At 42.1% G+C, this 58561-nt stretch overlaps 3 protein-coding genes across 5 annotated transcripts; 2 read left to right on the forward strand and 1 right to left on the reverse strand.

Moving 5' to 3' along the window:
* The first annotated feature begins 19584 nt into the window (after positions 1 to 19584).
* LOC131240648 (uncharacterized) lies at positions 19585 to 27037 on the forward strand. 3 transcript variants are annotated; one of them, XM_058239023.1, is made up of 8 exons: positions 19585 to 19974; positions 20389 to 20517; positions 21757 to 21824; positions 21939 to 22088; positions 23186 to 23262; positions 23410 to 25374; positions 25881 to 26031; positions 26124 to 27037. In XM_058239023.1, the coding sequence occupies exons 4-8, from the start codon at positions 21950 to 21952 to the stop codon at positions 26855 to 26857; spliced, it is 3066 nt and encodes a 1021-aa protein (XP_058095006.1). In that variant the 5' UTR covers positions 19585 to 19974; positions 20389 to 20517; positions 21757 to 21824; positions 21939 to 21949; the 3' UTR covers positions 26858 to 27037. The 3 variants fall into 3 exon arrangements, with proteins under 3 accessions (XP_058095006.1, XP_058095007.1, XP_058095008.1); XM_058239025.1 differs by having other exon boundaries at positions 19586 to 19974; positions 23431 to 25374; XM_058239024.1 differs by lacking the exon at positions 20389 to 20517.
* Positions 27038 to 31500: 4463 nt separating this feature from the next.
* LOC131239066 (pentatricopeptide repeat-containing protein At3g03580-like) lies at positions 31501 to 35609 on the reverse strand. The gene is made up of 2 exons (XM_058236626.1): positions 35588 to 35609; positions 31501 to 34052 (listed from the first exon to the last, which is right to left on the reverse strand). Exons 1-2 carry the CDS (start codon positions 35607 to 35609, stop codon positions 31501 to 31503), a joined length of 2574 nt encoding a protein of 857 aa, XP_058092609.1.
* Positions 35610 to 37770: 2161 nt separating this feature from the next.
* On the forward strand, positions 37771 to 38734 carry LOC131238693 (dirigent protein 18-like). The gene has a single exon (XM_058236309.1). The coding sequence runs from the start codon at positions 37791 to 37793 to the stop codon at positions 38568 to 38570; it is 780 nt and encodes a 259-aa protein (XP_058092292.1). The 5' UTR covers positions 37771 to 37790; the 3' UTR covers positions 38571 to 38734.
* The last annotated feature ends 19827 nt before the right edge of the window (positions 38735 to 58561 follow it).

A 58561-nucleotide genomic window follows, 5' to 3' on the forward strand; every position in this document is an offset into this window, starting at 1 on the left:
CCGTACCAAGGCTATGCGATGCAAGACATGAATGATGTCGGCCATACCAAGGCCATGCAATAAGAGATGCAACTCAAGCATACGAATCCTCATCTAAGTCTTCATATCAATACAACTCAAATCTGAAATATCACCGGGGTCTAATACACTCCAAATCAGATTGTCGCCCCATCGCGCGCAATAAGGCGAGTGGAAGAGACCTCACTATCCGCCTGCCAATATTGGGCTCGGCTCGTCGATAGCGGACCCATTCCTCGAGCTGGTCAAACTCAGCCTAGCTTTGCCCCCTCCTCTCAGGCGGGTAAGGCCGCACCCCCTTCCAACCGACCACGACACAGTGGAAAGCGCAACCGTCTGGTAATCGGCACTCAGCGCTCATGCATCCACTCGGTCTAGACGTTGGAGCAATCTCTTGGTACCATAAGGGTTTATGGACTTTCACCAATGGATATCTATAACACCCCATGTAGAACAAGATTTTCGGTATCCAATCCTGCCAACCACGATATGCCTGTGGAGGCTACGACCCTGATGTCGCTAGGGCGTAAAGTAATCATATCACCCAATGCGAAATGCATGAATCACACTATCCAATCATGCGACAATCCTGCACATATCGTGTGCTCATGTAGGGCAGCACCGCCTATCTGAGAGCCCATAAACAATCAGCCCGAAGGTATATGCTATGATCAGTCACTTTTCATATCAAGCATACATATGATGCGTATGATCGTGAATTATGGAACTATACCAAGCATGTTATATGGTAATGGATGCAGTTCATAACAAAGATGGGCTTAGATGGCCTACACATTACATGTACGGCCTATCAATGGGTCCTAGGGAGAGTCATAATGTGGACATTTAACCAACACTATACTTGCAATGTGGACGTCAAACCAACATTGCTTCCAAGGCATAGCCCGTCGTAAACATCATTACATAAACCATGTTAGGATCACACATTACAATGGACCTTAGGTACATCCCATTGGGCCTTCAATACATCAAATGGGCCGTATCACATGGGCCCTACATTCATGAAATGGGCCGCATTAATGGGCCGCACCAATGGGCCTTATGTACATTGCAATGGGCCATAGCCCATGAGCCTTAGAATACATCACAATAGGCCTAATCACCTAGTTTCTAAAAACAAAAGAGGAAAGTTTCTAAAAATAAACTATTTTCTACAAATAGGAGAATACTAGAATTAGAAAATTTCTAAACCTTAAATCCTAATTGTAAAAGTAGAAAAAGTAGCGAAATTAGGAAGGAATTACTAATTTAGAAACTTATGTCAGGATCCTACAAAACAGGAAAACAAGTTAGTTCAAAAAAATCTAAAACTAAAGTTAGTCAAATTCTAATCTCAAACTAATTCTAAACCTAATTAATTTCAGAGAATCGCAACCGTCAGTCCCCGGCAACGGCGCCAAAAACTTGTTCACTCCCCAAGTATAGGGTTGTGATGTAGTAATAAACTCGGTGAGACCGAGGTCGAATCCCAAGGGACTGAAACCTATACGTTATCTGAAACTAGGTAGAAATAGAACTAGCCTAAGATGAAATTTAAATCAAATATAAATTGATGAATGATGGTGAGAGATTAATGAAAAATTTAAGAGAAATCAGAGATAAGAAACTAGGGATTCAGAGGATCCACTTGTAGAGATCAGGGAGATCTTATGCCTGCTTCAAAAATCATGGAACTTAAACTGAACTTCCTCTGATATAATTTTCAAAGAGATGAAAGGTATATGAATTAGAATGGATTCAACCACCAAACCATGCCCAGGAGACAAAGTCAACAACAGAATTAAACTAATTACCAACTAATCAGATGATTATGCAGGTTAGGAAGGATACCGCCATCCAACCATGCCCAGGAGACGATGGCGAACAACAGGGCTTCCTGACGTCCTAATCAAAAATAAGGAAAAAGAAATACTCAAAGCCATTGCAGACCCATTGTAATTTCAGTCACAACAGACCATTAAAAACCAAAAGCATTCCCTTAATTAAAATAAAATAAACATCAGTTCAGTCTAAACAAAAGGCACACGCATAAATTTTCCCATCAGACTACAAGCTTGACCTCTTAGCCCTAGCTAAGAGGTCTAGCCTAACATGAACATGGTGAGGCGAAAAGTTTTTCAAAAAGTATTAAGGAAGAAAAAAATAAAAACAAAGAAGAAAGAGAAACAAACTCCCACCGGCTGCCCATTGATCTCCTTGGAATTTCCTCCTCTTTTCAGCTTGAATCCCCTCTCCTTTATAGAAGACCCCCTGGCAATGGCTTCCGATCCTGTACAACTTTAGTCCGAAGTCTCCTTCCCGCACCATGAGAATTTTCGGAACCTGTTTACGCAGCAGAGTTCGCATGCGCAGCAAAAGCGTAAAACGTCTTGCATTTGGATCGAGTTTGCTCGGCTATTCTTCCAAATATCTCAAAAAAGACATCATGGATAGGGTTAGAGCCACATTTTCAATATATTGGATGATCTGGATCATGCATTCGACCACCACCATGGACGCACAATGGCCCACAATGGTCGAATTTCACGGACGTGCGAAACAGAGCCAGCGCTTCTTGCGCTGGCTGTCGGTGGGACCCACTTATCGGCTTCGAATGATAAATCCACTCTGTTCTTTGGATTCCTGACGAAAAACTGGTCAGGAAGGGTGGGTTTTCTTCAAATTATGCATGGCCCATTATACCAGATCCATTCACCGTCTATCTTTCTTTTGGACGATCAAAAATGGATCTCTGGGACCTTTTGAAAATTTGACACCTATGCATGAGTGATATGGCCCTTGTGATTCTCATGGACGGTCCAGATCTGTCTTTTGAACGATGCATGGGCCCCACAACTCAAAACCGGAAGGATAGCGTCCGTCTGTTATACGGACGCTGGAATGCTTTCCATTTCATGGAAGGAGTCTCGGTCAGAGACGATTTGAAGATTTTTTTCGTTGCCGTGCACGGCTAGTACACTTATGCACTATGCACACCCGTCTCATATGGGGTCCACATATGATGTTTGCGCGAAATCTGCACCATCCATCTTCTGAATCATAAAATTTAAGGGGTTGAGACCAAAGTTGAAGCATATCCAAAGATTAGGTGGGCCCAGAATCAACTGTTTATGGTTTGATCTGACAGTTGTGCCACTTCTAGAGGCATTCAATGGCTGAAATTTTACGAGTACGGTTAATTTATGGCCCTCAAGCCATGTATGAATTTTCGAGCCAAACAGATGATGGAAACCCAGTGATCTTGCATTTTGGCTGACTTTCAGGCCGCTTAAGCTTCAGTTTCTCAATTTTTGCGGACCCCTGGTGTGTAATTCTGTTGATCTTGGTCCCCTGGAGTCCGTCCCTTGCTCTGATGACTTCGGAGTGTCAAATCCATGCTTTTGATACTATTTTTCAGTCCACGCTCCTGATTACATCTTGCATCATAAACACGATTAAATTGAGCCGTTAAGCAGTACCATATTCGTAAATTCAAGTAATAAATGGGGTTTACTATGCAATATTTGACCCTCAACAGCAACTATGCTTGTATTAGCATTGAGTTGACCATTTCTACTAACGTTCTATTTTTTCTCTCTGCTACACCATTTTGTTGCGGTGTATAAGGTGTTATGCACTGATGTATTATGCCGTGTTCTTCACAATAGTTAGAAAATTCATTAGAGAAATATTCTCCTCCTCGGTCACTATGAAGGATTTTAATATTTTTATCTAATTGATTTTCTACTTCAACTTTATAAATCTTGAATGCTTTAAATGCTTCATCTTTTGATTTTAACAGATATATATATACATATCTCGAACAATCATCTATAAATGTTATAAAGTACCTTTTACCTCTACAGGTAAGAATGCCATTTAGTTCACATATGTCAGTATGTACTAGGTTTAATATTTGAAACGATCTCTTAACGCTAGGGAATGGTTTCTTGATTATTTTAGACCGTATGCATATTTCACATTTATCTTTGTCACTATCATTGTATGATATTAGGCCGTTCTTAGCCATGAGTTTTATAGTACTGTAGCCGATATGAGCTAGTCTACCATGCTATAGCATTACAGACTCAATCATGTAAGCAGAAGAATTCTTTTCATTTAAAGAGAGTTTGATCATCCCATTACAAGCGTATCCCTTACCCACAAAGTTTCCATTCTTAGACAAGATCCGCTTGTCTGATTCAAACACAACCCTAATCCCAGGCTTGCTTAAGAGATCCTCTGAGACAAGATTCCTTCTTATGTTTGGGACATGCAGTACGTTGGTCAGGATTACCTTCTTTACAGAGGTAAAGAGTAATTCCACTGTTCCTTTGCCTACAACTTTCGATCGTCCTTCATTTCCCATTTAACCTCTTGACCATTGGTCTCATTTTCATAAGTTTTGAAAGCAGATCGATCATTGTATGTATGGACTGTGGCACCTGTATCATATCACCAACTAGGGATTTTCTCTTGAACTAGGTTCACTTCTGTGACTATGGCTACGATTTCATCGTCTACTGCATTAGCCTCTTCTAAGGCTTTTTTCGGTCTTTACAGACTCGGGCGAAATACCCGGTCTTGCCGCAGACATAGCAGGCTCCCTTAGGTTTGCCGTTTTTCTTCTTTTGGGGTTCGTTGAATTTTTCTTGATCTTTGTTAGGTTTAAAGGAATCAGTTTTCTCATAGGTATTATTTTGGGATGTCTTTTCTACTGCGTTCACCTTGGATGAGGATGCACCTTTAGCATCATCCTTTTTGTCTCGGTTACGAGATTCTTCTTCAATACGAAGATGCTTCTGGATTTGTTCTAGGGTGAACTCTTCGAATTTATGCAGTAGTTTCTTCCTGTAGTCTTTCCAGCTCAGAGGCAACTTTGCGATTATAGCTCCGACATGAAAGGATTCAGGAAGATCGATTTTTATGGCTTTTATTTTATTTACAATAAGCTGCAGTTCTTGGATTTGGGCAAGCAGCGGTAGATTGTCTACCATCGTGAACTCGAAATACCTGGTAATTAGAAATTTCTGTGTACCTTCCTCTTTAGCTTTGTATTTGTATTCTAGTGCGCTCCAAATTTCTTTCGCTGATGTGGTCCCCGTGTACAAATCGTACAATCGATCAGAGAGAGCATTGAGGATGTGGCCACGACACAGCAGTTCATCTTCTTGTTGCTTGATCCTAGCAGCGATCTGTTCTGGAGTGTCAGTGTCCTTTGCTTCAGGCAGAGGCTGGAGAGTTGGGTCCAAGATGTAGAAGATCTTCAGCGCGGTTAGCAGGAATTTCAGCTTGTCCTGCCATCTAGTGAAATTTGAACCATCGAATCGGTCCAATCGGATCAGATCCGGGTTCATCAGTTTGATTGATGCAACACTTTCGGTGTCCATAATCACGCTTTAAGATTGTTAGAAAAGTTTGTTTTGGATACACTGAAAATAAAAGATAGAAAAATAAAAATTATCACTAGGCTGAATCACGTATAAAATAGGCTGTCCTTAAAGCATGATTCGCCCCCTTATCAACTGCTGATGAGTTACAGGCGAATTGCTTTCAGGATAAGACAAGCGTTATCTGGATCCAGCGTGCAGCAATCATGATAGGTCTACTATGGAACAATTTAACGCAGTAGATTTATTCTGGCAGACTTAGACGATGAAGATGATAACAGTATTCTAAATTGAAGTTATAGACTGTATCTGATTTGATGGGAGAGATGGTGTGTTGAGATGATGAAATCGTACTGGAATGGTCCAGTTTATATAGGCCTCAGGTTTAGACCCGTTGCTGTGTGGTATTCAATGGTCCAGAACGTTTGAAAAACGTTTCTGGCCGTTGTCCATTAATCCCAGACATTTCTGGTCATTAGATCTGACCGTTGGATCATCCCGGCCCGTCCGTTTTTGGATTGTTGTGGCTTTTAAGGTAGCTATCCGTTTAAGAAACGACTGGACGTTTCAGATTTAAGATCCGACCGTTCTCAGTCACCTATAAAACCCAGGCTCATTTCCAACATTTCAGATCCACATCGCCCTAAGGCTTTGACCAAACCCATCACACCGGTTCACGTAAGGTCGCGAGGGAGCGACCACTCTGTGACACGATGTGCACGTGCAAGGTGCGCCATCTAACGCCACTACAGCCACACCGCCTCACTGCCCACGCCCATGCTCGTGCCCATGCCCGTGCATGAGCCCGAGCGCGCACGCGTGCGTGCGTGCGTGTGTTCCAGTGCTTCGCACTGGAACACGCAACCCGTGTTTCATCTCCTCCAAAAAGGTCCAAGTAAGAATACCCTTCTCAACATCTCATATAAACCACAAAACTTTTCTTTGCAGTTCCGATGTGGGACAAAGCACACACACCGCACTTTTTAATTTAAAAATTCAAAAAGGTATTTTGGCGGGAAAATCCCGAAATTTTGAAAAATTTGAATTTTCATTTTTATTATTTTTTAAACCACTGATTTTCAACATAATTGACAATAATGGACTCCCCCACATACTTTTATTTGGATTAGTTGATACAATGATTAAGGGTAAAATGGACAACTGTGACCGTAAACTTATGGCCCATTTTCATAGGGCAAGATGATACGTTGAAAAGGGGCTCCCCATTATGGATTATTTATAATTAAAATTTCGTCTCAATTAAAAGATATCATAATCCATACAAATGAGTAGTGACAAAAACCGCCTATGGGCATCTTATTTAGATGGTATGATACATTAAAAAGTTCATTCATCATGAATTATATAACATTACAAATTTCCATCTTGAATGAATTCTCTTGTACGTATGATCAAAGGCCTGCCAAATGAATGACCAACGAATAAAAGGTTTTATAATTTTATAATGTTGTGTGGATTTTTATTTATTTTTGTTCATTATGATAATAAAGATGATATGGAATGCATTATATAGTGATATGTAACTGTTTCGAACGATACTTTAAACATACCTTGAATCAAAGTTTTGGCCTTTGTATTTCAATCCGTGCTTTACCATTCATTGAGGCAATGGTGCCATTAGGAGACTAAAGGCTCATTTGAAAGTGTTTTCTTAAAAGGGAGTTTAAAGCTTGATTTTTGGTTGAGCCAACAAAAATCAAAGAATTGACACTTTATGTCTATTTTACCAAAAGGGAAGATGGGGAAGCTGATTTCACCGCGTTTGTGGTGTGTTAACATCACTAAGTTTTGTGGACTACACCATGATTAGAGCTGTACACAAGCAGCAAAAGCTTGGTAACTCGCTCGACTCGGCTCGAAAAGGCTTGACTCGATTTGGAACTCGCTCGACTCGAGCTGATTTTTGGAGCTCTAAATGAGTTCGAGCCGAGTTCGAGCTTGACCCAGCTTGACTCGAATTATACTCGAACTCGACTAGACTCGGACTCGACTCGTGTACAGGGTATTATATATCCATCTCTCTCTCTCTTTCAGTTCTCAAACAAGTAGTATCGCACACCATTTCACTTTTCCCAAAATACCCTTATCCTTTCTCTAAAATGTCTTCCTTCCCCCTCGTCCACCTTCTGCTCTCCCTCCCATCAATGCCTAACAGAAGGAAGAAATCTCACGCTCCGATCTCAATCCACCATCGTCCGATCATCTCCGCCTCAGTATCAGAAAAACCCTCCTCCTCCTCAACCACCACAAATCTCCCCATCTTCAAGATCCTGTTCGAACTCGGCTCGAAATCTACTCGAACTTAGCTCGAACTCGAACAAGCCGAGCACGAGCTACTGTTCCAAGCTCGAAGGCCGAGCTGAGCCGAGTACGAGCTGGGCAAATGATATAGAGCGGGTCGTGGACAGTTTCATGGCCAAGATGGATCAGAAAAGGCCCGGTCGACGACAGAAGTGATTCGGACCATCGGACCTTAGATTGGGCGTATCTCGCAATCTGGAATGAGTTATCTGACGTAAAATATATGATTTTGGGTAGAACAAGCTACTTTAGCCAACTAACCTCGCTATGCCGGGTTACGCAGCCCGGAATTGCGAAAAACCCCTGGATCGATGGTCGTTTCCCTGTTTTAATTTCGTTTTTACTATAAATAGTAAGTTTTAGTTTGATTATAACTCTTCGTCCATCGGGCTTTAGGAGTTGCACCCAACGTGAAAAGAGTTTAGAATAATTAGGAGAACGGTTTGGTGAAGCCAAATAGGACAATTACTATTTTTGGCCAAAAACCTTGTGCACTAGTAGACATCACGACCGTCCATAAATAGTAAGTTTACTATTTATAGTAAGTCGCAAATTCTAGGAGTTTTAGTTGTAGTTTGATTCTGATTTTTTTCTCATTGGTTGGTATCCCTATTTAAAGGGTTGTGAACTCGTTTTTATTCATTGATTAATCAATTTCGAATTTATTAGAATTTATTTCTATTTTCTGCTTTCTTTCCTCGTAGATTTGAGAAGTCTCTGTGAGGAGTCTAGGGAAGTTCCGTGGATTTGGAATAGTTATCCTCTTGAGGAAGACGGTGCTTGACCTCACGTCCTCCCCTGCATCAGCAAAGGTCAGCTCGACTCGACTCGTGTACGCCTCTAACCATGATATATGTATTATATTTATACTGGCCATTCATTTTGTGAGATTATTTTAGGCCATGATTAGCCCAAAAATAAGGTAATACAAACCTTAAGTGGACCACACTACAGAAAGTGGGGATTGAATGCCTATCCTTGAAAATTTTTTTAGGGCTACAGAAGTTTTAGATCGACCTGATATTTGTCTTTTCCCTTCGGCCATGTCTACCTAACCTCACAGACATATTGGATGGCAAATCAACATCATGTGGGTTCAACGGTAGTTGTCATTTTCCCCTTTGCTTTATGTAGCGTGGCCCACTTAAGTTTGGATCTACTTAATTTTTGGGTGCATACTCTAAAATGATTCCCAAAATGGATGGACAACATGGATATAACACATTAATCACGATGGCCCCACAAAAAATGGTGACCTCAACACACCATGGATGTCGGCACACCACATAATCTCCACCATTATTTCATATTGTGTGGTCCACTTGATCCATTGGTCCCTTCTTTTTTGGGATCATACCCTAAAATAATATGAATGGACAGCTTGGATAAAACACATATATCATAGTGGGCCCAACAAAGCCCCTGATTGGATCATCCGTCTTTAGCTCCATCAACAACCACCATTTGGATTAAAAATGGTGTCTTGGCCCAAATTAAGAGAGGCCGTGTTCCAATAACCCCTGAAACCGAAATGACAAGGACAGAGATCGATTGGAGTAGATACTAACTTATTTTAATAAGATAGATAGCCAATCATATCCTTACTCTTTCTCGGGTGGTAAACTCTCATGAGCTTCAACACCCAGTCAAGGGTTCGGGTATCTATAGGCGGTGAAATTCCACTAGGGTGAGTGTGTGGGGTGCGTGTGTAAAAGAAAAAAAATAAAATAGAAGAAGATACACAGCCAATCAGTAATAAAGGCCAAGTAGGCATATAAAGCTACTTTTTAATGTTTTTTCTGACATTTTTTGTAAGTATTTTTTACGTATTACATATCACATGATTGAATTGTTACTCCATCCTATATCAGTAGTAGGTGTCATTTCCTTGGAAGCAGATTGCGTCCTACACCCCGTGGAGGGTAATCCGTCCGGGCAGGGCTCTATAGGGCCCACAGTGATGTAAGTGTCTTATCCACGCTGTTCATTACTTTTCTTAGATAATTTTAAGGTATTATCCTAAAAATGAGGCAGGTACAGGTCTTAAGTGGATCACAAAGTATGGATTGAACGTCCATTATTAAAAACTTCTTAGGAGATGGAGAAGTTTCGGATCAGGCCATCCACGTCTACATGACCTTATTAATAGGTTGGATGGTATAAGGGAAAAAAACAATCACGGTGGCCCTTAGAAAGGTTTCAACAGTGGTGTCATTATCACTGCAGCTTCCTTTGGTGTGGTCCATTAGAGTTATAGACCAGCTTCATTTTTAGAATAGTATATTGAAACGATATGAGAAAAGCGATGAACGGCGTAGATAAGACATGTCACTGTGGGCCTTATAGAGCCCTGAGCGGGGTGGGATGCAATCCCCGTCCCATTTTCTTATTTTCAACCTATTATTTTAGCATTGATAGGACTATTCGTCTGAGTAGCCTCTTGTCAGGGAACGCAGGTTGCATCCGGCCCCAATGGTAATCCTTCCGAACAGGGCTCCATGGGGCCATTGTGAAGCAGGTGTTTTATTCATACCGTTCATTGCTTTTTTAACATCATTTTAAGGTATGATCTTAAGAATGAGGAAGGTGTAAGTCTTAAGTAGACTTACATGGGATTGAACATCCACGGTCAAAATTTTCTTCAGAGCTAAAGAAGTTTCTGAGCAAGCAGATATTTGTGTTTTCAATTCATCCTTGTGACCTTATGAATAGGTTGGATGGTAAAAAAACATCCGGTGGCCCTTAAAAAGGTTTCAAGGGTGGGTGTCGTTATGACCGCGGCTTCCTTCCGCGTGGTCCATTGAAGCTGTGGACCTGCTTCATTTTCTTGATCATACCTTAAAATGATATGCGCGGGGATAAAATACTCACAAAAGGGTGGGCGCCACAGATCCCTACCCGGAAGGAGGGTGTAGGACGCAATCCGCGTTCCTTGTCAGGCTACTTTCCCACGCTTGGCTACCGTGGGTCCCGCTGGGCATGTGCCTTGAATGATGCATGAGTTTTATCCACACCGTTCATCCATACGGTTGAAATCTTCCTACGGCCCACTGTGTTGGGTTAATTGCCATCCAGCCTGTTCAAAAGGTCATGTAGGTAAGGGAAAACTCAAATATCGGCTTTGATCCAAAACTTCTGTGGCCGCTACAAAGTTTTCAACGGCATGTGTTTAATCCCACTATGGTCTTCTTGAGCCATGGAACTGCCTATGGACGGTGTGGATAGAATCTATACATCACGGTGGCTATCGAATCTACGTACCGTCCTTTGCGCGAGTGTATGGTGGATGTGAGATGCTTGTCCGCGCTCATGGTTTATCAGTCGATTGATGATCATGATCTTTGAGGCCCACCAGACAAATGATCCGGATCTCGCCAACAATGCCACTTTGCTTTTCGTACTTCACGAGTTGTGGCAGATCGTCTATTTTTCCTGTGAACCGTTGATTTATTTCGTTCACATACACCTACACCTGAGCCTCATTTTCTATATGGAACATATCGAGTACCAGGTGCTTGACAAGCGGCTTAGATTTTTTAAGCGTGTTCCTCACCTTCACACGTGAGGTAAGTACGGACGTAGATTTCCTGGAAACGGATTGGCTACTCCCCCTGCCACCAGCCCCGTGGCTGATGGTCGGTGCTCTGTGGGCCCACCATGATGTATGTGTTTCATCCCTTTTTACAGATCATTTTAGGGATTTATCCCAAAAATTAAAGGGATGTAAATCTAAGGTGGATCACACCACAGGAAAACAATAGTGATTAGATATCCACCATCTAAATCCTCCTGAGGCCCATGAGGCCCACTGTACTGTTTATTTGACATCCAATCTGTTGATTAGGTCATACATACCCAGATGAAGCTGAAAAAAAAATCAGCTTGATCCAAAGCTTTTATGGCCCCCAAAAGGTATTTAATGGTCAACGTTCATTCAATATTGTTTCCTGTAATGTTGTCCAATTGAGATTTGGATATACCTCAATTTTGGTCTCATAAAATAGATGGACGGCAAGGATGAGACACATAGACCAGAGTGGGGCCCACATAGCACGGACTATCAGCCATTGCCTGTTGGCGGGGGAATCCGTTTCCAGATTTCCTGCAACACGTGTCGCAGATGTCCGTCCAACAAAAACTTGTGTGGCCACCCCGATTTCTGTGAAGCATCCACTTCATCCATAAGTTCCTCCACCTTGTGTTAGATCTGGATCCTTGGAACTGGGCATATCCAAAACCAACGTGAGCCACACCACAGGAAACAATTGATGAGAAAGGCCACAATTGAAACTTTTAAGGGGCCACTGTGATGTCAGTGAAAAATCCACTCCATCCATCAGTTCCTCCAGACTAGGTTAAATCGTTATCCCAAGAATTCAGAAGATCTAGAACCCAAGTGGTCCACGCCACAGGAAACAGTGGATGGAAATGCCCACCATCAAAAAATTCCTGGGTGATATCGTGATGTTTTTGAAACATCCACTCCATCCATCAGTTTGGAAAGTTTATGTTAGACGGTGATCTCAAGAATTGAGGATATCTGAAACCCAAATGGGCCACACCACAAGTAACAATATGAGAATGCCCACCATGGAAAGCTTTCTAGGGCCATCATGATATCTGTGAAACCTCAACTCCATCCATCAGTTAGGCGAGATCATGTTAAGTCGTGATCCCAAGAATTGTGCCTATCTAAAACCTAAGTGTGCCACACCACTAGAAACAATTAAATAGGAATGCCTACCGTTGAAACCTTCCTTAGCCTACCGTGAGTTTACATACCATTTAATCCTTTCACGAGGTGATTCAAGCCAAGATGAATGAAAAACACAAATACTTGCCTGATGAAAGACTTAGGTGGCCCCACGAAGGTTTCATCTATGGGCATCCACGTACTCAGTCTTTTTATGTGGTATGGCCCACTTATTCTTGAATCTGCTTGACTTTTTGGTTCACGTTCTAACATGGGTTCGTGGGTGGATCCATGACTGCAGGGCCATTCATCCGTTTCTCCCGTTCATTTTACAGCTTGGGCTAAACGAATCGAATCCAAATCTTAAGGTGGACCGTGTCATAATAAAGAATGGTGATTAAATGCCCACCATTTTAAACTACTTGGGGCCACTGGAATGTTCATCTCCCATCCAAACCTATTGATAAGGACATAGAGATCCAGATGAAAGGACCACAGAAATATCAGCTTGATCAAGACTTTTGTGACCCTTGATAAGTTTTTAATAAGAATCGCCACTGTTTACTGTGATATGGTCCACCTGAGATTTGAAACTGCTATAAAACATTTTCTATCCTGCTCTAGGATGAGCTGGCGAAAAGGTGTACGGTATGGATGTAAGACACATATATCAAGGTGGGCTCGGCCTTATTTATTTATTTATGCCGTTGCTAGCTAGATTACCATCACCCAGAGATAACGTAAGCCGGTCGGCAAACCCGGACATGACAACTGGCACATCCCTCCCTGTCCGTGACGGACGCGGATTAGATACTGACAGGTAGCGAGTCGGCTACTAAAGTGACGTCATCAAGTTCTGTAGGCCAAACTACGATGTATGCGTTGTATCCATACCGTCCACCCATTTTGAAATATCATTTTAAGGGATCAGCCAAGAAATGAGGCATATAAAAATCTGTAACCCCACCATAGAAAACAGTTGGGGAGAGTAATTCCCACCGTTGAAACTATCCTAAGGCCCACCATCATGTTTATTTGAAATCAAACCTGTTCAAAAGTTAAAAAAGACATGAAATGAAATAAGAGAAAACACAAATATCAGCTTCATCTAAAACTTTGCGGCCTTTAGAAGTTTTTGATGGTGGGCGTCACTGTCTCCACTGTTGTCTGTGCTGAGCTTTGGATTTAGCTCATTCTGTGGATATTGATTAAATGATCTTTCCAAATTGATGGAAGGTTTGGATGTAAAAAATACATCATGGTGGGGCCCACGGAACTTGGTGACGTCACTTCAGTAGCGAGTCTCGCTGCTTAACCTGCCAGTACTTAATCCGCGCCCGTCCGTGACCTCCCCTCGATTCCTGCTTAACGCGGCTTCCGTGGATCTTCGGATACACTCCGTGGATCCTTGACCATGGAGCCCACCTTGATGTATATGTCTTAAATCCACGCCGTCCATACGTTTATCCAGCCGGTTTTAGGCCAAGGACAAAAAATGGAATATATCCAAATCTCAGATGGACCCACGAAAGGAACCGTGGTGATTGAACGCTGACCATTAAAAACTTCTTGAGGCCCACTGGAATGTTTATTTTCCATCCAAAATGTTGATAAGTTCACACATTCCTCGATGAGGTGAACACACGATTATTGTCTTGATTCAAACCATTTTTTCCCACAATAATATTTTAACGGTCAATCACCACTGTTTCCTGTGGTGGCTCCATCTGAGATTTGGATCTACTTTATTTTTGGGCTCATGCCTAAAAGGGGCTGATGAAACGGATGGACGGCGTGGATGTAAGACAAAAATATCAAGGTGGGCTCTACTATCAGGGATCCACCGGCCTTGGTGGATCCGGGAATCCACCGAAGCCGCGTCCGTTACTGATTATATGGACCCCACCACCCACGTCAGCCGTTGTCTGACTCCCCATTATGTCAGCTCGTGGATGAAAAGGCAGTCGGAAGCTGCAGAGAAAGTTACCAATCCTTTTCAACCTTCCCCACATGCACATTTCTGGGAAGCAGTGAAAGGCACATTTTCAAATCATGGGCAGATCTGATCCAACGGCTGAGATCTAACCCTTGGATTTGGGTGATTATGCACTTATTCGTCCACGGACGTTACCGTCGTCAGCCATGCCAAAAAGAACGCCCAAGGGTGATTATGCGAATTGGAGGTCGTTTTCCATACAACGCGACGGATAGAAAACTACCCTTGTCCCTGACCGTCCAACCAGTGAGGCCACCGTCAACGGGCCATCACCTAATTCACATAGTACTTGATATCCTAACCATCGATTGTTGGACGGTAGATTGATGATTAAAAAGAAGAACGGGTAATGGCAGACGCAGATTGCTTACTAACACTGCCACTAGCGAGTATAGTGCTCTATGGGCCCATCATGATGTATCTATTTTATCAACTCCATGCATCAATTTTTACATCACTTTACAGGGAATCAGCCCAAAAATTAGATAGATCAAAATCTTGGTTGGACCACATCAGAGGAAACAGTGGTGATTGAAGGCCTACTATTTAAAACTTCATGGGCCACAAAAGTTTTGGATCAAGCTGGTGTTTTTGTTATCCCTTCATCCAGGTATTTTTTGAAGTAATCAACGGGTTGGATGGCAAATAAACATTACAGTGAGCCGTAGGAAGTTTTTAACGGTGGGTGTTCAATCTCCACTGTTTTCCTGTGGTATGGTCCACCAGAGATTTGAAACTGCCGTATCCCCTAAAATAATGATCCAAAATAGATAGACGGCATAGATAAAACACGTACGTCGTCATGGAGCCTACGGAGCACTGTCCAGATGTGACGTCGCTACCTGCAGTATCAGTACGCAATCCGGTAACGGTCTTGTTTGCGTCACTTGAACTCATGTGATCGTCCAGTTTCAGATGAAAAGGGAGCTGGGGCCAACGCCTTTGTGACTAGAGAAAAGCTTTGATACTGTCACATGGTGGTGGATGATGCGCAAGTTCTTGGAAATCTCATACGTGGGCTAAAAAAAGCTTCCAAACAATGGATTCCAGCTTATTGAATTTGGCCATAGTATACATTTTTTTTTAACGGTTGAAAATACAAAAAATATCAAATGGCCCTATTTCGACAGACAATATCCATGAATCAGGCATTAGACTGACCTTATCCTGGGACTGTGATACAGCGACAGTAGGTTTCAAAATCTAGAGTGTTTGAATGCGCGCGTACAATTGAAGACGCTGGTGTACGAAGAATCATACCATGGCAGCGTATCAAATAACTCCCCGTAATTAAATGGCGAAACCGCGTCGTTACCCGCACGTGTAACGATAGGTGGGGTCGTTCATGATAAATCTGAGACAAAGGCGAGTGTTTTTAGCATTGGCGTTGATTGTAAGAAGAACGAGTGAGATGGAGATAATTTATTTATTTTATTTTTTAATTTTAACACACGCGCACACACCCCACACACTCACGCCTTAGCGGGAGTTCACCACCTATGGGTACCCTTGACCAGGTGTTCAAACTCCTGATAGTCTACCACTTGAGCGAGGGTAAGGATCGGGAGAAAATCTTTACATTGACCGCCTTACCCACTTGAATTGACGGTCTAGATGACCAATGAAAGGGGGCGTCTGGCTCATGGTATTAGCTAGGATCACGTGGGATAGAATTGCATTTGGTTCATGCCAATTCCACTCCATGTTTGGGAAGAATGGAAAAGCTTGGAATTAGATTAGATAGAACTCTGTTGTGTCATGTGCCAATTCCATTCAATTTTAGGAAGTTGTGTAGGTCTCACCATAATACGTGGGCTATATTCACACCGTCCACCCATCTTTTGAGATTAGTTTAGAGCATGGGCCAAAAAATAAGCAGATCTAAAGCTACCACATAAGTTTTGGATCTACATCATTTTCAAGCTTATGCTATAAAATGAGGTTACAAAACATATTATCAGTTTAGATATAACATATATATGTTATTCTCAATAGTTTCAAATGATGGTGGGTATATCCATTCAATGTACCACCATATGACAAATATTGTATGGAATTAAGCTTATTCCATGCTAACAGGGAAAATCCCTGCCGTGTGTAATAATTACTTGTTTTTTAATCTCATCCCACTTAATTCTTCCCAAGCGCCAGACACCCCTAAGGGTCTGTTTGGGCAGTGGGATTAGGAGGGATTAAGTGGGATGGGATTCAAAAAACATAATTATTACCCCAGGGACTGTCCCCTAATACTATGGGGATAAAATTAATGGCATGCTTTGTTGATAATATGGTGGTACATTGAATGAATATACCCACCATCATTTGAAATTATTGAGAATAACACACATGTGTTATATTTAAACCGTTCGTTTGTTTTGTAACCTCATTTTATGGCATGGGCCTAAAAATGAGGTAGATCTAAAACTTATGTGGCTCCAAAGAAGTTTTCAACGGTAAGTATTCAATCCCTATTGCTTTCTATGGTGGGGTCCACTTGAACTTTAGATTTATCTGATTTTTTGGCCCATGTTTTAAAATAATCTCAATAAATGGGTGGACGGTGTGGATATAACTCACACATCATGGTTGGACCTACAGAACTTGTTAAACATTGAGTGAAATTGGCACGGGACACAATGCAATTCCATTTAATGTAATTCCAAGCTTTCCCATTCTCACCAAACATGGAGTGGAATTGGCACAGGATCAGATGAATCCCATCCCACCTAATCCCTTCTAATCCCACTGCCCAAACAGACCCTAAAGGATGATGGTCCCTTATTCCCTGCTCGCTTGACAAGTTCAAAAGGGCCACATCATACACTAAGTAGTCTGCCTCTGCCAGACGCAAGCATTCCTCCCACCGTAGATTGGCCAATAAACCAGAAGTGGGGCCTACCAATCAGAGGATACCAACCGTCCGATCGTTAGGACTTCCAATGACTAGAAATAGACCATTGAAGAAAATACATTGAGCAGTTCTGAGGGCTGGCTGGAACACACCAATGTGTACACCTGGCTACAGTCCATCTTCCATCCAATCCGCAGGTTTTCAGTTTTTTCAGTTCTAACAAATAAGGTCCACGGTTCGTTAATTCAGACCATTCATTTGTCATAGTCTACCGAGGATGAACGATGCCCCGAAGGCCTTTGATTCGTGGCCCACCGATAGATGGTTACGAATCCAACTAAGAAACTTTCAAGATTCGTCCTTTGGATGTTCCGTTAGGTGCATGGTCCCCCGGTGTCGGAGGTAGCTGGCCAACTTACCAAACCCCATGATGGGTGGGCCACGGTTGTCATGATTGAAAACCCGGTCACACCGTACAAAGACTCGAGATTAATTCCTCTTGAAGTTAAAAAAAAATTAACGCCGTATATGTTTGGTGATCCAAACCGTTCAGATTAAAAAGTCCATAGATGGGCCCCACCATTGAAATAGATTCTCACCGTCCAACAAAAAGGTCATTTCGACACTGTAAATATTGCAATAAACGTGTGGATGAATAGTACCTCTAATCTCGCTAGGTGGGTTTTCTCATTGGGCACTTACTAGCGGACGAATGGATTAGATCAGTTGATACGGATCCCTGACTGTGGGGCCAACCGTGATGTCCGTGCCTTTCATTCACGCTTCCATCTGTTTTGATAGTTCATTTTGGCATGATCTTAAAAATGAAATAGATCAAATTTCAGGTGGACCACATCATGAGAAGAATTAGTGATTGAATACCCACCCTAAAAAACTTCTTCAAGGGGCACCGTATGCTTATTTGCCATCTAACCTATCGACAAGGTCACAAAAACTTAATTAAAGGACCCACAAATATCAGCTATATGAAAAACTTTATTGTCCCATAAAAAGTTTTTAATGGTCAGTCACGGCATTGCTATAGTGTGTGGTTGGATGGGCGGCAAGGATACAAGGTACACAATATTGGTGAGCCTGACATTCATGGATATGCGTGAGCTAGGCCAGTCCGAAGCTGACAACTGTTCATCCAATTGAAGAGACCATTTTTAGGGCATGAGCTTGGAAATGAGTCATGTCCAAAAGTCTAAGTTAATAATAGGGTGACAGAAAGCAACCGGAGGGGAGTAAATGAACCCAGTTAGCTCAGTCAACTTGTCTCGACTCAAAGAAGCTCGATTCAATTAGGTTTGAAGCTGAGTTCGAGTTGAGTCAAGCTGATTTTTTTAAGCTCTAAAAAATTTCAAACTAAGTTTGAGCTTGCCCGAGCTTAAATTGACTCAGATCGAACCCCAACCCGGATCGAAGTAGTTCGGTGACTCAGTTACTTTGATATTGACGTTGCTCGCCAAGTGTTTGATAAAATGATTCAACGAAGTATTAGTTAGTGGCAAAGAAATTATTTATATGAAACAAATATCAGTTTTACTTGATTTTGATATTGCATAGAAGGTGTTTAATGAAATACTTGCTACTGTTTTACAAGTAATTAAAACTGTACCACGTGTTTGTGAAAATGATGCAGAGGCTCAATTATGACTCGAGCTGGCTTGAGATGGCCAATCAACCTTGAGGAACGAGCCAAGCTGAGTTCAAGTTGGGTCAACTAATGTCCCAGTCGAGTCAAGCCGAGGCCAACTCGGCTCGGTTCAACTCGATGTACACACCTAAATCCGGCACTGAAACCCACCCTTAAGACCTAAGGGCATTTTGATATTTATTTACCATCTAACGTATGCATAAGGTTAGACTGGCGAACGAAGGAAAACAGTCATATGATCAAAAATTTCTGTTGCCCATGAGAAGTTTTCAACAGTAAATGTTCAATCCTGGTAAGAAATCCTACGGTGTGGTCCACTTAAGCTTTGAATTTTTTTCGTGTTTGGGCTCATGATCTTTAATGGTCGGTTAAAATGGATGGACGGCGGGGATGAAATACATACTGAGCCCCACACAGCTACTGTCAGGACCGTGTACGTTCTTGCAGAGGTAGAACGCAATCCACGTACCTCCCTATCAAACCTGTCGAAAACAGGGGTTATTATTGTAATTAGCTCAAAGGCCAAGTCCTAAGATATGCTCATTAGCTCTGCGTCTACGGAAACGGCGAAACTTGAAGCGAAACCATCTCCTTTCAGCACGAAATTCCCTATTAAATATAAATCAGCGCAATAAAGCCAGAAACTGATATTTATACCCCTTACTTTTGATAAACTACCCCTTTTCCTCTCTCGTTTACGGAGAAGAGTGCATGTCAGTCACTAGTACGACACTTGAGTGTGTACATGCAGCTCGCTATTAAAAAAATAGGGGTGTCGATGTCATCCCTCTCTTTCTCTCTCGTAATCCATCTTCACGTATAAACTCAATATAATAAAATCTTTCACGTCCGCTGCAGTCGGTGGGAAGGAAAAATGGAAAAAAGAAAAGAAAAAGAGTCTTTTTGCTGTTAGAAGAGAAAAGAAGCTCCAAAACAATCGATCGTGCCTGGAAAAGCCGGAGAATCTCCGGCCCAGTTCTCCGTCGGAAGAAGTACGGTCGTGTCGGAATGTCAGATACCGGTCTCAGATCGTCACTCTAAAAGGTGGAGAACGAAAAACGTCCTGTAATTTCTTCTTTTTCCGTGTGTCAGATTTCCGATTTCCGGCGACTGCTTTTTATTTTCTTCGGCACCTTTCTCCTTCCTTTATGTCTCCCGATCTCGCTCTCCGATGCTGGTTTCTGTTCTGGAATCCGATGCCTATTCGCTTTGATCTCGTTTCTCTGATGATTTCGCAAGCTTTTTGCGGCGATTTCGAACTCGAATTCAATTTTCCTGCTGGAATCGAGCCTTTTAGCGGTCTTGATTTAGTTCTACGTCATCATTTATCAGTAATCACTTTTTTGTTTAATGAAATTCGGACTTTTTTCTTGGGTATTTTCTAGCCCAGATTCCCTTTTTTGATGGAATCGAGGGTTTATCGTGTTGATTGATTGATTCTAGTTATGTTTTATGCAGATTTCGTTACTTTTGCTTGAATATAGCGGTTTTCTGTCAGTCGATTCGGAATGCGGCTTGCGTTTTACTGTAATGAGGCTTTTGTTGTGTTCCGTCGCTGTTTTTTGGTGAAATTGCAGCTTTTCTCGGGTACATGCTGACCTAGATTCCTTCTGGTGCGTGAATCTTGGGTTTCCGTGTTGATTGATTGATTCCCTTTTTTGAATTCTCGAGGGATGAGGTCTTTTCCGTCCTTTCTTTATCGTTTTGTAATTACCGTGAGCTGATTCGAGTAGCTGCTTGTGTTTTTTAGTAATCTTCTTCTTGTTACGTTTTATCCATGTTTATGGTGAAAATGCAGTTTCTCGTTACGTATTTTTGGTTAGCGTTCTTTCTTCTGCTTGAAATCTGGGTGTTTGGTTTTTTTGTGCGTTGATTTTCTGGTTTTTTATTTTTATTTTTATTTTTATTTTTTATATGAAATTTCATTTAATCTTGATTTCTATGGTTAAATTTTTAGGGTTTTTGCTTCTTCTTCGTCAAATTTTTTTTTTCGCTTCTAGCTGCTTGCATGTATACCGGAGTTAGCTTTTTGTTCTGTTTCGTCGCTGTTTTTTGGGTGATATTGCAGCCTTTTCCGGTACTTTATGGTCTAGTTTCTTTATTGTGGTTGAATCTAGGGTTTCGTGTTTGATTGACTGATTCTCTTTTTGAATTGAATGCTCATCTTTCCTTGACCTTGCGGCTTTTGTTTGTGGGTTTTAAGATAGATTTCTTCACATTGTTTGGAGTTGGGGTTTTAATTTTATTTGGTTTTCACCTCGCATCTTTAGCCTAGTAAGTGGTTCTTTTGTCGTTGATTTTGGCTTCTTCCTGGGAATTTGAAGCCTTTTCTGTTGCGTTTGGATTTGGATTATCGAAGGATACAGCATCCATTGATTCAGTTCTTTTCTGATCTGAATCTTAATCTTTTGGTGTCTTGGGGTGAAATTGGTTGGAAGTTGGTGGCTTTTCGTTACAGGAATCTGGTTTCTGGTGTTTTCTATATGCTGGTTTCTGTTATGGCTTCTTCACTAACCCTGAACTTGTAGTTTTTGGAAGGAAAACTTGAATTTTTGGGTAGCAGTTAGGGAATGAATTTAGTATTTTACTTCATCTTGAATCCAGCTTGTTTTGTTCGTTTTCTTTTGTGGTCAAGCTGAGATATATTGTCTTAATGCTCTTAGATTCTGTGAGCCCTCATTTTCTTCTCCTTAGAGAGGGCTTCTTATCATGTAAAGTCAAGCCCTAATGTTTTCTGCCTCTAATTTCGGATGCCTTGAATCTAGCTTTTTATTGTTCTTTTCAGCCACCAATTATTATTATTATTTCCTTTTGTCTTGTTTGTAGGTTTGTAGCTTTGCGTCTGCGCCACAAATGAAGATTTTTTCTACACATATATGAAGAATGGTTTGCTTGTGAGTCATTTTTTTTTTTATTCTGACTTGGTTAATTCGTGATGGCTTTTTTCCCTCGAAAGAAAATGTAAGAAAAGATGTGGCTCTTGTGAATGGGTTTTCCCTCCCTTGCAGGTTATGGTGAGATGAACAATCTTAAGAGCAAGAAGGTCCATGATTTTGAGAAGCCGTTTCCCGGATGTATGGGAAGAATGGTTAACTTTTTCGACTTGGGCCCGGGAATGGCTGGAAACAGGCTGCTTACGGACAGAGCACATCGAGATGGTAATTTTAGTTGCTTGTCTTCCTTTTCCTGAATGTGTGAGAGGCCTACACTTAGCATTACGTATGATCATTTCTTACATTATGACCTTGAGCTGTTTCTGAAAGGGTTTTGCACCCCTTTTCTGTTAATAAAGCTTTGCAAGTGATATAAAAAGGGTTGTCCCCCTTGGAGTATATAAGTGATGATCTTATAGATATTTCTGATTTTGGATATGATATAAAGTTCTATTAAATGGTTCTCTGAATTATTTATTGTGCTTTTCTCTTCTTCTTCTTCCTTTTTCCCTTTGAATGGTGGGCTATCCATTGGTTCAGGTTGACTGATACCAGTATGAAAGCAGGGATCTTCCTCTCTAACTTTTGTTCTCAATTAACCTTTTGTCCGTCCAGATCCAAATTGATTATTACATTTTTTGTAGACTGAACCACCGAATCTGTCAGAAATATGCCACTATCCTTCAAATGCAATATGAATCTGCATATTGTGCTGGTAGTACTGTAGGGTCTTTGGCTATCAGTTACCCATTTTTGTTGTTTCTCATTTTTTCTTCCTTACTGTGAAATCTTCTAGGTATCTGCTTTCCATTTTTTCCCGCTTGTGAGGTGTTTGAAATTGCCTTGTTATCCTTCAAGAATTCCAATGTTTAAGCTTTTAAGGATATAAATATGCAGAACATAACCAAGAAGGATACATGCACTGGCAGTTCACCCCCCCCCCCCCCCCCCCCCGCGTCTCTCTAATGCTCTCACTTGGGCTTCCTGGTTTGAAAGTGTATCTCCATCTCTGGTGATTGAACGTGAAAATTGCTCAGTGGCTCACCAATTTTTTCCTCTTTTCCTGATTGACGTTACTGTTTTGCTATGGCACCATCATGAAACCAGCAAGTTGATCAAAACAAGAGAAGTTTAAGGACCGAATAATGGGATTGCTAATTGAAAAGGATGAGTAGCAGTACTATTAGTTTGGCTGTTCTCCCGAAATAGCATCCATCAAAACCATGGAGCTGTTCGTGATTCATGGTTCTGCTAGTGTTTTGGTTATTAACTCTTTAATGATACTGTTCCGCTAGCTCTTGCTGACAAGAATGTTTTAACAGGTGCTCCACTTCCAAGAGGTCAGGTGCATGCTAAAAAGGTGGTCGAACCCAATGGTGATCACATAGAGGATAAACCAGTAAGTTCCTCAAGCTTTTTACTCTTGGTATGTCATAAGGAAAAAATCATACTATCTGCTCATTGGCATGGAAATAAGTTTTACCTAGAATATGTTTAGTATCATTAATATTGAGGTATACATAAAGCATTTATATTCTGAAATCAGGTGCAATTTTGGGGCATGCAGGCAGCATATGAGTCAAAGAGTTCTTCAAACAAGAAATCAAATGGAACGCCCATGAAGATGCTTATAGCCCAAGAAATGTCGAAAGAAACAGAGTCTAAGCATCAGCCACCTAGTGTTGTTGCTAGGTTGATGGGGCTTGATGGCTTGCCGGCTCAGCAACCAGCTTCAACTGCACAAAGAAGCATGCCAGAAGGCTTTTTGCGAACTGCTTCTATTAAGCCTGGGTTGGTGCGGAGATATCGGCATCAAGAAAATGTCCTCCTGGATGAGCAAATGCCCGATTTCCATCTGTCTCAGGCTAGTGCCCAGGAGCAGCCAGAATATAAAGACGTGGGTGATGTCTGGCAGCAATCATATGTCAAAGATCAACCACAGCAGAATGGGAGATATAATGAGAACTCAAGTGAGAAAAAGATGGCACTTGTTCGCCAAAAGTTCATTGAAGCAAAACGTCTATCAACAGATGAAAAGCTTCGTCAGTCGAAGGAGTTCCAAGATGCACTCGAGGTCCTGAGCTCAAACAGAGATTTATTTCTCAAGTTCCTTCAAGAACCGAATTCCCTGTTCTCAAAGCAAGAACCGAATTTCTCAAAGTATCTCTACGAACTTCAGTCTATTCCTCCATCCCCTCCGACGAACCGTATTACAGTACTGAAGCCATCAAAGTCTGTGGAAATGAATGGGTGTGTTGGTTCGGATACGAAGACTGAAATGCAGATAAAGAAACAACAACAGTTGGCTGAAGAAAATCAATGGGACAAGAACAAGCATAGCTGGACTTCTTCCTTTGCTCATCAGAAGGCTGATAACTCCCAGCCAACGAGGATTGTGGTTTTAAAGCCTAGCCCTGGAAAGACCCACGATATCAAGGCTGTTGCCTCTTCCCCGACCTCATTACCAAGAATGCTACACGATAAAGATTTGTATATAGATGCAGGAACTGATGAATCGAGAGGATCAAGAGAAATAGCAAAGGAGATCACGCGCCAGATGCGAGAAAGCCTTAGTAGCCGGGGGGATGAAGTTTTGGTTTCGTCTGTGTTATCAAATGGGTATGTCGGCGATGAAAGCTCATTCAATAGGTCGGAAAATGAGTACTTACAAGAGGAAAATCTCAGCGATTCAGAGATTATGACACCAACGTCAAGACATTCTTGGGACTACATCAACAGATACAGCAGTCCGTATTCATCATCTTCCTTCAGTCGGGCATCCTATTCGCCAGAGTCATCGGTCACTAGAGAAGCTAAGAAGCGGCTTTCAGAGCGGCTGGCAATGATGACATCAACTGGGAATAGTCAAGAGCAACGACAAGTCCGGAGAAGCTCTAGCACATTAGGTGAGATGCTCGCTCTTCCAGATAAGAAGAATGTAAGATCTGGTAAAGAGGGCAATGGAGGGCCCAGCACCTCCAGCAGCAGGTCATATGGTGGAGAAAAAGAACTGAGGGGTCCACTGGCCTGCTTGTCTGGTAGTGGGAACAGGGAGGAGGGTATGGAAGATTCTCCTAGAAATCTATCAAGGTCGAGGTCTGTCCCGGTATCATCTACAGCATATGGAAAGGTTGGGTTGAGTGATGAAGTTCCTGATCCCAAAATCAGCAAGTCCATTGTTCAAAAGGAGGTAGCAAAGCCAAAGAGTGGGAAGTCATCATTCAAGGGAAAGGTTTCGAGTTTATTCTTCTCCAGGAATAAGAAACCTAGTAAAGAGAAATCTGTTCCATTTCCTTCTGTCGGAGTTCAAGTCGAATCGCAGTCTTCTGCTGCTGGAACACCAGAGATTCTCCCTGATGCAAAGCAGCTATCTGTCGGTTCGATAAGTGGGGATATTCCAGAATGTGCTAGCGATGGTGGCTTTGGAGAAGGGCATGCACTCAATCTGGTAGGATCATCATCTTCAGCTTCCATCTTGGTGGGACCGAAACTGAGCACTTGCTCTTCTGAGGTATGTCCACTTCCTTCTATTCGGTTTACATGTATGATTGTGAAATATGTAGAATTTTATGGATATCAAATTATCTTATATAAATGTTGTACCATATCACCCATATTTCCATGTAAGTAATCTGTCATTTGGGATCTCTTTTGTGGGACAAGCTTTTTCCAATTGGGAAATTTGACCAAATTTTGTGGTTATGGCTGACAGTTTTCTTTATTTGTGCAACTGGGCTGATTGGTTTTGTCAATTATTTAGCTATATGTGATGGTACTCAAGTACATGCATTTCGTTCTATGTGGGTGGACGCACACATGCACAAAGCCATAAGCTAGTACTTGAATATGTTGGATAGTGTTTGATATTATTCTTGTTATTATTGTTACAATTTTCTTATTGGGAGATGATATTATTCTTGTTATTATTGTTACAATTTTCTTATTGGGAGATGATATTATTCTTGTTATTATTGTTACAATTTTCTTATTGGGAGAAAAAAATTTACATTTTTATAGGCAGTTTTATCTTTGGCGAAACCCCGTGCACCTGAAAATGCAAGTGAGAACCAGGACCAGCCAAGTCCCATTTCAATTTTAGAAGCACCATTTGAAGATGATTTCAACACTCCACAATCCTCTGAAAATGTCAATGAAGACTACTGTTCAGGTAAAGTTCATTCGAATTATGTGGTGAATCTTTTTTTCATTTTCAACCTCATCATACTTAGAACCCTAGTTGGGCCCATGTCTTGAAAACAGAACCATCTGCGCGTCTCCACCACAAATCTGGATTAGCTGCCAAATCTCCTTTGATATCAGTCACACGTTCCCTTTCATGGGATGATAATGTCTCGGAAACTGCCACAACAACGTATCCATTGAAACCATCGAGCACAACAAAACCATCGGCAGTTGCCTCCAACACGGAGGAGGAAGAACGTGAAAGATTTTTGTTCGTCCAGTCATTACTCTCAGCAGCTGGTTTAGATCATAAGAAGCCCGACACAGTGTTTTCCAGATGGCATTCGGCAGCGAGCCCGTTGGACCCATTGTTGCTGGAACAATGCATGGACTGGAAAGAAGAAGATGAGGAGCAGCAGCCGAATGAGGCAAGGCGCCGGAAACGGAGGTTGGACAGGTGGCTTCTATTCGACTGTGTAAATGCGGCCCTGGTGGATATGTTGGGCTCTGGAACAGATGAGAACAGCCCCGGGTCAATGGATCTCTGCAGGAAGTCAGCCCCACCAGGGGGGACAGTGGCGGAGCAAGTGTGGGGAAGAGTGAGGGAGTGGGTTTTAGGGGAGACAAGGTGGTTTTCCGAGGAAAGTGAGACAAGCATGGTGGTGGAGGAGATGGTGAGGAAGGAGGTGGTGGAGAGAGGGTGGGGGGAGCTGATGAGGGTAGAGGTAGATGGGTTGGGAAGGGAGATGGAGAGGAAATTGATTGAGGAGCTGTTAGAAGAGATGCTGGTTGAATTGACTTGTGCTTTGTAATGACTTGTTTTTCTTTTCCTTTCTTCTTCTTGTTTTTTTCTTTTTTAATATTCCTTCCTCTTTTTCTATTATTATTAAGATGAGGATGATTTGTTTTATGGGGTGGTTCACCAACGAAAAAAGAAGCAGGTGAGTCCGTATGTGTTTGATAATGAATTCTGTCAATTATTTGTGTCTGCAGTTTAATATTTGTCTTATTTAAGGGATCCTTTTTTTTTCCCCCCTGTTTGTATTATTTGTAGAGAATCTGATGAAGCTGTTGTTGCAAGTAGTGGCGAGAATCAGGCACATCTTCTAATTCTGACTACTAATTATTGTTATTATTATTATTATTTATTGAAAGAGAAATTATATGATCCACTTCAAAGGTAGCGTCCATGATTATTCAGGCCATCGATCCAATTGGTGCCATGGCGTCCATGATTATCGAGGCCATTCGATCCAATTGGTGCCACCATCGATGGGCCGTCCATGATTATCCAGGCCATCGATCCAATTGGTGCCACCATCGATGGGCCATCCTTCAAAATCTCTATGAATTGGACGAGGAGGCTAGCATGGTAGCAAGTTGGGGTCCATGAAACTGAAGGTGAGGATTACCAAATAAGGCGCCCTGCACTGGTTATGAACGGAGCCTGGGAATGGGAACCTAGTTGCGAGGGAGGAAATGTGTACATTTGTGATGTGAACATAGCCTCAAACGGCAATGGAGAAAATGTGCTGTTTTGCCACAGCACATTTTCCATTGCCTGCTGCAGCTGCCACGAAACTCTGATATCACAACACACACTGTCTGCTGTATTCACTGCTCCCATGAGATGGACGGAAATACTTTTGAGAATAAAGAATAGCTAGCAATCAAAACGCACTCATTTCACTCTCTGAATATCTAACGAAAACTGGGCTGCTTGCTTCCGGTTTTTACATGATGGATTATATAGCTTTTCCATCTTCAATGCTGGTATGCCCAACCATGGCGGCCTTCCAAATGCCCTCTTATCATATGTGAAGTTTACCTGCATTCAATCCTTGTGGAATCATGTCGGACTGTTGTCCTGTGATCGAGTCCTTTATTTGATGGGCCGCTCATGGACTCATGAATAGTGGATGCTCCAATTATCTTCCAGATTGATGTTCCATCTTGGCCTACAAAATAATATATGTAGATTGTTGAGAAAATAATACAATAGCAATTCACATTCAACAGAAGTTATAGCCTATGCCAAAGATCAAACAGTTGGGATCTTCCAACCTAGAGAGATTTTCGGGCCGTCCCCCAATCCATGGTGGGGCACATCACGATCAACGTTCTAGATCAAGGAACCACGGGTGAGCATGCCATAGTTGGTTTCGAGGTTATCAGGACCCCAAAATTCACACCAGATGGCCGATCCTAACCACTGATTGGAGGAATTTTGATGATTGTGAATGGGCGATCAGGAAAAGTCGCAGCCGAGAGACGCACATTGGAGCAAAATTCCACGCTGGGTCCCAAACGAGAAAATGTATGGTCATGAGCAGAACTGTAAGCATATTTCATCCTTAACAATGCAGTAAATCTAAAGATTGGACCCTACACACACTACATGTGGAAGTGGTCCGGACTGTCCATCTACAGTCAGGAAATGCCCTTCCATCTGATCTATGTCAGGTGTGGGGTCACGCTTATGAGTAGGTTGGTTTTAAATTAAAGGCCATGAGCCACCCAAGAAAGGGCCAACAAGTTGTTTGTCCATCTAAGTAATGCCGTTAAGTGTGACTAATTGATTGAAGTCCTCCATGGTATGATCTCATTGTCTCAATGCATGTAGGCCATGGTACAAGATCCATCTCTACTTGTGACAAAGGAAGTCTCTTTCAACAATCTTTTCATTCTCGCCCAGGTGGAGTTCGGCAATTAACCCTTACTGATGATGGGTTCGCCGGCTCTACTCCCGGCGGGAAAAGTCTCACCGTTTTAACATGCAGGACACCAACTTGACGCGCCTGTTTTCAGGGATATCATTTGATCGTATCAACCATGTCGTCCCAATCAATGAACTCCTCAACCTAAAGTCTGGCATGAAACACTAAAATCTTGAGTTGATTTCAAGCTTACACCTCCAATCTTTGAGATAATAACTTCTACTAAAACCCCAGTCCTTTTAATATACTTTCTTCAATGGTACTTGGTGATGGAAGGAATTATTTCAACGACTCTAGATCGCTATTGGTTTGTATTGCACTAGACGTTGTGCATGTTGCTTGTTCTGCCTTCACATGAGCTATATTTGAATCTACTGGTGGATTTTAATAAGGGTTACCTCTAGAGTTGGGCAGAATTCGACCCGATCCGGTGGATCCGACCCGATTCAAACCGAATTGAAGGCCCAGATCGGTATGGATCAAGTAGGACCACTCAGATCCGATCGTACATCGGATCGAGATCGGATCGTGGTCAATCCGGACCGATCCGATCCAAAATCCGAACGAACCCTAACCCCTCTTTCTCACCCAAAGGAGGCACCGCACCCACCCATCTCTCCTCCTTTCTCTCCCGATTTCCCTCCTCTCCTTCGTTCTCTCCTCCTTTCTCTCCTTCTTTCTCTCTCGGTTTCCCATATCTCCTTCTTTCTCTCCCTCTCTTTCCCTAGACTCAACTCGATCCGACTCGATTCCGTTTCCTAGACCGAGTCGGACTCGGTTCGGGTCAGGCCAACAAGGATTCGGATCGGATCGAGTCAGCCCTGTTGGACTCAGTCCCGGATCGGATCAAGTTCGGGTCAGGTTCCTGAAAAATTGGATCGAGCTGAGTTGGACCCAATCCGGTCTGACTCGACTCGATGCCCACCTCTACTTACCTCTAATTAAATGAGACACTGAAGAGGTGAATGGCAGCCTATGTGGCACATAGGTGCAAGATCTAGACCATCTACCACGTTGGGCTTAGCATGAATGTGCCTTGTCCCAAAATTTGGAAAGTTTCAGTAATTAAGTGGACCATAAGCATACACTGAATATAGGCTACTGGTGAATTTCTTTCTGACATCCACTGATGAGTGGGTTGGTTGATTTATGGGCCGGGGCATATTCACGACAGGCCCTAGCTAATACTTGGACCTGGTCACTCATATGTGTACCATGTTGGCATCTGCGCCCCAATTCACCTCTTCGATTGTTAAGTGTTTGGATACATGAAATCCATACGGATACAAAAATGTTTTCCACTAATGAGATGGGTGGGTTGTTTGGACAAGCGAATTCCACAGTAATCATTACTCTTTATCAGTCCGAATTCTTTGGCGCAACAAGCAAGGTGACTCGTCTAATAAATTTGAAGATTCCACTTGCCATCCAAACACACATCCCATTGTTGGAATTCTATGCTCTACAGTGACCATAGAAATTATCATTGGATAATATCATGTTATCCGTGGAATCCAAACAGAATCCATGCATCCAAACACGCCCCTAATAGAGAAGTAGCCTGGAAACTAAATGTGTATATGCAAAAGTAACTAGGAATCCTCAAAAAATGGAAAACCATGGATTCTTATTTTTATTCAGTTCTTTGTTTTGGATTTCAGTTTTACATGGATTCCATGAATGTTCAACTTCTGTGTTTTCTCTGCCTCAGAGAAATGAACGTCCACTTTTTTTTCAGGAAAAATTAAGAAATGGAAATCAATTTCCATTGCTACAATTCCCACCCTCAAACTGGGAAAATCAATTTCATTGCCTGGGATTTCCACATCACCAAACACCAACGCAATCCAAGTGGAAAGGAGAACTGAAGAACATTACTCTCACTTTCAGGGGAATACTGAAAGAAGCTTCCAAAACTAACCTTACCTTTTCAATTACTAGGATGCCCTTGTTGCCATGGTATCCTTACTAGTCCTTGGATCAGTCCATAAGATCTGAAGTAGTACTGCAGATTATATCAGAATCAAGGGCATTTACCTTGAATTCAAATCAGCAGCTCTCAGAAAAGACCAACACCTCAAATCTTCACCCTTCTCAAGTAAACACTCAGTTCTGTGAATGTTAGAGATAATAATTCAAACGAGCGCAGATCTAATGGCGCATTCCAGCTATATCCTTCAGAGGCAGTTGGGGTACAAAGTAATATTGCATCTCGATCCGGTGGGGCACCAGTTAGACGGGCCATAGATGAAAATATGCAGTGATTGTAGAAATCCCATCCAGTGATCAACGATTTTCGTTATCTTCAGTGTGGAATGTTGCTCGCTTTCTTCTACTGTCCATTTGCAGGCCCCAATTACCAATGTCACAATTTATGGGCAGTGGCCTGTCCATGTGGTGACTCACCAGATAATGGTTCTGATCCATGTGGGGACTATAACCATGACTCACGCAGATCATGGTTGGCGCTCCCCTTCTGAAAAATAAGAAAGATGTATTCTCCTCCATTGATCACATATTCACAACACTTAATCCTGGTTTCTTTATAAGCTCTCGCTTTCTTCTACTGTGCATTTGCAGGCCCCAATTACCAATGTCACAATTTATGGGCAGTGGCTTGTCCATGTGGTGACTCACCAGATAACGGTTCTGATCCATGTGGGGACTATAACCATGACTCACGCAGATCATGGTTGGCGCTCCCCTTCTGAAAAATAAGAAGTATTCTCCTCCATTGATCACATATTCACAACACTTAATCCTGGTTTCTTTATAAGCTTTCCATCTTCAAACACTCTCCTCACCTTTACTGCCTCATCCCACCTGCCGGCAGAGGCATACACATTCGACAACAGAGAATGGTACCCACAGTTCTCTGGCACCAGTCTTGAAAGCCATTCTCCCACAAGCTCCCCAAGCTCAACATTCATGCTCATCCTACAAGCACTCAAAAGAGCTCCCCAAACAACGCCACAATCCGACCCATTGGGCATTCTCTCAATCAACCGATAAGCTTCTTCCAATCTCCCAGCCCGTCCAAACATATCGATCATGCACGTGTAATGCTCTGGGCCTGGTTGAATCCCATGCTTCTTGACCATCAAATCAAAATATTCACACCCTTTGTCAACCATGCCAGAATGACTACAAGAAGAGAGCAGAGAGATGAAGGTTATGGAATTTGGTTTATGACCATCTTCTTCCATCCGCGTTAGGAGCAAGCATGCCTCTTCCCCTTGCCCATTCATTCCACAAGCTGCAATCATAACATTCCACGAGCTTTGATCTCTCAAATGACCCATTTGCTCGAATAAGGACCGTGCATTTTCTATAGATCCATTCTTTGCGTAGGCATCAACGAGAGAATTGGCAACCAATACATTCAAATCAAGCCCAATCTTCAACACAAAACCATGCAGCATTTCACCAAGACGAGCTGAAACAACACTAGCTTGGATTACAGAGATCATCGTGACATGGTCTGGGTTATGCTGGCTTTCCAACAGCATTTGGCGAAATAATTTCACAGCAATCATGAAAAGGCCAAGTTTTACGGATCCAGAAAGCACTGTGTTCCACGTGACAATGTTTCGAACAGTCCTCGATTTGAAAAGGACTTGCATACTTTTCACGCACCCACAGATCATATACATGCCTATCATGGCATTGGTTACAGTTAAATATGAATCAAAACCACTTGAAAGACAGTATCCATGGATCAACTTGCCTTGTTCTAGAGATCCCATCTCACTGCATGACTGAAGGATAGTAACCAGAGTGACAGAATCTGGCAAAGCCTCACCACCACGCATTCGAAGGAAGAGGTGCATGCTCCGACGAGCCTGACCGTTCATATTATATCCCAGGATCATCGCATTCCAAGTGGCCGTATTGGGTTTCTCTATGCAATTGAACAAGAAAAAGGCAGCCTCAATATCCAAACACTTGCCATAGGCATCAACTATTGCAGTACCCAAAACAACATCACCATACAATTCAAAACCTTTCTTGATAATGAACCCATGGACTGATCGGAGTCTTTGCAAATCTGCTAAACTCGCATATGCAGGAATGACATTAGCGATGGTGATCGAATCCAGTTTCACATTTGGTTCATGGAGCATTCGGAGAAAAAGCTCCACTGCCTCATAATCATGCCCATTTTGAGAATACCCAGCAATTAGAGAATTCCATGAAATCAAATTTCTATCATGCAATTCTTCTTCGAACACAACACGGGCACAATCAACTCTCCCAAACTTTGAGTACATATCCAAGATGGAAGTTCCCACGCAGACATCCCACAACAGCCCCCTACAAATCAAATGGCCATGTATGCTTTTCCCTATATCCAGATCTCCCGCTTGCACACAAGCCAGAATCAAACCCAAGAAAGTAACACGATTTGGGACAAAGTTTTCAACCTCCATGGATCGGAATACATCAAAAGCTCCAACCCAATTCCCACTTCGTGCATAACCAACAATCATCGAGTTCCAAGACACTAGATCCCTTCTAGGTATATCATTAAAAAGCCAACGTGCTCGATCTAATCTCCCGACCTTTGCATACATTGAAATCAATGAATTAGCAACAAGAATATCCGACCCAAACCCATTTCGACTCACAAAATCATGAACCAATGCCCCTTTCTCCGCCCGTCCCAATTCACCGCAAGCCAGAATCACCCGAGCAACACAGCCTGAGCTGGGAGAAAAACCTGAATCCTGCATCCACTCAAAAACCAACAACGCTTCCTCATGAAACCCATTAATCCCAAATCCCCAAATCAAAGAATTATAAGATGAAGCATCTCTAAAAGGAATTTCCTCGAATACACGGAGTGCATCTCTAGCTCTACCAAACTTCACATACATAGACACAACAGAATTGCCGACCGTGTTCGAACTAGAAAACCCATATTTCATAATGAACCCATGAAGGCCCATGCCCGCATCGGCATCCATGAGGCTCGAACATGACTTGAGAAGAGGAGGGAAAGTGGAGCGCTCGGGTTTTGAGGGTGAAAGGAGGAGTTTCTTGAATGAGAGGAGGGAGTCCAAGAAGAGGTGCTTTCGGGTGAATTCGACGAGGAGGGAATTCCATGAGGAGATGGTTTTGTGGGGAAGGCGTTCCGATGCGGGAAGCGCGAATTCACAAGGGGTTTCCAAGGAAGAGATTGGATAGGTGGAGAAGAAAGGGAGAGGTTCGAGTCGACGGAGGAGGGGTCGAGCTGCGATTTTCTTGAGTGAGGGATCCGTGTTTGCTCGTTTGCTTTGACGCTGTTTTGCTGTTTGAAGTGCAAACGAAGGATGGGAAGAGAGAGCAGTTGGAGGGAAATTTGAATCTAGGAAATGCTAGTTACCGTTGGGGTCTGTCGGGGCTAGTTAGTTAGAAAGGAGGATTGAATCCTACTCGCGGTGACACGTGGTAGGTGTGGAATTGTGGCCGTCCGATGGTCATTAAAGGAAGATCGTTGGTGGATTTATCAACCGTACATGCGTGGTCCGACTGATGAGCGGACCAGCCTACTTTTAGGCCATTAATAAAGGAAGCGGATTACATGCTAGGTGGGACGCACTGTGATGTTTGTGAGAAATCCACTCCGTCCATCCGTTTTGCCAGATCACGTTACGACATGGCCCCAAAAATGAGCCAGATCCAAAACTCAAGTGGGCCGCACGATAGGAAATGGTGAGGATTGAACGTCCACCGTTGATACATTCGTGGGGTCACTGAAGTTTTGAATCAGGCTAATATTTTTGTTTTTCGAGTTCATCCCAGTAGGAATGACCTTATGAACGGCATGGATGGCATATACACATCTCGGTGGATCCCAAGGATGTTTCAACGGTCGGCATTTCCCTTCCCTCTTTTTCCTATCTGCGGATGGACGAGGTGGATTTCTCATGGATCGCAGCTTCACGTCGCAACGTGGCTGGGCCGGCATGATGAATGGCTGTGATTTCACACACGTGGCAATGTGGTACGTGTGCCAGCAAGTAGGATTCTGATATAAATCGTGCAATTAGCCTTTGAAGGTTGAGTATCTTTGTTCATGTGGTGGGCTGTGGTCCATTCCGTCGACGAGATCACTTGCAGAGTCATCATCTCGTCCCATCCATTTTGAATGACCTAAATCGTGCGGCTGTGATCATTAATGATGGTTTGTTTGTATTATCTACAAGATAAAGTGGGTTCCACATCCAACGGTTCTTGTTAATAAGAGGTGGGCCACAGTTAGATCCATCGGTTGGATTATTAGGATCGTCCAATCAATCTGATTTTCTTTTTTTTGGGATCCACAAGATAAATGGTCTGGATCATGCTTTGGGGATCTCAGTCATCCAAATTTTGGCTTCATCTCCAGATTGTACTTTGCTATATTGCATCATCGACCGTTGGTTCACAGATCACTAAATGGAGGGTCAGGATCATCCTATCTCGGGTAGTTCTGGAAAATAGTCCTTCCAACAGCGCATCCATCAGCACAGCGGTATGGATCGCTGATATGTGGGTCCCACTTGTACGAGCTGAAAACTCGAGAATGCGGTGCATATATATTGGGTGGAGGATCTAAAGCCCAATCCAAGCAGCTGAAATTATAAATGGGCCTTCTTCATTCTCGTCCATGCCTCATGACCCAAGACCAGCAGTGGGCCCAAGCCCATCTGCTAGTCTTGGGTCATAGACTGCTACGATGGTTCATTGCCACCGTTTTAGAAATAGTGTGACTCTTGGACAGCACGCGGGGCATAGTTGCACAAAATCTAGACCGTCCAAAGTACATACCTAATTGTGGATAGAGCAGAACCAAAAAATTACATGGAGAATGTACGCCACTCATTGTCTTACTTTTAGACATCTAATTGATGGCCATTAATTGGATGGTCAGATACTCAGATGGACGGGTCACCACCATTTTCAACATTATGGTGAACTAGCACAGGAGTCTGACTGGTGTTTTTATTTTGTAGGATGGATGGGGATGAGGTCGACAAAGCCACCTCTATAGAAAGCGGATTGGGCGTCGGGCCCACAGTGATGTATGTGTTTTATATTCAGGCCATCTAACCGTTTTCCCATATCATTTTAATGCAAAACTTAAAAAAGGAGAAATGAAAATTTCAAGTATACCATACCACATAAACACGGGGGATAAACTTTTCTAATGCCTATGGTTATGTTTATTTATTTGATAATATGGCAGACAAGTGGATGTAGAGAAAACACAAATACAAGATTGATAATTAAAAAAAAAAAAAACCTTTTGGGGCCCAAGAAGTTTTTAATGGTCGGCGTTCAATCACCACAGTTTCTTATAGTATGGTCCACTTGGGCTTTTGATCCACTTTATTTTTGGGCTCATGCCCTAAAATGAGCTAGCAAATTGGATAGATGGTGTGGATAAAACATATACATGACAGTGGGTTTCATGGAGGTGTTGGTCCCCACCCAATCAATTGAAGTGACTTCACCAAGTTTTACGAGCCCCACTATGATTTATGTGTTGTATCCACACCATCCATCCAATTGGAGAGATCATTTAAGGGCATGACTCAAAGAATGAGGCAGATCAAAAGCTCAAGTAGAAAAGAGTGGGGATCGAATGCCTCCTGTCAAAAACAAAACTTATTAGGTGTCATGGAAGTTTTCGTTCAAGATAATGCTTGTGTTTTCCCGTCTTCCATGTCTTTGACAAACTTATAAATAGATTGGATATCAAATAAACATCATGGTGGGACCTAATAAGGTTTCAACGGTGGGCGTCACTGTACCATTGTTTTCTGTAATGGGTCCACTTGAGCTTTCCATCTGCTTTATTTTTTAGCTCATCCCCTTAAATTATCTCCTCAAATGGATGGACGGTGGGGATACAATACATACATCTTGGTGGGGCCCACAGAACTTGGAGACGTCATTTCAGCAGCTAATCCGCGTCCCACGTCTACACGCGTTAGACCTCTGTGATTAGGGGTGTCAATGGGCCGTTCTCGGTCTTGAAAGATCAGCATTCTGAATAGGGTCACGCCCTGGCCCGGTCTGTTAATAGTCCAACGTGTGAACTCTGATAGTCCACCACCATTCTAAAATGGGGTGACTAGCTGTAATTCAGACCGTGAAAATCGCCAACTCAATTTTGGATGGAGCATAACCCAAAATTTCCGCCAGTAAAGTGATACTAAGCACGTGATCTTGAATATGGACCGCTCAGTATTTCACTTTTCAACGTTCATTTGATAGCCATCAATTGTACGGTTAAAATATTCTGAACAGTGTAATCTCAGACATATGGTCCATCCACATCGTGCCCCACAATTTTTATGGTCTAGATAGTCTGCACGAGTTCCATGCATTAGGAGTATGAGTCACCACCATTTCCAAAATGGTGGTAAACTATCTTAGGACTCTAGCGGTCTTTCCATCCATGCGTGGTTTGGTTGTACTTACTATCACTAACCAAATAAAACTCATTTCTATGTACCCTTAGCATCTAAAGCATCCGCATGCCACGATTCAATAATAGCCGAACATCAGAGATGGGGTATGCCACGTGTCAAAGATCCAGGCCATTCATCGGGTAGGACGTAATGTGAACATGCCATATATGAAAAATCAGGGCTCTGAATTCATCCATTAAGCCACAAAAGTGCGTTGAATTTGGATTGTTGAGTATTCTCTGACCACCTATTTTTCTCATACAAGTTACTCGATCATCATCTGCCGAAGAATACTGTCTTTGGTCGATGTACCCTACCTGCGGAACAGTCTGGATATTTGACACGTGTGTTGTCCGTCCAGATCTCTAACACGTGTTCCTCTCATTGAATCACGACCCGTATCCATGAAACTCAATTTAATTCCCAAAAACTTACTCCCCTTTCTCCAACTGCTACACTTTCATTTCAATATTCATGTCTCCCAAACACGTCCCATCTGAATCCTAATCCTCTATTTAAACCCTCAGCCTCTCATGCAAAAACCATCCTCACGTTTTCAAACTCAACCCACATAAACTCATTCCAACATGTCCAATCAAGCATCACCACCGTTCATTCCCCTCCTTGTGCTCCTCATTATACTCCACGTGGCACAGATCATCGCCGTTGATAACACTGCTGGAACCTCAGCAGGCCCCACAGAGGACCACCATCCTGACTCCACTCTAGAGTTGTACATGCACGACATTCTTGGGGGCAGTGGGCCCACAGCCAGGCCCATAACTGGCTTGCTAGGGAACATCTACAACGGTCAGATCCCCTTCGCCAGGCCCCTTGGATTCATCCCTCCAAAAGGTGGGGTCCCACTTCCCAATGCCAACGGTGCAATCCCCACCGTCAATGGCAATAACGGTGTCCCCTTGGGAACTGGGCTAGCCGGGACAACTTTCATGGGGACCTCAAATGGGCCGACTGTGTCCAATCAGGCCCAGTTAGGACCCGACGGTCTAGGGCTGGGATTCGGTACAATCACGGTCATTGATGATGTGCTGACCATGGGACCTGATCTAGGGTCCCAGGCAGTCGGAAAGGCTCAGGGTGTCTACGTGGCCAGCTCTGCTGATGGGGCCACACAGATGATGGCATTCACGGCCATGATCGAGGGTGGGGAATACGGCGATAGCCTGAATTTCTTCGGAGTCTATAAGATCGGGAGTGCCACGTCACATTTATCGGTGACCGGCGGCACCGGCAAGTTCAAGAATGCATGTGGGTTCGCCGAGGTCCGATCGCTGTTTCCATCTGGCCAGCATGTAATGGACGGCACAGAGACATTGCTGAGGATCACCGTCCATCTCACCTACTAAAGTCCAAGGGGAGGGAATCAAAGGCTGAGATTGAAATTTGTGGGTGTGTATGTGATATGTGGGAGTATTTTTAGTCCCTTATTATGTGTTAGGTGTGAGGTGCGGGTCACATTTAAATGTGTATCCCTCAGTACCATGTAATGGTGTTATGAAATAATTCAAGTGTTCTAGGGTGATGATTGGAGGTTATCATGGATATGGGGGAGTGATCTAGCGATCCAAACCGTTCAACTGGTGGGACACACCATGTTGAGCTATGTGCACAAGTTACACATTCATTGGATGATCCTAACCATTTGAAACGAATGGTTACGATCATCTGATTAATGTGGTTTTGCATCGTGGCCGATCTAAAGTAGTGGTCTCCGGCGATCAGTTCCAATCACCTGCCACGTGTGATGTACACAGTGCAATCAGGTTTTTGGTTTGTACAGGTGGGCTTGGATTAATCCGTATTGTCGATCCGGTGGGGCCCAATATGGATGGACCATTCTCCACAAATATCCGAGATTGGAATATCCGACGCCATCTAGGAGATTTCCAATGTCCCACTGAGTAGATTTTTGGGGTATGGCCCCATCAAATGTGGGGTCCAACAGATCAATGGGCTGGATAAAACATAGTCCGCGTATACTTACAGATCATTGGGTGGAGGGTTTCTTATATATTGCAGAGGAATTATAGGATCTTGGAGCCAAGCAAGGTTTTCAATTATGAAAAGTGGGTCCATGGTTCTGTAATCAAAACCCCCAAGCAAGGTTTTCAATTATAAAAAGTGGGTCCATGGTTCTGTAATCAAAACCCCCAAGCAAGGTTTTCAATTATGAAAAGTGGGTCCATGGTTCTGTAATCAAAACCCCCAAGCAAGGTTTTCAATTATGAAAAGTGGGCCCATGGTTCTGTGATGAAGACCATGGATCCGTTACAACTGTAGATGGATTATACTTGTATAAATTTCCTTGATGGATTGGAATGAAGAAGTTATAAGGGCCACCTTAGTCCAAAGCACCTTAGTTCTTGGTTCTAATTAGGCTAAAAAAGGGCTCGCCCTGTAAGGCTAGATTGGGTTGATACTCCAAGGAAAAGGAAAAGAGAAATGACCAAAGGTTTCAAATAGCGAAATATAAGATTTGTGAATGAAATGAGCTAGGACCCATCATCATCATCTAAGCTATATATATATATATATAAACTGGGATCAGGTTACATGAATCATGTTCATAATCTTCGAATTAAAAATTAGATATAACTTCAGTTAGATGATAGGTCTTTTAAGTCATTTTTTACTACCACTACCTTCGTCCAAATAGAAGTTTAGGAGATTAATATGCCAATGGTCCATGTTCAATCGAAAAAGCCTAAGGTTGGTGGCTTGGATCTTCTTAGAAAAGTTTTGAGGTCTTGCCCATCCAAAGTGAGAAAACCATCGGTCTGGATTATTGAAGCGTGGCCCAATGTACTTTTTAATACGGATTTTGATATGGGATTTGAGTGTTGCAAAAATGGTATTTTATTTTCTCAAAACTAAATCTGAAATTCTTTGATTGACGTATGCAACCCGTATCATCAGATGTGGATGTCGTGAAAATCTATTACAATTCTCACGTGGCTTAATGAAATAATTTCATGTGCAGTTGTCAAATATGTGTAATATAATAAAAATGATAAAAGTATCATTTCATCTAAATTATCCATTTCACAGCAAAATGGCATTTAACTAACACATGAGGACTAGGATTCAAAGCCTTTGAAAATTACACTCTTAGTATTATTATTATTTTTTTTAACACACCCACATCACATAGGCACCCAATCTCATGATCTAAGTATTGAAACAGAGTCTGCCTATAGAGAGTTGGCCATCATGCAATCATATCCATCAATTGGATCTCCCAATTTGAAATCTTGTTTTATCATAAGCCATCAACCATACAATTCCCCCAATGGTTAGACGCATGACGTGAGAATAATTAGTCCAGGAGACTTGAGGCTAAAGCTGTCCAGGACATTGCTAAAAGACACTGCAACTTGACCCAACTCGTTACACTTGGTCACAAACCTGATTGACTCAACCCAAGTTCAAATCAGGGTGGGTTGACCCTGGTCCTCAGTAGGGCTGTCAACAGGTCAGGCCAGGGATTGGCTTTGGCCTGAATTTTGAACTGTTCGATGTTCAGGTTAAGCCTATTTAAGATTTTGATTTTGCCTAGCTTGAACCTGGGCCCATTGACAACCCTAGTCCATAGGTTGGGCAGGGTTATAAAAACCTTACCTGATTAAATTGAAGTTGGGTTCTGGTTAAGCAAGTTCAGGTTAGGTTAGACCAGGATTGGGAACAATCACATGAATTTGGGTTGAGGACAAATCGAGTTAGGATGGATTGGTCTAAGGTTTTTGTAGGGAGGAATTTGAGTTGGGTTCATGTTGAGCATCTTGGGTTAGAATTTGAGTTGAGTTGATGCTTGACATGTTAGGTTGAAAATAGGGTTGAGTTGGTATGTTATTTCTATATTGCGGAAAAAAAGAATCATCCATGCATCAATAATAAAAATTCAATACAATAATCTTAAAGGTGTACCTGATTGAAAAGATGTTTCCGATGCCGTAATTTGTCGAGAGATGCTCAGTCATCCACACCTTACACCTTCAGAAGAACCTTCAATTGAACTTGGGTTCTTTTTTCTTATGTGTGGATGATCGACATATATTTATAGGAAAGCGGATGAGAGAAGCTAACCATTACACTTCTCTCCTCCAGGATCTCTGCATCATAAGTTTTTATATCCGGCTTAATAATTGGGACCACGGTCCAAGCGTCCCACGCCAAATCTATTTGTAATGATCACAACTGTAGTGAGGCCTACTAAATCACTGAATCTAAATAATCCAATGATAAGATCTAAATCACTGATTATATATGGCTTACCTAATGTAGTCTTACATGGTCCTCCTAAGGTTGGGACCAGTTAGCCATGGGGTTGATTCTCAACGTGACCCAACTTGTTGGAGCTGCACTTGCACCCCTATTCGAGCTGGATATTGGGTCCAACCAAATTTGAGTCAGCTTGGATGAGTTAACTCGTCTCGGTGTTAAAACAATGGTCCAGGACTAGAGTTGGGCATCGAGTTGAGTCAGACCAAGTAAGGGCTGACACGACTCAATTCAGTTTTAAAATATGTCTGACCTGAACTTGACCCGACTCAGTACCAAGTCCGGTAGGCCTGACCTAATCCGAGTTTGGTATGCCCTTAATTGATTCGGACTGAGTTCGAACTAGTCAAAAGTACCGAGTCGAGCCGAGTTAGCACCGAGTCGAATCGAGAGATGAGGGAGTAGAGAGGAGAGACAGAGGAGGAGGAGGAGGAGGAGGGTGGTGATGGTGGTGGGTGGCTGCCGGATTTGGAAGAGGAGGAGGATGAAGAAGGGAGAGAGGAAGAGGAGTATGAGAGAGGGAGAGAGTTTAGGTTCGAATTGGAGTAAGGTGTAGTAGGTAGGTTTAAAAATACTTAAAAACTAGAGTTTATACACACACACACCTGAATATGAGTCTAGTCTAGTTGATCGAGTTTCATGTCGAGTTGGGTCGGACTTGACTCAGTTTGAGTTCGGATCGGGCGAAGCCTACTTGGATCAGATCGACTCACCCATTCCATTCGGATCCAGTCGGGTCCGAACGAGTCGGGCGAGTCAGTCATAAGGACCGAACCTTTGCTGATGCCAAACGGGTCCACAGTGTCTCACATGATGTCATGCTTAGGTATCGCACACGTGCACCATATTGCACGTGTGCGTAGTAGGTCAGTGAAAGAAAAAAAAAAAAAAAAAACCTTAATGATGACACAGGAGAAAAGTTTAAAAGGTTCAACTTCACAGATAGTTTTACTGATTCGATATGCCCGTAGATCCGTGCACATCCACACGCATCCATATGAAACACGTGTGAGATCTGAGCTTTATATGAAGTTGGAAATACTGTTAGATCTTCTGCCAGAAAAAAAATAAAATCAGACAATTGTACTCTTCGGCTGGCCCAAAACAAAGCCAATCGACCGTTAATTTTTTATTATTTTTTTTAAATTTAAATTCTAGCCATCCATTTGTTTTGATATAACGTGGCCAACCTGAGGTATGACATGCGTGATTCTTATCCCCGAAAATCTAAACGGTTCATCTTACCTGATGGAAAGTTCAGATTGCACATGCACCGGCATGTGGACGCGTAGGGCTCCCACACGCGTGTGGAATTAGCTGACCTCCTTCATCCATTGCCCTTGAATATCTGACGTTTATCCACCTTAGATTCCCAGCATCTAATCCGTAGAAAAGGAAATGTAGGTGCATAGGCATACAATGATAAAATATATACAGAGGGTAGGCCGATGGCCTAAAAGGTGGTGAGTGGGGCCCACCACCGGCCATGACCAAAATGCTAACGTGAGTTGGCAAGCCGATATACAGTAGATGATACTCCCGTGTACAAGGCAGCCTATCTCTCCATCACTACATGTGCCTGCATGACACACGGATGTGAGATCCAAGCCGTCCATCAGGTGGATCTCAACTTGTAGGTTATCCCATGACCAAAAATCAGGTAGATTTACTGATCAGATGGACCACCTTCAATGGAACAAATGTGCGGTGGGGAATAACCAGATCACTTTTGAAATCGGTGCACTTGATTCTAACATTTTGGCCAACGTGATTATTGGAAAGGCTGATTTTTGGATCCGGGGCATCTAAAGGTTGGGGCCCACCTCATGGACACTGCTTGCATCTTGTATCCGCGTGCTACGTTGGCATACGCGGTGTAGTTAGCAAACCAACCTTCAAAGATACTCTCAGTGGGAAAACAGGAAAATAAACTCCCAAGTCGAACAAATTCCTTCCTCGCTGGATTCTACGTGAGCAGTTTTAACTGAGAAATGATCAAATGCAGCGGCTGTATGTGAACTTTCAATACAGCCATTTTTTCCTGCTAACATGTATTATGTTTGGAATATCTCATCTCTGAAAGAGCTGGCCCACACTACAACTATCAGTTGGCATGAGAATCAGACCATCAATTTCACGGGTGGGCCACACCAATACCTTGAGTCATGCATGCTGTTCAATGATTTTCATGTCGTGTTCCACTTTATCAGTGGTTCAACTTGATTTTCAAGCCAGTTAGTCATCGTATTCTGGCCTGCGTTTTGCACAGATTGGATGTTATATATATGTGAAATATTGGTGGGAAAGAGGTGGCTTTATTGAAAGTTCACATGCAGCCGCTGCATGTGATTGTTTCTCATCTGAATTTTGAAATACAGAGATTCTACGTAGTTGAGTGTCCGCTCGTTGTTTTATGTGTTATTGTTGGAGGTCAGACATTTGGAACTCATACGTGCGTACGAATGGGAGGAATAATCACGTCGGTGATAACATGTGGGAAATCCAAACCGTGCATCCGGCGCGTCATCTCATGTTCACCAAACATCACAAAAATCAGGCTGGCGGAAAGCTCTTGTGAGCCCCACCAAAGTAACAATATAAAAATCACGATGATAACCTCTAAATTCACATCATGTGGCCCATTCGAGTAACGGGATGGCCTGAATTTTTGGGTGTCACTAATCCTAGTAAGGCACATTCTGATAACTGGATTCGATGGCATATGCACAACGAGTTAGGGCCTACAGACAATTTGAAAATTCCTAGGGATTGCGCACCCCCCTCACCGTTGCTTCCTATTGTTCCCTTTGGTGTGGCTCAGGTGAGTTCTCGATCAGGCTGATTTTTGGGTCTGTGGCCTAGTATGGGACCCATCTGATGGACGGTTTGGATGGCACAGAAAAATCATGGTCGACCCCACACAGCTCAAACCTATGGGAACTCACATGTGTTGGAAGCATCCGATCATATTCTCTCATGATATATTCCATCCAAACCGTATTTTTTTAGAAGGACTCACCTGGTGCGGCACACACCTCCGAACCAAGTGGTGGGACTCACACATCAATTCATATACATCGATGGTACAGTGTATAATCCCTACAACGAATCATTTCTCTAAAAATTAAGAATGATCAACGTGGTTCCACCAACGGTTATACAAATCGACATGTACATGATTGGAACCATATAAATAATACTAAAATGTTAATCTACTCGGACATGGTAGGCATCAGTCAAGGTCAATCGCACCACACAAGACGGGATGTCCAATGACCGTCGGCCTCTAACCGTACAAATTATATTCTTGAATCTGATCTCATGATCATGATCACAGAAGAAAATGTGTGTGTGTGTGTGTGTGTATAGCTTGTTAGATCGGTAAATCCTGACCGGTCAAACCCGTTCGATAGGGGTCTTCCATCACCAGTTCTCAGCTCTAGAAAAACTGGCCCATATGATTCACCTACCAACAATCAGCATCTTAGCATGACACTTGGCATCTTCAAATAGACCCATTATGGGAATGTGGAAAAAAGTCAGGGTTTGGTTCTTGTGGGCCCAACAAAAGATAGTGGGCATGGTGTAGAAATTATGAGTGGGGATGGGCCATGGTCCTGATGAGAGTTCATGGTGCTGGTGCTCTCTCAATGTGACTACCACTTTGAGGTGGGGACCCCATCATCACCATAAAGAAGTTAACACAAGCAATATATTCTATGCACGGCTCTTCTCTTTTTCAGAAAAACGATCCGGTGCTTTTAGAGCACTAAAAGTAATAGTGCTCCCAGTTGCATCAATTCACTTGGAGAATCTAATAGATTAATCTGAACCGTCCATAAGGTGAAGATCACATTCAATGGGATACCAAGAAGAAGTCACACCGATCCAATTATTACGCTTATTTTTAAATTGGCCTTATTTTCGTAGCCATTCATTTCCAAGCCATAGATGAAATGTCTAGTATGGTCTTTTAGAAGTGACTTTTAGGAGACATAAGCAATCCATAACACACCCCAACAACTAAATGATTTAGATTATTGATTGGATGTACCCTTTTAAAAGCGATCATGACAGTCCATTTTATAGGCCATTGATAGGATGCCCAGAATTATCTGATTGGTGTAATTTTTTCAGGGTTCCTAATGAAATGTATGACGTACCCGATGAACAGTTCAGATCAATCGATCAGACTGACCAAGTATCCTAGTATAATAACTAAGAGCTTTGTATATGCATACTATAATGTTGAATATGAAGCCAGTTGACGTAAGGAGAGCTGTAAGAAACCACTCTTCTGCCTAAGGTTTCTGTGCATGTTCACATTACATGCATTGCAGATATTCGCTACTTATGAGATCAGACCGTTCATTTGGTGTGCCCTACGGCCCTACTGTCGATGGGCCACACCCCGAAAATCACTCTCTAAGAAAATCCGACCCATCTGATTGGAGAGCTTAACATCTGCACTTTCCTTTTGGTGCGAGGAATACCAGTGGTGCGCCTGCCTCCTGCATGCCCCACTTCGTGATGATCAAGATCGTTGCTCTAGAAGGTCCAACCATCCATGTGGCATGCGGAAAGAAAAATCAATAGATCAGATATCCTGAATCACTATGGACGGTAAGGATCTCTGAACATTATTGAGGTTTTTTCCATCTTGCCTTTCAGCGGTTAGGCCTTCCAGATGAACGGTTTGGATTATGTAGCGGTGGGGCACAAGGGCGAGTCTTCTTAGCACTTATCTTAATTAGGTAAGTAAAAGATTCTTTATAAGCGCATCTTTCCTTTCCTTTTGCCCTTACAAAGTTAGAAATAACTTAGAATGGAGGAATTATCACATGCAGCGTCTGTATGTGAACTTTCAAGTACAGATATTTTTTTCCATCAAACTTGTCGCATGTATGAACATCTGATCCGTGAAAAAGGTGGGCCAAATCATTATCACCGTATGGAAATGAAAATTAAAGCTGATCCACTAACTAAGACGGTCAAATGTGAAAATAATGAACAGTTGATGGAGTGACTTCACACTGGCGTGGCCAATTCAATGTATATCTATTTTTTTTTTGTGAAATTGATAATCAAGGTACTTTTACCAGTTTTTCACAGATCAGATCTTATATATATGTAATATATTTAGGGAAAGAACTAGATGTATGAAATAGTATACATACAGCTGCTGCATGCGATCATTTCCGGTTAAAATACAAACGTATCTTGTTATAAAGAGTACGAAGACAAGAACTTCCCAGTCCGCGTCTACTTTTAGGGCGTGTTTTTGCCGGGCGCTGGATATGGGATTAAGACGGATCCCATAGGTTATACCGTTTACATCCCATCCCATTTTTTATTTGGGATAAAAACCATTCCACGCATCCTTGTAAACAGCACCTGGATGCTGCAAATCCTGAGATATAAGTTTTCACTCTTGTGTGTGGTCCACCAAGATATTAATAAGATATCTACTCCCTCCATCATTTTCACCTGCCTTCATTCAGCCATGAAGATGTTTTGAGGTAGCTATAAAGCAGTGAGTGGGGCACAACATGAGAGGCAGTGGAGATGCAAACCCATCCATTTGTGACCATCCAAACACCCCGCTGGATATCCCATGGGCTATCCCAAACCCATGAGATCAACTGACAAACACTGACACTACCATCATTACCTTAAAAACCATTCCATCCCACCAAATCCCATGGGATTGGTCCGGCCAAACACGCCCTCAGCAGTAAGGAGCAGCAAAGATAAAGAAACAAAATCGTGAGAAATAGCTGCTAAGATGAGAATATGACGAGATTTTGCAGTTTTAAACACGAGAAGAGTAAGATTTCGGATGGAGAAATGATCCAGTACCACCGCAGTTGTACATTATTATGGTATGTCTCATCTTTTAACGCATACTTGTTAGTTGATGAGGAAATCAGATCCGTCCAAGAGATTAACCTCATGAATATAATTATTTATGGTAAAGAAAGACTAATCCTAATTCATGATGTTTGTGGAAACTTTATGTTGGGTCAAATGGTTACATATTCATTTATTTTGATCGCACAGCCTCGATAATAGTTTGATCGGCCATATTTTAGAAAATGAAATCCTCATGGTAAGACCAACATTATGGACGGATAAGATTTTTTACATATTTGAAATATCGGTGGAGGTAATTACATAGCAGTACCTAATAATTTCTCTCTCGGCGTGGAACAATTTCCTCACGAAAGTGTAATTGCGTCACATGGCATTCACGTGACACGTGCCCCTATCTTGATTAGAGCTGGGCATTGGTCTGGATCAGATCGGATTGGATCCAAATCGATCCGAACCGAAATCTCAACGGCTTGATCTGAATTTGATTCGATTCGGGACCGAGTCCGGGTCACCTTACTCGGATCGATCAGATGTATGGTTGGGCTAACTTGAACCGAGTCCGACTCGGTTAGGGAAATCGAGTCAGATCAGGTTGGGTACGATTCGGATGGCATAAATTTAATCCAACTCCTTCATATGGTGTGGTCTACTTCAGCATTTAATATACCTTATTTTTGTGCTTAATGACTAAAATGATATGTCAAAATGGTTGAACGGCTTAGATAAAACATATACATCAAGGTGGGCCCCACATAGCTCTGATGAACTTTCCATCCACCATATGAACGTTTTTATTGGACTGTGGATCGTGCACTGCACGGAATTACAGTAACTTGCTTTTCACGCAAGCTGTGCTTGCACTGTTGCACAAGTGACTTTTGGATTGACGTTACTGAGTTCTGCGAGCCTGAATATGGGGTATGTGTTATATCCAAACCGTCCATCCATTTGGCGAGCTCATCTTAAGGCTTAAGATAAAAAATAAGATAGATCTAACTATCAAGTGGACCACACGAATTGTTTAACGGTAAAAATTATTCTCTGCTACTATTTGTGGTGTGGTCAAGATGATCTTTGGATATTATTCATTTTTTGGATAATGCTATATAATGGTCTCTAAAAATATATGAACGGTGTAGATATAATAAATACATCACCGTGGGGCCCATATAACTTTGATCTCCTTTGAACCGTTCATACAACTCGGAGCTCGAGGTGCGCCAGACGATAGGCGGATTGACTACTCCCCCTGCCACCAACCATTGGCTGGTGGTCAGTGTTCAGTGGGCCCCACCATGATGTATGTGTTCCATCCATGCCCTCCATCTATTTTTACATATCATTTTATATTATGAGAAAAAAAATGATGTATCTTGAAATCTCAAGTGGACCACATTTATAGGAAACAATGTTGAATGAACGTTGGCCATTAAAAACGTTGTGGAGGCCATAAAAGTTTTTGATCAAGCTAATATTTATTCTTTCCCTTCATCCGGGTCTTTATGACCTAATCAACGGATTAGATGTCAAATAAACAGTAAAGTAGGCCTTAGGAGGATTATAATGGTGGATATCCAACCATTTTTGTTTTCCTATGGTGTGGTCCATCTGAGACTTGCATCCTTATCATTTTTTTTACAAAGCCCTAAAATGATCTATAAAATGGATGAAACACATACATCATGCTGGAGCCATATAACTTTGATCTCCTTTGAATCATTCGTACAACTCGCAGCTCTTGGAGCATTAGTACTCGTCTTGGCACGACATATACCTATAGCTAGACGCATAGCTAGCTACATAGCTGTGTGCGGTACACAAGCAAATCCTCTCCCATTTGTACACAGTAAACTCTGTTGGGGCCCACCTTGAATGCATGTAGTTTATCCACGCTGTCCATTCATTTTTGCAGATCATTTTAGTCGTTGAACTCAAAATTGATGCATATCCAAAGCTCAAGCGGACCATACCACGGGAAAAAGTAGAAGTATCAATAAGAACTACTTCGGATCGGGCAGGATCGGATCGGTCTGGATCCATTCGAATCGGGTTTTTGGGTCGGGTCGGGTCGGATTATGGCCAATTCGAATTCGATTCGGAAAAATTTTGGATCTAGATGGGGCTACCCGGTCCAGACTGTCGGTTCGGTTCTGATCGGGTCGGATCGGGTTTGATCCATCGGATTAGGTTTGTTTTGCCCAACTCTACCCCTATGTAGGAGAGGAACATTGGTGAGCGCGACGTGCTTCGACCCTGGAACCAACGATGTGGGTTAGACTCTGATCGTAAGCCCACCTCGATGCATTCATTATATATCCACGCCATCCATCTATTTTTGTTAAGATTATTTTAAGGTATGGCCCAAAATTGACACAATAAAAATGTTAGCTGAACCGTACCATAGGAAATAGTGGTCATCGAACGCCCACCATTAAAAATTTTCTAGTGTCCACTGTAATTTTTATTGACCATCCAACTTGTTAATAAGGACATATGGACCTGGATGAAAGGAAAATTAAATATCAGCTTAATCCAAAACTTTTGTAGCCCACAAAAAATTTTGAATTATCAAAAACCACTGTTTCCTGTGGTGTGGTCCACTTAAAATTTGTATATGTTTTAGTGTTAGGAAAATAGCCTAAAATAATCTAAAAAAGCAGATGAACATCTTGGATATACAATGAATACATCGAGGTGGGCCCTACGCCCGGTGTCTCACCCATGAGAACAGATTGGCTACTCCCCCTGACACCAGTTGATGGTTGATGGTCAGTGCTATGTGGGCCCCACCATGATGTATGTGTTTCATCCATGCTATCCATCTATTTTTACAGATCATTTTACATTATGAGACCAAAAATGAGTTATTTCCCAATCTCAAGTGGACCACATTACAGGAAACAGTGTTGAATAAGTGTCGACCATTAAAAACATTTTGGGAGCCATAAAAGCTTTGATCAAGTTGATTTTTGTTTTTTCCATTCATCCGGGCCTGTATGACCTAATCAACAGATTGGATATCAAATAAACAGTACAGTGGGCCTTAGGAGGATTTTAATGGTGGATATCCAATCACTATTGTTTTCATGTGGTGTGGACCACATGAGATTTATTTACCTCTAATTTTTGTGATCAGGCCCTAAAATGATCTTTAAAAATGGATGAACAGAATGGATGAAACACATACATCATGGTAGGGCCCACATGGCACCGACCACCAGCCATGGGCCTGGTGGCAGGGCGAGTAGCCAATCCGTTTCCCTCACCCATATAGCTAGTTCCAGGTCACAGTAACATGCTAAGAGTGTAGTTGCGCGAGGGTACTTTTCCGGTGCTAGCTGCTGACACGTGCCAATGGGGAGGACTCATGAGAGTTCCAAGCCGCTTATTGGAGGGTTCGTCCAACAATCAGCGGTGTAGATGAGCCGGGTTGGGGGTATCATACCCATCAATGGATATTTCACCCATACATATTGGGAAGCGGATTGCGTAGCGTATTGACTAAACTCTTCGGGGGCACCTTTTAAACCCTCCGTCCATCCATTTTACTAGATGGTTTAAGGTCTTGAGCCCAAAAATAAAGTATCTTGAAAGCTCAAGTGGACCACACTGGAGAAGTTTATTACCATTGAAAAGTTATTGGGCTACAGAAATTTTGAATTAGGCTGATATTTGTGGTCCCTGTGATATTATGAACAGGTTAGATGATAATAATCTGAGCCCTAGGAAGGTTTCAACGTGGAAATCATTATTCTCAAGGTTTCTCGTGGTGTGCCTTGATAAAACACATACATTCACGATGGGCCTAAAAGAGTTTACTCAATGCTATAAAAGTGTACCCGAGTTGGTCTCTATGCTATCCGATTTCTACCTAATCATTCCCCTTGGTGTCGAGAAATCGGATTGTGTACTGAGTTACTCGGAATGCTCTCATCGTACCGAGTAAACTCAGTTGGGACCACCTTGAATGTATGTGGTCTATCCACGTTGTCTAATCGTTTTTCCATCTAATTTAAGGGGTTGAGCCTAAAATTGAAGCACATCCAAAGATCAAGTGGATCATACCATTAGAAACAGTGGGAATAATGATTTCCACCGTTGAAACGTTTCTAGGCCCCACAGTGATGTTTATTTATCATCCAACCTGTTCATTAGATCATAAATACATGAATGAAGGTAAAAAAAACAAATCTAATCTTGATCCAATACTTCTATGGCCCCCAAGAAATTTTCAACGGTTAACGTTCAATTCAACTGTTTCCAGTGGTGTGGTCCATTTTAACATTGGATATGCCTCATATTTTGTCTCAATCCATAAAATTATATGGTAAAATGGATGGACGGAGAGGATAAAATACATAAATCATGGTACACATCATAGAGTTTACTTTGTACGCTAAGAGTAGTGAGTTACTCACCATGCAATCCGCTTCCGCGATGCCAAAGGGGATTGCTTGTGGCCCTAGGCATAGAGGAAGCGGATTGTGTCTGACCCTGTTTGGACAATAAGCCATCCGACCAGGGCTCATATGTTTATCCACACTGTTCATCTATTTTCTCATATTATTTTAATGTACAGAATCAATAATGAGGCAAAACCAAGCTCATATTTTATGTGGTACACTTAGCATTGGATCTGCTTTATTTTTGGGCTCATACCTTATAATGATATGAGAAAATGAATGAATGATGTGGATAAACAAATACATCAGGAGGAGAGCTCTACAGGAGATTTAATCGTATGGCTTATTGTCACACCGGGTTCGGACGCAATCCGCCCAGGGCACAGATATATTCCTGTGTCGGGGTTGTGCAGTCAACAGAGATGTCCATGGCAAATCCACTTCGTCCATCTGTTTTAAAAGACCATAATAGGATAGGATTTTAAAAACTAGTAGATCCAAAACTCATGTGGGCCCTACCACATGAAACGGTAGGGATTGAATGCATAGGGTGATAGAAGGATCGGCTATGACAAGAAGATCTGAGAAGCTAGCAAGTCCAGATCTAGCCAGAGTACTTTCTTCTCAATGCAAGCTGGTAGTTCCGAATCAATTAAGAAGATTCTCAAATCCAGAACTGCAACGTGAGCGCGAAGGACCTAAAAGCAGTAAGGAAACCTAGCAAGGGGTTCACCGCCTCGATAAGTTATAAAAGGAGCACACAAAGAAGAGCTCGAGTCCCCATGCCAAACACATCTATCTACTTTTCATGTATCTTTCCTTAGTTTAGCCTACCTATTTGTATCATAGATAACTACTGCAGATGACTTTCATTACATTATCTTAAGAGTATAGTAAATATCCTCAACCTTAAGTTATAGGATCATGATGAATTAAGTTATGATTTGGTTGATCATAGCAATTCGATCACATCCTGCTGATCACCCGCCTCGATCGTCTATCTCGATAGACGTATCAAGTATTTATCTTTCATTTTTGTTTGTTTCTTTGGTTGATTCTTACTTTGTTAATTATAATGAGACATAAGTTTAAACATTAATAAAAATCGGCATTGTTTAGCCTTATTTTATTTATCTATACATTTTTGTTCATTTGAGAGACAAATAAACTTAAAGATTGGTGAAAGAAAAAGTCCTTTAGTTCGTACACTCATGTATATTGTAACAAGGCATAAAGAACTCATTTAGAAGGGCTAACCCCTACCATTTCACGTATCGCTTGAATGAAGCGCAAATTGGTGGTTGAGAGGATAACTGAATCCTCTTTTCGGTCTGCAATCTATCCATGTCAATTGAGGGGGCACCGATGATTTAATCAAAACCTTTGAGTCAAGTAGACTCTGGCACGGTTGCGCATCTTACCCACACAATAACAACCAATCCAAGCCCCCATTCATAAGTGTGGTCTTGTTTGATTGAATTGGCAGCAACAAAGGCTATTGACTGTATGAGGCCTAATAAGATTATAGAGACTGTGGACCGCATGATGAGTAGACTAGTCCAATTTTCAATCTAGGGCATGTTCTCCATGGACACCATCTAAGGAACATCCCAGATCATTACACTTGAGGTGAACCTAATGGGTCAGTGATGATCTAACCCTCCATTTGGTTGTCAATTCTGCAATTGGTTGAAGATTCTAAAAAGGAACATTGGGCAAGCCATCCCAAAAATTTGATTAATGGCCTCCATTGAATTTAAATAAACAAGCCTTGGTTTGTTTATGTTGGATCTCACTATACATGGGCCACACCAAAAAAAATGCATTGATTAATCTCATATAAATGTATAATTAAAAATTCAAGTAGGCATGGACTGCCATTTGATCAGGTGCCAGTAGCCTACGCATGGTAATGTGTAAGCCTTTGTTCGAGGCTAGATAATGGCCCAACCACATTTTTATACTCTATAGACACTCCACTTTGGATAAAATATCTAATTTATACATTATGGAACCCTTAAATCTAGTCTAAACCAAAGTTCAAACCTAATCCCAGTCCAAGTCCAAGCCCAAGCCTAGACTCATTTAGCCTTAGGAGCCTAAAAAAAAATTAGATAGTATAGAGGGGTATTTGGACCTCACCAGAGGGTTTTTGGTGAAATCTGAGCCCCATCCGTCATGCGCCGCCTACCCCATCCCAATCACAAGGTGTCACATGGCATGCCCATTCCTTCAACCAATCAGCCCTTTTAGGTCTTTTTAGACTCCAAACTTTCTCGAAATCACCAAAATGCCACCCCTAACACTTATAAATACTCATCTCCTCATTTCCAAATCATTCATCATCTCTCATCTCCCATTACCTGCTAAATACCAATCATCTCATCCCTTAAATCACCCATCCACCAAGGAGATAAAGAGAGTGAAAGGAGATGAAGCCCTTACAACCCCAGGTCAGCTTAGCAGAGCCCAAATCCCAGCCACTTGAGCTGCCGAAAGGTTGATCTTGTCCACTCCAATCGATCCTTGCAATAATCCATTCACCCACTCATTTAACTCAAGCTTCATTCATATTCACATCAGCATTGTGTATCATCACTTCTCCTCTCAACCCCTTGCTTTCCTAATCTACCTGAGTGTATGCTCTAAGGCTTGCAGGTATTTTGGATCCTGCCCGTCAAAAACCCAAATTGACTAGGATTAGGACATCAAACCCCCTCATCTGTACTATCTTGGCATTTCATGCATTTACAATATCATATCTCTCTTCAACTCCAGTACTATTCTAATCAATTCGGGTGTATGCTCTCCGACTTGCCAGTCACTTGGATATCAATCCTGCCCACCTAATGTTAGGACTACCCAAATCATTTACATTTTGTCAAGTTTTATAAAGTAGAGACTGCACATTTGTGCGGACAGAGAAGGTGCCTAATACCTTCCTTATTTGTCACCATGGACTCTTACTCAGAATCTCATATTACAGATCATGAGCCATTTAGACAAGGGAATATTCTTCGATTTTTTTTTTCTTTATAAATTTTACAAGGTCTAACCGATCGTGGAATCTAAATAATTGACTAGTGATGAATCTAAGTCAAATATCTAATACCCCAACCCCCCCTGGAGTGCGATATACCCACCATCTAATATCATAGCGAATTTATCATGGTCATATCTGTGGGCCCCACATTGCTTCTAACTATAGGAAATTCATGTGCCCAGGTCACAAGCAATCCACGTGAACAGAGTGGATTGCCTGTGATCCTGGGCACAAAAATATACCTGTGTTGGGGCTATGTTGGTTCCACAGAGATGTCAATGACAAATCCACTCATCCATCTATTTTGAAAGACTAGAATAAGACAGTAGTCTATAACTTAGGTGCATCCAAAACTTAGGCCGACCCATTAAAAAACAGTGGAAATAGAAATGCCCACCATGAAAACCTTTATGGAGATTGAATGACCTATGTTGAAAACTTCTTGGGGACCATAGTGTGAATGCTGGAAATCGTGGGCGACGAATCATACTCATGTGTGTGTGTGTCTTTTTTTTTTTTTTTTGTAAGGGGTGTTATATTTGATTAGAGTCGCAATTAGCCAATTACTCTAATTCTACAGTTGGCTAGACCTTGCAAAAACGTTAGGATAGAGAATCCAAAGGTTCTCTATCCTAAAACAACTCATTGATCTATGACTGAAAATTCTGAGTAAGGGACTATGGTTACAGAGAGGAAGGTGTTCGACACCAGATATGCCCGTATAATGTTAAGGGTTAAATATTGCATATTAAACCCCAGTTATCACATAGTTTTATGTACATGATAACGTTTAACATCTTATTTTAATCACGTTTTTATTACAATGTGGATTTAAGAGTTTGGACTGAAAAGGGTGCTAAAGGCATGAATTTGATACTAAAAAATCACCAGGGCAAGAGATGGATCTTAGGGAACCGAGATCGAAGAATTCACACGCTAAATATCCGAGAAAATCAAGTAACTGAAGACAAAAAAGCTTGAAAATTGTCCTGAATGCAATATCACAGGGTTCCCACCCTCCATTTGGCTCAAAAATTTATATCTGGCCTGAGGACAAAAAAGTAACCGTACACGTAAAATTTTATCCATTTGATCTTTGTGGAAGTGGCCCAACGGATAGATCAGCTACTAAATCACTAATTTAGGGCCCACCTGATCTCTGGATATGGCTTAATTTTAGTTTCAACCCCTCAAATTAGATGAAAAAACAGATAGACGGAGAAAATTTATCAGAAACATCACGATGGACTCCACCTGGGGATGTGCGTGCACATGGGGCGTGCACTCCCACACCGCACCGGACCGATGAGTCTGGTCAAAGGTCGGTTGACTCGACCCATCTCTTGTTTACGCAGCAGAGGGACATTCGTCCCGCTGAGGTGATTAGTGGCCCACCACCATCCATCATTTGGACGATCTGAACCGTTCATTGTGTTCGGGGGTGGGGCCGATCGTATCTATGAAGTCCTTTTTCTCCTATGAACATTTATACACGCAGATCACCGTCAAACTCAGGATGAATGACAGCGTGATTTGATAGTGTTCTGCACCAAAACTCGAAAAAAATCACTCCTTCCAACAGAAATCTCATTGAGAATCCAATGGATGGGGTGGATTTCTCTGAAAACATCATTGTGGGGCCCACCGAGCATTTCAGCGCAAGGTGCGTAAGGTTTATGCATGTCCAAACGTCTGGCCCTCCATGGCCCATTGTACGATCATGGAAACGGTCGGATGCAAGATCCAGACAGTCCAGAAGATGCCCAAGGGAGCCAAGACCCTATCCAAGATGACGGAATCAAGGATGGGACATTCACTGTCCCAAAAATCCACGCCAAACGCAGTTGCCTCCGCGGTTCTTTCGCTGTTGCTGCATAAACAGCACTTACGCACGTTCCCACCAACTTCACTACACCCTAGCCGAATTCCAGCATCGCTTCCTTGTGTCTATAAAAGGAGAGAGAGAGAGAGAGAGAGAGAGAGAGAGAGAGAGAGAGAGAGAGAGAGAGAGAGAGAGAGAGAGAGTGAAATCATCAGATCTTTGGACGTAGAGCACGAGAGAAAGAGAGGGAGCGTGGATGGCTTTATCGACTTCTCCTCCTTCTTCCTTCCTTTTCAGTTTTTCCTTTAATGCTTTCTTTTTAAGAGATTTTAGTTTGATCATGACTATGATTGGCTAAACCTCTTAGCTAGGGCTAAGAGGTGAAGCTTGTAGTGTAATTGGGATGTTTGCTTTGTCATGATTCATGTCTTATTGAACTCTCTTGGATTCTAGTTTGACTATGAAGGAATATTTTTAATTTTTTGTGGTTTGTTGTGACTCAAATTATAATAGATCTGTGATAGCTTGAGATATCTTCTTTTTATGTATTGAGATTGTGAAATTAGGCAATTTTGATGTTCACCATCGTCTCATGGGCATGGTTGGGTGATGGAATCCTCCTAATCTTCTCAATTCTCTTATAATTGGTTGTGAGTTTGATAAATTGTTGTTGTTTGCCTTGTCTCCTGGGTATGGTTTGGTGACAAAATCACTTCCAAATCTTGACCACTCTCATCTATTAATGATTAGATTCATGAGGAAATTCAGAGATCTGATAAATCTTTTCTTACCAATTGGATAGGATAGGACTTTGATTCTAGTTATGTCCTTGAATCATGCAAGGTTGCTTCCCAATTGCTGCAAGTCGATTCTTAGCACCCTATTTTTCCACCTTTAAATTTTACAAGTTTAATAATTCACCATTATTCTCTTACATTCTCTTGATTTAGATTACATGTTCTTGTAGTTCTAGTTACTTTCAGAATACGTGCAAGGTTCAGTCCCTGTGGATTCGACGTCGGTCTTACCGAGATTATTACTACATCATGACCCTATACTTGGGGTTATGAACATATAAACAAATGGTTTCTACTTACAGGATGAAACAAGTTATTAAGAGTTATGATTAGTTCTCATGTACTAGTGATGGAAAGTACGTATGATGTCGTGTTTGATGCAACACCTATGACAAGTTGTAGCCTAGGCTGGACAAATCCACATTAACTCTCCTACTTGCCAAAGCAATAATCAACTAGTTTAAGTTTTTAATGGGCAAGATCCAATTAACTCGGTGAGCTGCAGAGCATACATTTGAACAGGTTAGGTGTTGAGTGTTATGTTATACAATGCTTATATATGCAAAGTTAGGTAATATTGTGTGTGTAATGCAGTGTTAGATGCAATGCCTAAGACAAGCTGTAGCCTAGGTTGAATAAATTCATCTTGACTCTCCCACTTGCCAAAGCGATAACCAACCAGTCCAAATTTTAGATGGGCAAGATCTGATTAACTTGGCGAGCCACAGAGTATACGTTTGAACATGTTGAGTGCATATTGTTAAGAATGCAATGCTATGGATAGGGTAAGCCGAGGAATTGAGAAAGGAATAGGTAGGGGTGTACATCGAGCCGAACTGAGCCGAGCTGGCTTCATCTCGACTCGGCTCGGCCATTGGCTGACCTCAGCTCGAACTCGGCTCGGCTCGATCCTCAAGCTTGACGGGCCAGCTCAGCTCGGTTCGGTCAGCAGCTCGGGACGAGTTCGAGCTAAGATCGAGCCGAGTTCTCTATTGAGGTATTTTCACAAACACTTGAACTACAACTTCAAAATCCCACTATTTTACAAACAAAAGCAATGGTTTTATAGGTATTTTATCAAACACCTTATAAGGAACATAAAAACCAAGAAAAACAAAGA

Source organism: Magnolia sinica, chromosome 3, assembly GCF_029962835.1.
Source record: "Magnolia sinica isolate HGM2019 chromosome 3, MsV1, whole genome shotgun sequence".
Classification (NCBI taxonomy): Eukaryota; Viridiplantae; Streptophyta; class Magnoliopsida; order Magnoliales; family Magnoliaceae; genus Magnolia; species Magnolia sinica.

What these genes read in the sequence shown, in the direction of transcription:
- LOC131240648 (XM_058239023.1), top strand. Translation starts at nt 21,950, where the DNA reads ATGAACAATCTTAAGAGCAAGAAGGTCCATGATTTTGAGAAGCCGTTT. An exon ending in ATCACATAGAGGATAAACCA is followed by an intron (nt 23,263 to 23,409) that starts GTAAGTTCCTCA and finishes TTCTGAAATCAG; the next exon opens with GTGCAATTTTGGGGCATGCA. An exon ending in TGAGCACTTGCTCTTCTGAG is followed by an intron (nt 25,375 to 25,880) that starts GTATGTCCACTT and finishes ACATTTTTATAG; the next exon opens with GCAGTTTTATCTTTGGCGAA.
- LOC131239066 (XM_058236626.1), bottom strand. Translation starts at nt 35,609, where the DNA reads ATGAGTGGCGTACATTCTCCAT. An exon ending in GAGTGGCGTACATTCTCCAT is followed by an intron (nt 34,053 to 35,587) that starts GTAATTTTTTGG and finishes CACTTCAAACAG; the next exon opens with CAAAACAGCGTCAAAGCAAA.
- LOC131238693 (XM_058236309.1), top strand. Translation starts at nt 37,791, where the DNA reads ATGTCCAATCAAGCATCACCACCGTTCATTCCCCTCCTTGTGCTCCTC.